Source organism: Bubalus kerabau, chromosome 4 (genome assembly GCF_029407905.1).
Source record: "Bubalus kerabau isolate K-KA32 ecotype Philippines breed swamp buffalo chromosome 4, PCC_UOA_SB_1v2, whole genome shotgun sequence".
Lineage (NCBI taxonomy): Eukaryota > Metazoa > Chordata > Mammalia > Artiodactyla > Bovidae > Bubalus > Bubalus kerabau.
The window spans coordinates 156,849,294-156,921,382 of NC_073627.1; the positions used below are offsets into that span (position 1 = coordinate 156,849,294).

The 72,089-nt window shown below is 42.7% G+C and overlaps 1 long non-coding RNA gene and 2 pseudogenes across 1 annotated transcript; 1 reads left to right on the forward strand and 2 right to left on the reverse strand.

The window, feature by feature from the left end:
* Positions 1-23,439: 23,439 nt before the first annotated feature.
* LOC129651704 (vasculin-like protein 1) lies at positions 23,440-25,948 on the forward strand (annotated as a pseudogene).
* Positions 25,949-28,647: 2,699 nt separating this feature from the next.
* Positions 28,648-28,928, reverse strand: LOC129651705 (keratin-associated protein 3-3-like; annotated as a pseudogene).
* Positions 28,929-37,812: 8,884 nt separating this feature from the next.
* LOC129651706 (uncharacterized) lies at positions 37,813-47,754 on the reverse strand. The gene is made up of 2 exons (XR_008714282.1): positions 47,638-47,754; positions 37,813-38,346 (listed from the first exon to the last, which is right to left on the reverse strand). It is a non-coding gene; the product is annotated as an uncharacterized LOC129651706 (long non-coding RNA).
* Positions 47,755-72,089: the final 24,335 nt, after the last annotated feature.

Consider the following 72,089-nt stretch of genomic DNA (forward strand, 5'->3'; position numbering starts at 1 on the left):
AAAACTAATTCAAACAAATACATGCACCTCTATGTTCATAACAGCACTGTCCACAGTAGCCAAAACATGAAAACAACCTAAATGTCCATCTACAGATGAACAGATAAGGAAGATGCGGTACATATACACAGTGGAATACTACGCAGCTGTAAACAATGAAATCATGCCATTTGAAGCAACATGGATACCACCAGAGATAATCGTGAAGCAAGAAGGAGAAAATATCATATAATATCACTTACATGTGGAACCTCAACTATGGCACAAATGAACCTACCTACAAAACAGGAACAGACTCAAACCTAAAGAACAGGTTTGTGGTTGCTAAGGGGAGAGGGGAGGAAGGAAGAGGGACTGGGAGTTCGGTGTTAGTAGATGCCAACTATTCATTTAGAATGGATAAGTCAGGTCATAATGTATAGCATAGGGAACTATATTCTATATCCTGCAATAAACCATAATGGAAAAGAATATTTTAAAAGAATGTATATATGAGTCTAACTGAGTCACTTTGCTGTAAAGCAGAGATTGGCCCAACGTTGTAAATCAACTGTACTTTAATTAAAAAATAAAAGCCATTTCACACGATTAAAATGAAAAAAAATGAACATCCCTCATTCTAACCTTCATTAAGGCTCAGATAAGGAAACAAAAGCACCCACAGGTGATTTTGCCCAAGTCATATCAAGTCATATCACTAGAAAGGGACAGAGTTTTGTGTCTAATCCCAGAAATTCACCTCTTGACTACCTCACCTCTAATTGTCTAGCGATTCTCACACTAGTTCCCAGACCAGGAACACTGGCATTGTCTGGGAATTTGATACAGGTGAAAAGTCTCAGGCCCCAACTCATACTTATTGAGTTAGAAACTCTGGGGGTTTGACCGAGAAATTCATGTTTGAGCAAGCTCATCAGGTGGTTTCTGACGCATCTAATGTTTGAAAGCTACTGAAGCAGGCCTTTGGAATGAGGCTTTTCATTACTGAGTGTTCCAGGGGAATTCTTGCACAAATATCAGAAGAGAGTTGCTAGAATCCTTTCCAGAAACAGGTTATTAGTTTCCCTTTGTGGGGTACTGTGCAAAATATTCAAAACTTTTAAAAATATATATTTATGAGCATTTTAATAAGAAATGTACTCACTCTGTGAGAATATTTCCCTTAGAAGAGGTTTGCGTGAACTTGGCGACTAATTTGATGAAATGCAGACAAGAGGGATTCAACAATCACATTACACTTGTCATCTCAGGTCAACCCACCTCTTTCCACCCCACTTCCACCATGGTACAAACCAAGTTTGTCTCTCACCTGGAAATGTACCCTTGTTTCCTAACATATCCAACCTCTCCCACCCAGAAGCCCCACTCAAGGTATTGTCCATCCTGAAGTTAGAGCGATTTTTCTAAAAATTCTGAACTTGTTTAAAACCCATACAAGATTAAAACCCCTCATAGGATGAGGACCAAAATGCCTAAAAATTGTATGGAACCACAAAATACCCTGAATAGCCAAAACAGTCTTGAGAAAGAAGAAGAAAACTGGAAACATCACGCTTCCTGATTTTCTTTATCCATTACACAGCTATAATAATCAAAACAGTGTGGTACTGGCATATAAACAGACACACAGATCAATGGAACATATTAGAAACCCTAGAAATGAACCCATGCATAAATGGTGAATTAATTTCTGACAAGGAGCCAAGAATATACCATGGGGAAAGGAAAAGGACAGTCTTGTCAATAAACTGGACAACCACATACAAAAGAATGAAACAAGATTATTGTCTTAAATGAAGTCGCTCAGTCGCGTCCGACTCCTTGTGACCCCATGGACTGTAGCCTACAACACTCCTCCGTCCATGGGAGTATCTAGGCAAGAGTACTGGAGTGGGTTGTCATTTCCTTCTCCAGAGGATCTTCCCAACCCAGGGATTGAACCTGGGTCTCCCACATTGTAGGCAGATGCTTTACCATCTAAGCCACCAGGAAAGTCTTAAACCATGCACAAAAACCAACTCAAAATGGATTAAGGACTGAAATAAAGTCTGAAACCATAAAGCTCCTAGGAGAAACCATAGGAGATAATCTCCTTGACATTGGCTTGACAATGTTTTTTTGGATTTGACACCAAAAGCAAAGGTGATAAAAGCAAAAATAAATAAGAGGGGATCCATCAAACTAAAAAGCTTCCACAGCAAAGGAAAACCATTAACAAATAAAAAAGGCAACCTAAAGAATGGACAAAGGGACTTACCTGGTGGTCCAGGGTTTAAGGATCTGCCTTACAATGCAGGGGCCTCAGGTTCAATCCCTGGCTGGGGAACTAAGCGAGGGGCATAGTAAGGGGCAACTCAGCGCACATGCCACAGTGAAAGATTCCACATGCTGCAATGAAGAGCCCACAAGCCACAACTGAGACCCAATGCAGCCAAATAAATAAATATTTACCAAAAGAAAATAGGACAAAATATTTACAAATTATATATCTGATGAAGGGTTAATATGCAAAATATATATTAATAAAACACTCACATGATTCAATAGCAAAAAAAACATCTGATTGAAAAATGGGCAGAGGACCTGGATTTTTTTCAAAGAAGACATATAAATGGCCAACAGGTACATGAAAAGGTGCTCAGCCTCATCAGGGAAGTGCAGGTCAAAATCATAAATAATATATTACCTCATAGCTGTTAGAACGACTGTCATCAAAAAGACAGGAGCTACCATATATTAGCAAGGATGTGGAGAAAAGGGAACATTTGTGGACTATTGATAGGAAAGTTAATTAATGCAGCCACTGTGGAAAACAGTATGGAAGTTCCTAAAAAAATTGAAAGGACTACCATATGATCTAAGCAACTCTACTTCTGGGTTCAGTTCAGTTCAGTTCAGTTACTCAGTCGTGTCCGACTCTTTGCAACCCCATGAATTGCAGCACGCCAGGCCTCTCTGTCCATCACCAACTCCCAGAGTTCACTCAAACTCATGTCCATCGAGTCGGTGATGCCATCCAGCCATCTCATCCTCTGTCATCCCCTTCTCCTCCTGCCCCCAATCCCTCCCAGCATCAGAATCTTTTCCAGTGAGTCAACTCTTCACATGGGGTGGCCAAAGCATTGGAGTTTCAGCTTTAGCATCATTCCTTCCAAAGAACACCCAGGACTGATCTCCTTTAGAATGGACTGGTTGGATCTCCTTGCAGTCCAAGGGACTCTCAAGAGTCTTCTTCAACACCACAGTTCAAAAGCATCAATTCTTCAGCACTCAGCTTTCTTCACAGTCCAACTCTCACATCCTTACATGACCACTGGAAAAACCATAGCCTTTACTTCTGGGTACATATCCGAAAGAAATGAAGTCAGTATCTCAAAGAGGTATCTACCTGCCCATGTTCACAGCAGCACTATTCACAATGGCCAAGATACAGAAACAAGCTAAATGTCCATCAACAGATGAATGGATAAAAGATGTGGAGGGGTGGGGTTGTGTGTATATGTGTATTATGTGTGTGTGTGTGTGTGTGTGTGTGTGTGTGTGTGTATATATATATTATTCAACCATAAGAAAGAAAAATGAAGCTATTTAGAACAATATGGGTGGACCTTAAGGGCTTTATGCTAAGTGAAATAACCCAGACAAAAACAAAGACTGCATGGTATCACATATATGAGGAATTTTAAGGAAAACAAAGTCAAACTTCTAGCAATCAAGAGTAACAAAGTGGTTGTCAGGGGCTGAAGCCTGCCGGAGCTTGGCAGCAGAGAGCTTAAAGAAAGGGTACAAACTTTCAATTCTAGCATGTCTACATTCTGAATAGCTAATGTAGAACATAATGAGTACAGTTAACAATACTGTATTGTGTAATTGAAATTTGCTGAGAGTAGAACTTAAATGTTCTCTCTCTATCACACACACATATATACGCACATGCACATATACACAAGTAAATATAAGAGATGATAGACGTGTTAATTAAGTAAACGGAGGACATTCTTTCACAGTGTTTATGAATATCAACATCACTCCAATGTACAGTTTAAATATTCAGTTTTACCTCCATGAAGCTGAAAAAATTTTAAATGCCTAAGACCCCTGAAGAAAGCAAGGCATGATCTGCCCATGCCTTCATCCCCAAAGACTTTTAATTATTCTTTTTATTTATTTGCTCCCAATAACAGTATCATTCTTTTATTTTCTCAAAAATGCAAAGACATATACTCAGGTCCTTTGCACATACTGATCCTTCTTCTTTAAATGCTTTCATCTCACTTATCTTTTTAATCCATTCATATCCTGCAATATTCAGCTCAAATATCACTTCAAGAAACCTTCCTGGATTCAACAGGAAATTTACAATGTCTGACTTGCAATCAAAGATACCAGACATGTATGGAAGCAAGAAAATAGGCCCCGTAATTAGGGTAAAAAAAATCAACCAAGTGAAATTGACTTCAGTGTCAGAATTAGCAGACAAGAATATTAATTGTTGTAATGTATTCCAAATGTTCAAGAAGTTAACTAAAGATACAAAAATATTTTTAAAGAACCAAATCAAACTTTCTAAATGAAAGCTAGGATTCTGTGATGAAAAATTACTGGAATAGATGAGTGGAAACTAGGTTTTGGAAAAGAAACGTGAATATGTAGCAATAGAAACTATTCAAAATGAAACAAAAGAAAGAAATAATTTAAAAGAAAAGAGCATCCATGGGTAGTTGGGCACATTCAATGAACCTTCATGTTTCTTGTATGAAGAACTCATTAAGCCTATTTTGTGTGGGTTTACAGTTTCAAGTCTGGAAATTTTTCAGTCATTATTTCTTCAAACATTTTCTTTACTCTCCCAACTCTTTCTTTTCAGAGACTATATATATACTTAAATATATATATATGTATGCATGTATATTATATACATATATTATACATTACATATTATATATTCATATATGTATATATTATTATTGCTGTTGTTCTGTCACTCAGTCATGTCCAACTCTTTGCAACCCTATAGACTGCAGCACACCAGCTTTCCCTCTCCTTCACCATCTCCTAGAACCTGCTCCAACTCATGTCCATTGAGTCAGTGATGCCACCCAACCAGCTCATCCTCTGTCGTCCCCTTCTCCTCCTGCTTTCAATCTTTCTTAGCATCAGGGACTTTTCTAACGAGTCAGCTCTTCATATTAGGTGGCCAAAGCATTGGAACTTCAGCTTCAGCATCAGTCCTTCTAATGAATATTCAGAATTGGTTTCCTTTAGGATTGACTGGTTTGATCTCCTTACAGTCCAAGGGACTCTCAAGAGTCTTCTCCAACACCACAGCTCAAAAGAATCAATAGTCTTATAATTTTCAAGGATACAGAAAGCAAGATGTAAAATCTCTAATGAAATTATAAAATATTTTCTAATAATGTCTTAATTCAAAATATTCAGTTTTCGTCACTCTTATTTTGCTCAATACACAAAGCCAGTAACTGAGTCAACATAGCAAATAGAGGAAAGCATGTTGCAGAGGCCAGTTCTGTTCCTGAAGAGACAGGAAGGTTACATTTCTCGGTCTCCACTGCAATTAGGTTGAGACAGGTAACTGAGATCTGGCCAATGGAAGTTGGGTGAAAATTGGGTACTTCCTGGGGTGATTTTTTAAATATCTCTCATGGGCTTTGCTTACTTCATGTAGCTGCAAGGTACAGGAGGACTGTCCAATCCATATTGTATGTGTGGTAAGAATATGTAATTTTTATTGTAAGTTACTGAGGTTTCAGGGTTTGTTACTGCAAAACAGTCTAAACTACCCTAACTTGGACAATGGAAAGCTACAATTTGACCATCTAATAAAGATAATAAAACTCTTAGAAGAACACATAAGTGTAAATATTCATGACCTTGGATTTGACGCTGAATTCTTAGATATGATACCAAAAATATGAACAACATAATCAGGCAAATATAAACATTTGAGTTATGATATTAAGGAAATATAATCACCTTGTGTAATAAAGATATTAAGTAAATGGTTTATTTTTAAAAGGTTTATTTTTAAAAAAATACTCACTGAAATATTTACAAAAGCTATTATGTGACATCTGAAATTTGCTTCAAAAATAGTTCACAGTTTGGGACAGGCATGGGGAGACAGGTAGGCAGTAGGTGAAATAAGACTGGTCATGAGTTGGTATCTGTTGAAGCTGAGTGGTAACTACATGGAAGCTTACTATACAGTTCCCTCTACTTTTGTATAAGTCTAAATAAATAGTTTTAAAAAGTCTAATAAAAATAAGTCTAATAAAATAAGTCTAATAAAAAGTTTAAAAAAAAAAGGAAAGCTAGTGCTTCTGCCCAGGGCTCCCTCCCTAGAAAGGAACGTCCCCAGTGCAGACCCCCAGGGCTCCTACTCGAGCAGGTTGCCCGCTTCTTTCTGTGCCTCCTTACACAGCCTTATCTGAATGCCGGCAAGCCAGCATTTCCCTTATTTCCCTCTTCTGGTTTTGTGCATTTTTGATAGTCGCCGAAGCAGCCTCCAATCACACTGATTTGTCTGCCTGGAGAGTCTAAGTTATCTCCAGTACTCTTGCCTGGAAAATCCCATGGACGGAGGAGCCTGGTAGGCTGCAGTCCATGGGGTCGCTAAGAGTTGGACACGACTGAGCGACTTCACTTTCATTTTTCACTTTCATGCATTGGAGAAGGAAATGGCAACCCACTCCAGTGTTCTTGCCTGGAGAATCCCAGGGACGGGGGAGCCTGGTGGGCTGCCGTCTATGGGGTCGCACAGAGTCGGTCACGACTGAAGTGACTTAGCAGCAGCAGATGCATAAAGTATTGATTTTGTTAGTGCTTATTTACATAGTTATATAGGTTTGGAGTTATCTGCCCTCAACCAAGTTTTCCTATGATCCCTCTGCGATTTTGAAAAAATGCAAGGTTTTTAGGAGAATACATATAGGGTGTTATAGCAGAACCAGCAGCATGTGCCTAGAATTTTTTCACAGAAATTAGGGGCAAACTTCAGTGTCAGCTATCACCTCGCCCTCACTCTCAGGCTGTGTCCCAGGAAAAGTTTGCTGTTTCAGAAGAAGTTGCAAAGGCTCAGCTGATGTGGTTAGAAGTACCTAGTTCTCTTTCCTTGCTTCAGTCTTCAACTTGGACTAAATTTATTATGTGGTTGGAGCCAAAAGGAAACAATGAATTCGAACAAAATTCTGTTTCAATTTTTCAGTGGCAGGTCTTTGGTGGTCTCTCTCCTTCCCAGAGAACTGATGCTTTTGAACCATGGCATTGGAGAAGACCCTTGAGAGTCCCTTGAACTACAAGGAGATCCAACCAATCTATCCTCAAGAAAATCAGTCCTGAATATTCATTGGAAGGACTGATGTTGAAGCTGAAATTCCAATACTTTGGCCACCTGATACGAAGAATATACTCATTGGAAAAGACCCTGATGCTGGGAAAGATTGAACGCAGAAGGAGAAGGGGACGACGAAGGATGAGATGGTTGGATGACATCACCAACTCAACAAACATGTGTTTGAGTAAGCTCTGGGAGTTGGTGATGGACAGAGAGGCCTGGCAAGCTGCAGTCCATGGGGTCGCAAAGAATCGGACACAACTGAGCAACTTAACTGAACTGAACTCCTTCCTGGAATAGTATTCAAAAGCCCAACCATTCCTAACTGGACAGAAAAATGAAACAATAGTAGAAAGCTCTGGAGCCATGCTCTTGACCTGGTGAACCTGAATACCAGAAGTTTCTTGAGCATTGATTTTTTTTTTCCCCTAAGTGTCTGGTTAATCTCCACCACATGCACCTCTGAAAATAAAGAGATGGCCAATTGGTTCATCTGATGACATTTGATGGCCAAAACTGATGACGTATTTCCCCAGCTTCTCATTGTCCACAGTCCTGCTGAATCAACCAGGGGAGCTTCTGGTCAAGTGACCACAACTACGACCATCCAGAAATGAAGTTTCCGTCTTTGGACAAAGAGCTTGAAAGCTTACAAAGGTGAAGTGGAAGACAATGTCCATTACCCTCTTTCTGTGAACAGCTTAGACAAGTAGAAGTTACAAGTTGGTTATATAATTAATAAATGATTTGGAGAATTATATAGTTCTCAAATGAAACACCTTCATATCATATGGTCCAACTCTATCATTTTCCAGATAAAGAAGCTGGACGCACACTGGAGCAAAAGGACCTGTCCAAAGTCACATCGAAAAAGCAAGAGAGTTCCAGAAAAACATCTATTTCTGCTTTATTGACTATGCCAAAGCCTTTGACTATGTGGATCACAACAAACTGTGGAAAATTCTTCAAGAGATGGAAATACTAGATCACCTGACTTGCCTCCTGAGAAATCTGTATGCAGGTCAGGAAGCAACAGTTAGAACTGGACATGGAACAACAGACTGGTTCCAAGTAGGAAAGAGAGTACGTCAAGGCTGTATATTGTCACCCTGCTTATTTAACTTAAATGCAGAGTACATCATGAGAAATGCTGAGCTGGAAGAAGCACAAGCTGGAATCAAGATTGCTGGGAGAAATATCAATAATCTCAGATATGCAGATGACACCACCCTTATGGCAGAAAGTGAAGAACTAAAGAGCCTCTTCATGAAAGTGAAAGAGGAGAGTGAAAAAGTTGGCTTAAAGCTCAACATTCAGAAAACTAAGATCGTGGCATCCGGTCCCATCACTTCATGGGAAATAGATGGGGAAACAGTGGCTGACTTTAATTTTTGGACTCCAAAAAAATAGATGGTGATTGTAGATGGTGATTGCAGCTATGAAATTAAAAGACACTTACTCTTTGGAAAAAAAGTTATGACCAACCTAGATAACATATTAAAAAGCAGAGACATTACTTTGTCAACAAAGGTCTGTCTAGTCAAAGCCATAGTTTTTCCAGTAGTCATGTATGAATGTGAGAGTTGGACTATAAAGAAAGCTGAGCACCAAATAATTGATGCTTTTGAACTGTGGTGTTGGAGAAGACTCTTGAGAGTCCCTTGGACTGCAAGGAGATCCAACCAGTCCATCCTAAAGGAGATCAGTCCTGAATATTCATTGGAAGGACTGATGCTGAAGCTGAAACTCCAATACTTTGGCCCCCTGATGCAAAGAGCCGACTCATTTGAAAAGACTCTGATGCTGGGAAAGATTGAAGGTGGGAGGAGAAGGGGACGACAGAGGATGAGATGGCTGGATGGCATCACTGACTCGAAGGCCATGAGTTTGGGTAAACTCCGGGAGTAGGTGATGGACAGGGAAACCTGGCATGCTGCAGTCCATAGGGTCATAAAGAGTTGGACACGACTGAGCAACTGAACTGAACTGAAAGTCACAAAGCTGATCGGGGCAGGACTGAGACAAGAGACCCTGTCAGGGTGCCATACAGCACACCTGAGGGACACCTGCCCCAGATCTGGAGCTGTTAGAGAAAAGTTCCCAGGGAAAGAGCACAGTGAAGCAGAATCCTGGGGGATGCAAGGGGATTAGCTGATGAAAGGGGAGAAGAAGTATTCCAAGGAGACAAGTCTGCAGCAGACCAGAGCTGAAAGAGAACATAGTGTCCAGCAGGCAGATGGATTTGCCAAGGAGCTGGGGAGTCAGGTAATTCCTAAAAGAATCTGGATTTGATCCTGAGGGTACAGAGAACCTCTGAGGACATTTCAGCCAGGACTCTCCACTCCAGGCTACATTTCACATAATGTTCCTCCCTCCCTCCACCTGCAGCTCAGCCTCCTGTGACACCAGTTCTAGACCAGGACAAGAGGTCTGCAGGAGCAGCAGACTGGGACAAGCTCTGGGTCCTTGGCCTTGTGGTCTGTCTCACTGTTGGAGTGTGATGGCTAAATATGTGTCAACTTGACTGGACCACAGGCGCCCAGGTATTCGGCTATACATCATTTCTGGAGGTGCCTATGAGGATATTTCCAGATGATATGAGCATTTAAATCTGTAGAGTACAAAAGCAGATTGCCCTCCTCAATATGGGTGGGCATCTTTGAATCCACTGAGGGCATGGAGAGAGTAAAAAGGCAGAGAAAGGGAGGAATCTCTGTCTCCTCTCTCTTTCTGTCTCTGTCTCTCTCTCTCTCTCTGCCTGACTGCTTGAGCTACCTCTCCTGGCAGTGATGTAAAAGCAAGAGACCATGGAACTTCTCATATGGAACTTCTCCATAGCCACCTGGGCCAAATCCCTATGATACACACCTATAAACACACACACACACACACACACACCCTATCGATTCCATTTCTTTGGATAAGCTCCACGGGGGAGGTTCGCTTCCTTATCTGGTTGTTTTGCTAGTAACTCTGTCACACAGCTTTAAGATCTTTGAAGCAGACGCTCATGCAATCAAAAGCTTAATGTCAGGCACTTACACTACAATGTATGTGCTGTATATAATAGCTTATATGCAGGCTTAGAAAGACGACTGGAAGGTCATCTATTAAAATGGTATATTTGGGTGGTTGTAGGTTTACAGCTGATTTTTAAATATCCTGTCATCAAATTTTGATAAATCTGCAACAGTTTTAGAATCAGAAAGACTTAATATAGAAAATGTTTATAACTTCAATCCTAAAGAAAATCATGTTGCAGTTAAGTTTATTTTAAGGAGAAAGTTGACCATGACATTATCTTCATTCCATAAAGATTCAATGAGAGGGTAATGACCATAAAAATGTAGCTATGTCTAAATACTAGCCGGATGGTTGGTATCACAAGCTGGTGCTTTTCCAAAATATTCCTGAAAACTGGGCTGGGAACCAGGGCTTGGTGAAAAGAAAATGTTTATCTTTTAGAGGGTTCTTATTCCAAATAAAGGCTTTAATTTATAAAAAGGACATTATAAAAATTTACATTATCATTTTAAGCCATAGTGTCTTGATAAATCGGAGAAGGCGATGGCACCCCACTCCAGTACTCTTGCCTGGAAAATCCCATGGATGGAGGAGCCTGGTAGGCTGCAGTCCATGGGGTTGCTAAGAGTCGGACACGACTGAGCGACTTCACTTTCACTTTTCACTTTCATGCATTGGAGAAGGAAATGGCAACCCACTCCAGTGTTCTTGCCTGGAGAATCCCAGGGACGGGGGAGCCTGGTGGGCTACTGTCTATGGGGTCGCACAGAGTCAGACACGACTGAAGTGACTTAGCTGCAGTCTTGATAAATATATTCATATTTTCTGAGAGAATGGTTCTATTTTATAATCAATTTTTTAAAACTAGCATGGGAAAATAAGATTTTGAGGCACATGAAAATATCATTGATAGACAACAGTGCAGCAATTTGATTTTTCAGTCTCCTAGGCAGGGATGGGCCAGGGGCATTTTAAAATGGATAAATATCCACAATGAGGTTGCTACTCCCACTCCGGACTTCTTTGACCACTCTGCAACAGCTTCAGGGAATCCGTTGAAACTGATCCCTGAACCCAGTGAGACTACATGGAAGGCTGGCCTCTTCTGGGAACACACAAGGAACTCTGGACCTGCTTCTTTCTCAGCAAGTTGATGGTGAAGGTCTATGAGGCAAACTCCAGGGGTGCTCCCTTCCTTCTTCTTCCTTCCTGTCCGTGTTATTTCTCTAGCTCTTTCTGTCTTTCCAATTCTATTACCTCTTACTACTAGAATCTGCAGGGGCAAAATGATGTAGAATATTGGGTCATGAATTTTTGGAACTGGAAGGAGAAATATCTAAATTGCCCAAATAATTGAGCCATGAGCAGGTTACTTGGGTTTCAGTGATTAGATAATTGCCCCAGTGCTTCCCTTGTGGATAAGTATGGTCTAGCCATCCTTGGGGAGACACTAGCATCCTATGAAGGGGTTCATGAAGTCAAAGCTATTTTCATGATAACACTAAGAAGCTATTTGTCTTTCACTCTCATTCCCTCTGAGTGGTGGGATTTGCCAGGGGGTTACATGATGAGTGGAATCTCAGCAGACTAAATTCAGAATGATATAACTGTTTGATATGATACGAAAATCTAACTATTCTCTATTAAGGTAGAAGTTAAAGACCCCCTTCATGGATGACAGCTTTGTTGTGGCAAAGGGGCTTGCATAATTCAATAAGCCATGAGCCATGTCGTGCAGGGCCACCCAAGATGGACGGGTCGTAGTGGAGAGTTCTGGCAAAACACAGTCTGCTAAAGGAGAAAATGGCAACCCACTCCAGAATTCATGCCTGGAGAATCTCATTAACAGTATGAAAAGGCAAAGAGATATGACACCAGAAGATGAGCCCATCGGGTCGGAAGGCTTCCAAAATATTACTGGGGAAGAGCAGAGGGCATTACTAATAGCTTCACTAGTGGCTCAGATGGTAAAGAATCTGCCTGCAATGCAGGAAACCTGGACTCTATCCTTGGGTTGGGAAGATCCCCTGGAGGAGAGATGGCAACCCACTCCAGTATTCTTGCCTGGAATATCCCCTGGACAGAGGAGCCTTGTGGGCTACAGTCCATGGAGTTGCAAAGAGTCAGACACGACTGAGCAACTAACCACACACAGCAAGAAAGAATGAAGTGGCTGGGCCAAAGCAGAAATGATGCTCAGTTGTGGATGTGTCTGGTGGTGAAAATAAAGTCCGATGATGTAAAGAACAATATTGCATAGGAACCTGGAATGTTAGTCCATGAATCAAGGTAAACTGGACATGGTCAGGCAGGAGATAGCAAGAGTAAACACCGACATCTTAGGAACTAAAATGGATGGGAATGGGTGGATTTAATTCAGATGAACATTTTATCTACTACTGTGGGCAAGAATCTCTTAGAAAAAATGGAGCAGCCCTCATAGTAAACAAAAGAGTCTGAAATGCAGTACTTGGGTGCAATCTCAAAAATGACAGAATGATCTCAGTTCATTTCCAAGGCAAGGCATTCAACATTACAGTTATTCAACTTTATATTCTAACCACTGATGCTGAAGAAGCTTAAGTTGAATGGTTCTGTGAAGACCTACAACACCTTCTATAACTAACACCAAAAAAGATGTCATTTTCACCGTAGTAGACTGGAATGCAGTACTCTTGCCCGGAAAATCCCATGGACAGAGGAGCCTGGTAGGCTGCAGTCCATGGAGTCGCTAAGGGTCGGACACGACTGAGCGACTTCCCTTTCACTTTTCACTTTCATGCATTGGAGAAGGAAATGGCAACCCACTCCAGTGTTCTTGCCTGGAGAATCCCAGGGACGGGGGAGCCTGGTGGGCTGCCCTCTATGGGGTCGCACAGAGTAGGACATGACTGAAGCGACTTAGCAGCAGCAACAGCAGACTGGAATGCAAAAGTAGGAAGTCAAGAGACGTCAGGAATAACAGCCAAGTTTTGGCCTTGGAGTACAAAATGAAGCAGGGCAAAGGCTATCAGAGTTTTGTCAAGAGAACATGCTGGTCATAGCAAACACATTTTTCCAACAACCAAAGAGACGACTCTACAAATGGGCATCACCCGATGGTCAATACTGAAACCAGATTGATTCTGTTCTTTGCTGCCAAAAATAGAGAAGCTCTATACAGTCAGTAAAAACAAGACCTGGAGCTGACAATAGCTCAGATCATGAGTTCCTTATTGAAAAATTCAGTCTTAAATTGAAGAAAGTAGGGAAAACCACTAGGCCATTCTGGTGACCTAAATCAAATCCCTTAGGATTACACAGTGGAGGTAATGAATAGATTCAAGGGAACAGATCTGTTAGACAGAGTGCCTGAAGAACTATGGATAAAGGTTTGTAACACTGTACAAGAGGCAGTGACCAAAACCATCCTAAAGAAAAAGAAATACAAGAAGGCACAATGGTTGTCTGAGGAGGCTTTACAAATAGTTGAGGAAAGAAAAGAAGCAAAGGCAAAGGAGAAAGGGAAGGATACAAGGATGGGCACTACAAAGGACAGAAAGAGTAAGGACCTAACAAAAGCAGAAGAGATTAAGAGGAGGTGGCAAGAATACACAGAATAATACAAAAAGGTTTAATAACCGCATAACCACAGTGGTGTGGTCATTCACCTAAAGCCAGACTTTCTGGAGTGTGAAGTCAAGTGGACTGCAGGAAGCATTACTACTAACAAAGCTAGTGGAGGTAATGAAATTCCAGCTGAGCTATTTAAAATCCTAAAAGATGATGCTATTCAAGTGTTTCACTCAATATGTCAACAAATTTGGAAAACTCAGCAGTGGCCACAGGACTGGAAAAGGTCCGTTTTTATTCCAATCCTAAGAAAGAGCAATGCCAAAGAATGTTCAAACTACCATACAATTGTGTTCATTTCACATGCTAGCAAGATTATGCTCAAAATTCTTCAAGCTAGGCTTCAGCAGTAAGTAAACCAAGAATTTCCAGATGTACAAGCTGGGTTTTAAAAAGGCAGAGGCACCAGAAATCACATTGTCAACATTCATTGGATCATGGAGGAAGCAAGGGAATTCCAGAAAAACATCTACTCTGTTGCATTGACTATGTTAAAGCCTTTGACTGGGTGGATCACAAAAACTGTGGAAAATTCTTAAAGATATGGGAATACCAAACAAATTTACCTTCTCCTGAGAAACCTGTATGCGGGTCAAGAAGCAACAGTTAGAACCAGACATGGAACAATGGGCTGGTTCAGAATTGGGGAAGGAGTACAACAAGGCTGTATATTGCCACCCTGCTTATTTAATTTATATGTAGAATACATCATGCAAAATACTGGGTTGTATGAATCACAAGATGGAATCAAGATTGCCAGGAGAAATATCAACAACCTCAGAGATGCAGATGATAATACTCTAATGGCAGAAAGTAAAAAGGAACTAAAGAACCTCTTTAATGATGAGGATGAAAGAGGACAGTGAAAAAGCTGGCTTGAAACTCAATGTTAAAAAAAAAAAAAACACTAAGATCATGGCATTCAGTCCCATCACTTCATGGCAAATAGGATAAAAATTGGAAACAGTGACATTTTATTTTCTTGGGCTCCAAAATCACTGCAGATGGTGACTGCAGCCATGAAATTAAAAGGCACTTGTTCCTTGGAAGAAAAGCTATGACTAACCTAGACAGCGCATTAAAAAGTAGAGACATTACTTTGCTGACAAAAGTCTGTCTAGTCAAAGCTATGACTTTTCCAGTAGTGATGTACAGATGTGAGGGTTGGACCATAAAGAAGGCTGAGTACTGAATAATTGATGCTTTGAACTGTGATGTTGGAGAAGACTCTTGAGAGTCCTTTGGATTGCAAGGAGATCAAATCAGTCAATTCCAAAGGAAATCAGTCCTGGATATTCATTGAAAGGTCTGATTCTGAAGCTGAAGCTCCAATATTTTGGCCACCTGATGCAAAGAGCTGACTCATTGGAAAAGACCCTGATGCTGGGAAAGATTGAAGGTAAAAAATTAAAATTAAATTAAAAAAAAAAGTAAAGGGGGGCTGCTGCTGCTGCTGCTAAGTCGCTTCAGTCTTGTCCAACTCTGTGCGACCCCGTAGATGGCAGCCCACCAGGCTCCCCTATCCCTGGGATTCTCCAGGCAAGAACACTGGAGTGGGTTGCCATTTCCTTCTCTAATGCATCAAAGTGAAAAGTGAAAGTGAAGTCGCTCAGTCGTGTCCAACTCTTCGAAATCCCATGGACTGCAGCCTACCAGGCTCCTCCATCCATGGGATTTTCCAGGCAAGAGTACTGGAGTGGGGTGCCATTGCCTTCTCCAGTAAAAGGGGGCAGCAGAGGATGAGATGGTTAGATTGCATCACTGACTCCATGAACATGAATTTAGCAAACTCTAGGAGATGGTGGAGGACAGAGGAACCTGGGGTGCTGCCTTCCATGAGGTTACAAAGAGTCAGATACAGCTTAGCAACTAAACAGTAACAACAAAGTCATTAAAGATATTTGAAAAATATAGAGTATCTCTCCTCTCATTCATTTTTTTCAATTTTGGAAAATATAGTTAATTCTAGAAAAAGATGTACTCATATTAACATGTAATGGTTTAGTATTCTTATTTCTAAATAAATTAATATTTTTCCATTTCTTTGTTTTAATTTCTAAAATAACAAGTATCAATAGCTATAGTCTAAATAAACAAAAGATTTATGGGATCCTTGATAATTTTTAAGAATGTAAAAGAATCCTAAGATCAAAAATTCTTTAGTACTTCGGGTGGTGGTTTAGTCACTAAGTCGTGTCCAACTCTTGTGATTCCCATGGGCTGTAGCCTGCCAGGCTCCTCTGTCCATGGGATTCTCCATGTGAGAATACTGGAATGGGTTGCCATTTCCTTCTCCAGAGGATCTTTCTCACCCAGGAAATGACTCCAGGTCTCCTGCATTGCAGGCAGATCCTTTACCGACTGAGCTATGAGCACTGCTATTCTAGTACAATTAGTAACACATTTATTTTGGTGAGCTTATTTTATTTTGATCTGTATGATATAATCTGTTTGGAGGCTAGGGATGGGGGCTATGTCACTGTCTAGGCTGGCCTACATTTCCCAGGGCTCCCTATTCTAGTCAGGGGAGGGCACAGAGAGGCTCTTCTGCAGTATCTTGGGGACAGAAGTGGAAAGCCAACCATCTGTAGCTCACTGACATCCCTCCCCCTTTGACTCACCTCATTGGCCTGAGACTGACTCACCTTTCCCTAAATCCCCCTTCAGTTTCTCTGACTTCTGGGCTAACAGTCTATGGTTAGTTCATTGATAAAAGGTCCTGGTTTCTGTACTATGTGTGTACCACCAAAGTCAGAGGTAACAAGAATGGACTTGTATTTTAGTCTGCTCTTGTGGGCTCCAGCTTCTGTTTGTCTTCTCTCATGTTGTATCTACATTTCCTCCTGGCTGCATTCCCTGTGAACTTCAAGATCTAGCAACAGACATAAAGACTAGGGCCATACCTAGCTCCTACGACTTCGTGAGCTCAAGTTCCTGTTAAATAAATACATTTTTTTCTCCTTATATTATACCAAGGCAATTACTGGGATCTGATGAAGGGTAGGCATACTGGTCATAGCAAACACCCTCTTCCAACAACGCAAGAGAAGACTGTACACATAGACATCACCACATGGTCAACACCTAAATCAGACTGATTATATTCTTTTCAGCCAAAGATGGAGAAGCTCTATACAGTCAGCAAAAATAATACTGGGAGCTGAATGTGGCTCAGATCATGAACTCCTTATCACCAAATTCAGACATAAATTGAAGAAAGTAGGGAAAACCACTAGACCATTCATGTATGACCTAAATCAAATCCCTTACAATTATACAATGGAAGTGAGAAATAGAGTTAAGGGACTAGATCTGATAGAGTGCCTGAAGAACTATGGACAGAGGTTCGTGACATTGTATTGGAGGCAGTGATCAAGACCATCCCCAAGAAAAAGAAATGCAAAAAGGCAAAATGGTTGTCTGAAGAGGCCTTAAAAATAGCTGTGAAAAGAAGAGAAGCAAAAGGCAAAGGAGAAAAGGAAATATATAAGCATCTGAATGCAGAGTTCCAAAGAATACCAAGGAGAGATAAGAAAGCCTTCCTCAGTGATCGAAGAAGGAAATAGAGGAAAGCAGTAGAATAGGAAAAACTAGAGATCTCTTCATGAAAATTAGAGATACCAAGGGAACATTTCATGAAAAGATGGGCACAATAAAGGACAGAAATGGTATGGACCTAACAGGAGAAGATATTAAGAAGAAGTGGCAAAAATATGCAGAAGAACTATACAAAAAAGAACTTCATGACCCAGATAATCATGATGGTGTGATCACTCACCAGAAACCAGTCATCATGGAATGCGAAGTCAAATGGGCCTTAGGAAGCATCACTACAATCAAAGCTAGAGGAGGTGATGGAATTGCAGTTGAACTATTTCAAATCCTAAAAGATGATGCTGTGAAAGTGCTGCACTCAATATACCAGCAAATTTGGAAAACTCAGCAGTGGCCACAGGACTGGAAAAGGTCGGTTTTCATTCCAATCCCAAAGAAAGGCAATGCCAAAGAATGCTCAAACTACCACACAATTGCACTCATCTCACATTCTAGTAAAGTTATGCTCAAAATTCTCCAAGCCAGGCTTCAACAGTACATGAATCATGAACTTCCAGATGTTCAAGCTGGATTTAGAAAAGACAGAGGAACCAGAGATCAAATTGCCAACATCATCGAAAAAGGAAGAGAGTTCCAGAAAATCATCTACTTCTGCTTTATTGACTACAATAAAGCCTTTGCCTGTGTGGATCACAACAAACTGTGGAAAATTCTTCAAGAGATGGAAATACCAGACCACCTGACCTGCCTCCTGAGAAATCTGTATGCAGGTCAAGAGGCAACAGTTAAAACTGGACATAGAACAGCAGACTGGTTCCAAATCGAGAAAGGAGTACATCAAGGCTGCGTATTGTCACCCTGCTTATTTACTTTCTATGCAGAGTACATCATGGGAAACCTTGGACTGGATGAAGCACAAGCTGGAATCAAGATTGCCGGGAGTAATATCAATAACCTCAGATATGCAGATGACACCACACTTTATGGTAGAAAGCAAAGAAGAACTAAAGAGCCTCTTGATGAAAGTGAAAGAGGAGAGTGAAAAAGTTGACTTAAAACTCAACATTCAGAAAACTAAGATCATGGCATCTGGCCCCATCACTTCATGGCAAATAGATGAGGAAGCAATGGAAACAGTGGCAGACTATTTTTGGGGCTCCAAAATCACTGCAGATGGTGACTAGCAGCCATAAAATTAAAAGACATTTGCTCCTTGAAAGAAAAGTTATGACCAACCTAGACAACATATTTAAAAGCAGAGGCATTACTTTGCTAACAAAGGTCCATCTAGTCAAAGCTATGGTTTTTCCAGTGATCATGTATGGATGTGAAAGTTGGACTATAAAAAAAGCTGAGCGCCAAAGAACTGATGCTTTTGAACCATGGTGTTGGAAAACACTCTTGAGAGTCTCTTGGACAGAAAGGAGATCCAACCAATCCATCCTAAAGGAAATCTATCCTGAATATTCATTGGAAGAACCGATGCTGAAGCCGAAACTCCAATACTTTGGCCACCTGATGTGAAGAATTGACTCATTTGAAAAGACCCTGATACTGAGAAAGACTGAAGGCGGGAAGAGAAGGGGATGACAGAGGATGAGATGGTTGGATGGCATCACCAACTCAATGGACATGAGTTTGAGTAAACTCTGGGAGCTGGTGATAGACAGGGAGGACTGGCGTGCTTCAGTCCACGAGGTCGCAAGAGTCGGACACAACTGAGCAACTGAACTGAACTGAACTAAACTGATGAAAGGTGGGGAAAGAAAAACATGTTCCCCTGAAGTCAAGGATGATAGTTATAGTAAAAGATATAGTGACCATCTCCCCCTCCCAGTGAGATCTGTCCTTTCTCATTTTAGCTTCTGAGGTCATCTATCACCATGAGAGGATCCAATAGCCAAAAAGTCACATGCAGATGTGCATCCATGAAGAGAAGTGAAGGCAGAGCTCGAAACAATGCCTCAGGTTGTCACACTTGGAAACACATTTGCTGGCAGGTCATGAAAGTTGGTGAAAAGATATGCATGCTTGGTTTCTCAATCATGTCCAACCCTTTGTAGCCCTTTGGACTGTAGCCCATTCAGGCTTCTCCATTCATGGGACTTTTCAGGCAAGAATGCTGGAGTGGGTTACCACTTCCTTCTCCAGGGGATCTTCCCAACCCAGGGATTGAATCTGCATCTCCTGTGTCTCCTACATAGCAGGCAGAGACTTTACCTGCTGAGACATCAAGGAAGCTCTGAAAGTGAAAAGACACACATGGTGTCATTCAGGTCACTTGTGCAGGACAGACAGCCTAGGCTGGGAGTAAGCTGTTATCGTACATGTGTATATTCTGCTTTCTGACCACTCCTCCTTTCCCTTTTTTTTTTTTTTCCAAGTATTTGTTGAATTGAGCACCCACCATGTGAGTAGCCCTGAAGGGAGTGATTGTGAGAGAGGTTGTGGGGACTTGTTTGCCAAACAACCTGATTACTAGGATGAATTTTTAACCATCCTGGAGATTTTACGTTGTGTTCTTTCCAAAAGTGGTAGTGATGCTGATAGGGAAGTTTAAGCCAGATTACCCAAATCTCTCTGATATTTTGATAAACATTATAGTTTTAAGAAGATCTTTCTTTCCAGACAGATTACAGAGAAATATCAGTAAAATGAGTCATCGTTAATGCTTCTCATCATCAGAATAATCATGGCCAATAATCCTATAAGGGATGGAATGTTACAGGGTATGGTGGAGCAGAGGGACATTTTGCAAAAAGATAGTAAATTTTGTCCTAAAATTCTATAAATCCAAATACAACTGTGAATATATTTTCATAGCAGTTTGAGTTTCCCTCCAGGAATCAGCAAGGGATGATCCTCCTGCTTTATCTTAAAAGAAACTGAATGCTGAGATGAATTCACTGCTTTCTGAAAAAGACATGAAAAACCCAGGTGGCAGCTTGTGGGTCTATCGATGTTCTGCCATGACTCCTCTCCAGGTCTATATTTAGTGTGATCTGATTGAGTGAGATCACACGCTCAGAATAAACTAAGCCCAGAATATCAGCTATGATTTACTTCCAGAGGCAGTAATAAATCTCCCTCTTGAAATTGTGTTTGTTTGCTGCTGGCTAGGTTCCTGCTCCACTTGTATTATGCCTCAAAGCTATAAATACATAAAATTTTAAATGGACAGAAGATCTATCTGATAGATATTTGCCCCAATGATTGCATCCTGTAGGCACAGATTAATCTCTTTAAAATATTATTATTTATGATCATTTCTTCAGGGATCCATCTATTCAGTTAAAAAAAAAAATACCAACTTCTGGTAATCACCTACCTCACAGTGGATTTCCTACTAAGTGAAATAAAGTCTGAATTTCTCTCAGCTACTGAAAATAGCAATTTCACCACAACAGCAAGAAAATAACCCTAGTAGGCAAAGATATTTGAGTCAAGTTAGACTTGGAAACATAATGCCTTGGTCTTGGGATTAGGTCACAGAAAGTTAGCTCCCTAACCATCTATGGTGACTGAATTTGAGCTGGGTAGAGTTTGTGGGCACATCTTAGAAGAAACAAGGTGGATATTTGCATTCCAGTGATCATAGCCTGACATATCCCAGGTGAGGCTGTGTGGTGCCCTTCTGAAGACAACACAGGGTCCTTTGCTGCCTGGGTGAGCATCTTCACCTCATAATTCAGGAAGGGCAAAATAGGAGATGGCCATGTGGAGCCTGGATTGGATGCAGCCAAGTCATTTCACTGGGCTCCTGGGGTTGAAGTTTTATGGCTACTCAAAATCAGGCAGCTGTTCTTCCCAGGCAGACCTGCAGACTCCACAACCCTGGGTACTCGCACTCCCACTCCTGAATGAAGAGAAGAGTCCATCAAACAAAACCAGTCCAGAATTAACACGCGTAAAAGAATTACCAGAAAAGAACGTTAAAATAGCTAATACAAATATTTGCCTTCTGTTTTCAAAATTGAGACTTGAAAAATATATTTTAAAAGCACTCAACCCAAGTTTTTTGACAGGAAAATTATAATTTCTGAGAGAAAAAATAAACTAGATGAAATTAACAAAAGATTAGACATTGCAGAGGAAAAGATTAGGGATTTTAAAGACATAGCAATAGAAACTATCCAAACTCAAACTGTGAAAAAAATAAGGGAGGAGGGAGGAGGGTTCAGGATGGGGAACACATGTATACCTGTGGCGGATTCATTTTGATATTTGGCAAAACTAATACAATTATGTAAAGTTTAAAAATAAAATAAAATTTTAAAAAAATGAAATCAGAAAGTACCAGTAAGTTGTGGGACAACTTCCAAAGACCCAACATACATTTAATTGGAGGCCCTGAAGAAGACATGACTGGGGGAACAGAAATGGTGGACTTTTTTTTTTTCAAACGATGAAAATCCACAGATGCTTAGAGATGCAATGAAATCCAAGCACAAGAAACATGAAGAAAATCAAACCAAGATACATCATAATTAAACTACTTGAAACTAGTGACAAGAATAAAACTTTAAATCAGAAGAGGAAAAACAATATAGGTACAGAGGGAAAAGGTAAGTATAAAAGCAAATTTATCACCCAAAACTATGCAGATAGCAACACAGAAAAATAATATCATGAAAGTATTGAAAGGGGAAAATATATGTTAATCTAGAACTCAACATCCATCAAAGATGTCTTTAATTTGATTTTTGGGAAGACCTTTGTTATGGATGTGGGTTCTCCACCTCTGCTGGATCAGGAAGCTGGGGACACGCCCTCAGACACCGCAACTGGTACCCAACCGTAGCCCCTCCACTGCCTGTGATAGATTCCTGTGGCTTTTTAAATGATTGAACAATGATGAAAATGGATCCAAAGTGACCTTTCTACTGAAGCAGAAGATTCTTCTTACCCTCCATTAACTCAATTTAGTCTTCAGAAACAGGCAGAACGAGTGAAACACAGAAAACTGAAAAGAAGAAAACCTCACTTTGGAACTTTCTCCATGACTGTTCTTAAGCCCTTCCTTTCTACATGTTTTAATTTTGCTTTGAATTTATAAATAGTGAAGACCAAAGAAATAGAAGAAACATTTGGGAGCTTTATACCAAGAAATTTGCCTTGAAAGCTGCTATTCTTGGAGGGAAATCATATCAAGTTCCTGTCTGTTTTTTTGTTTTTTTTTTTTAACAAGGTTTCTTACATCCTTAGATTTTGAAGGATAAGACAAATATAAACTCATACCTGCAGACTATTTTTAGCAGCCATGTAAGAATAATGAGATTTGTAAATTAAGGGCTTTGTAATGTGGATGGATGTTTTGCTACTAGAGTTGACTACTCAGAAGATCTTTTATAGCTCTTCAATGTTTTATTTTTGATCTATCACTTCAATGACATTTTTTGACCAAACAGAAGTCATTCTGTCTTTCTAAGCTATGACCTTGTTATGAACAGCATTTGCATTCACTGTGCAGATGTCCACGTATCATCTATTTAAGCAACATCATAGTGCCATCACTCAAGGAAGTTGAATGAGCTGAACATTGATATAGCTCTTTCCCCTTCCCCCATTTTTTAAATGGAACAAATACGTTTTATGTTCCCCTCTCCCTCCCCTTTTTCCTTCCCCTTTGGGAAATATGTCAGGAAGTAGATAGTTTAAGATGAGCAGTTGAGGGGACTGAGAGATTGATCCACACAGAGCCTGGCTTCTTTGTGCTTCATCGTAAGGCATTCTGCTGGCCAGCCTAATTAAGTACCCTCTTTACAAGAGAACCTCATGGAAATCCAGCTGGCAACTCAAAGAAGTTCAGGAAGCAGGACCACAGAGATTACACTCTGGGATCCTGGCCATGAGGTTGGAGGCCTCACCTTGTTGAAAATAGACACTGTATTTAAATGGTGCAGCATGACTTTGTTCCTGCTTGGCTAAAATTCTCAACACCACATTCAGCTAAGTCACCTACAGCAACTTTCGAAAAACATGGAGAGCACCTATGCCAAGGAGATGGTAGATTTGGAGTAAGCTGTTGTAGACATAATTCCTCTGATGGCTTTTTCAACAATGGACCTCTTCAGATAATAGGAGATTCTTGGCACCAGCCCTCCCTGTTCTGCCATGATTCTGTGGACTCTGGTGTCTCTAAGGGAGCATATGCTGGAATCACAGGGAACCTATCTAGTTGGCATGGCTCTGCATTAGGTCATGATGGCATGAGTCAGCATAGTGGGGTTGGCACTGGAAACCAACACCACTGGAATGGCAGCTTCCACTCCAAGAAAGGCTGTGCCTTTTAGGAAAAGCCACCTACAGATATTAGGGGAGAGAAGAAAGAAGATAAGGTGGAAAAGTTGCTATTTGAAGAGGAAGACTTTCCTTCTTTGAATCCAGAAACTGGCAAACAGAATCAGCCATGCAGACCTGTTGAGACCCCTTCTAGAGTGTGGGAAAACCCACCTAGTGCCAAGCAGCCCTCCAAAATGCTAGTCATCAAAAAAGTTTTCAAAGAAGATCCTGCTGCTGCCTTCTCTGCTGCATTCATCAGGATCTCATCATGCAAATGGAAACAAATCATCAACTATGGCTCCAAGTGCCTATAAAAACTGGTTCCTAAGCCTGTACCACCTCTAGCCAAGGCCAGTGCATGGAAAGCTAACAGAATGGAACACAAATCAGGAGCCCTTTCCTCTAGCCAGTTCAGTTCAGTTCAGTCGCTCAGTCGTGTCCGACTCTTTGCAACCCCAGGAACAGCAGCACACCAGGCCTCTCTGTCCATCACCAACTCCCGGAGTTTACTCAAACTCATGCCCATTGAGTCAGTGATGCCATCCAACCATCTCATCCTCTGTCTTCTCCTTCTCCTTCTTCCCTCAATCTTTCCCAGCATCAGGGTCTTTTCAAATGAGTCAGCTCTTCGCATCAGGTGGCCAAAGTACTGGAGTTTCAGCTTCAACATCAGTCCTTCCAATGAACACCCAGGACTGATCTCCTTTAGGATGGACTGGTTAGATCTCCTTGCAGTCCAAGGGACTCTCAAGAGTCTTCTCCAACACCACAGTTCAAAAGCATCAATTCTTTGGCGCTCAGCTTTCTTTATAGTCCAACTCTCACATCCATACATGACTACTGGAAAAACCATAGCCTTGACTAGACGGACCTTTGTTGGCAAAGTAATGTCTCTGCTTTTGAATATGCTGTCTAGGTTGGTCATAATTTTCCTTCCAAGGAGTAAGCGTCTTTTAATTTCATGGCTGTAGTCACCATCTGCAGTGATTTTGGAGCCCAAAAAAATAAAGTCTGACACTGTTTCCACTATTTCCCCATCTATTTCCCATGAAGTGATGGGACCAGATGCCATGATCTTCGTTTTCTGAATGCTGAGCTTTAAGCCAACTTTTTCACTCTCCTCTTTCTCTTTCATCAAGAGGCTTTTTAGTTCCTCTTCACTTTCTGCCATAAGGGTGGTGTCATCTGCATATCTGAGGTTATTGATATTTCTCCCGGCAATCTTGATTCCAGCTTGTGCTTCCTTCAGCCCAGCGTTTCTCATGATGTACTCTGCATATAAGTTAAATAAGCAGGGTGACAATATACAGCCTTGACGTACTCCTTTTCCTATTTGGAACCAGTCTGTTGTTCCATGTCCAGTTCTAACTGTTGCTTTCTGACTTGCATACAGGTTTCTCAAGAGGCAGGTCAGGTGGTCTGGTATTCCCGTCTCTTTCAGAATTTTCCACATTTTATTGTGATCCACACAGTCAAAGACTTTCCTTCAGCCAAGAGTCTGCTTTTACCTGCTTTTACAGACCAATCTGTTATCAAACCAGTAGTACTGGCTGGTGGTGTAGTTTTAAGCTCTCCCAAAGACAGCCCCACCAGCACCACTCCTCCAATTGAGATTAGCTCCTCTCATCTGACCAAGTTGACCCGCCGAACTACTGACAGGAAAAGCGAGCTCCTGAAGACTCTGAAGGATGACCGGAATGCGGACTTCTCAGAGGGCAGAGAGTGTGAGAAGTTGAAAGATTTAGAGGACGATAGCACACCTGAACCAAAGTAAAATGAGAGGGAGGCTGTCATCAGAATGGTCTTGCTCTCCCTGTAGAAGAGGAAGGGGAGGTCGTCTCTCACTCACTGGAAGCAGAGCACAGGTTACTGAAAGCAATGGGATGGCAGGAGTATCCTGAAAATGATGAGAATTTCCTTCCCCTCACAAAGGATGACCTCAGAGAGTACCACATGAAGACAGAGCAGCTGAGAATAAACAGTTTTGGGAAGTATGGCTTCTTGCAGAGTCGAAGTTCCAACCTATTCTCCCCTTGGAGGACCACTTGCAGAAAAGAGTTTGAGGACTCAGACACGGAGACAAGTAGCAGTGAGACATCTGATGACAATGCCTGGAAATAGGCATATAAATGCTCACAGTTAAATCTGACCCAGTAAATTCAGTTTGTGTGTTTAGGGATTATACTGAAGAAATAGTTCTTTTCCTTTTCTTATGTTATTGTTGAATACTTCATGCACAGGAGAAATAATCATATCCCAACGAGAGAGCAAGAAATTGGCTTGTTTATTTTTTGTTGTTGTTTCCCTGTTATCTCCTTAATAGAAAGAACTTTGTGTGGTGGGAAAGATTTTTAAAACACACACACATAGACACAGTATATATGGGGCAATGCACAGGATAGAGCTGGCAGCGCAGAGAGAAAGAGACACTGGTCTGCAGCAGCAGCTTCTACTACCAGCCCTTGGGGCACTCACCCCTGTGCTCAAGCAATCACTGTCAATGACAAAGTGACTATTGAAGTTATAATTGTATTAAATTAATGCTAATAATTTGGATATTTTATTTTATTTCTGGCTGCTCAGGTAAGGTTAGCCCTTAACCAAGCATATGTGGTTTTTCCCCCCTTTTTTTTCTTTCTGGGTATAGCTGTAAAATATTTGGATATAGGAAGTGTTGTGCTATTCTTGAAGCCTTGATATTCAGGGTGGATTGTAAAATATAAATTTTTGTGAGATTTCAAAGATTAAGATTACTTTGATAACATTATTCACAGATTTAAAAGATGTGGTTATCACAGGTCTGTTTAGGGGGAAAGCTACTGCATAACATAACTAACTTGAAATAAATAGTTTGCATTAGTTTGGTGGGAAAAAAGTTTTAATTTTAAAAAGCAAAATCCAATGTATTTCAAACTTACAAAGGCTCAAAGAATTTCTTATAAGTAGACCTCGAACCCAGGTCTCCCACATTGCAGGTGGATTCTTTACCATTTGAGCCACCAGGGAAGCCCACAAGTAGACTCATACAACAGGAAATGTTAAGGGGTGTCTCTGCAAGCAGGTAGGTGATTAAATCAGATGAAAATAGGATAAAGGGATAAAGCACCAGAAATTGTGTCTACATGAATGAAAATATATGGTTCTTGTTTAAACCCTTTTAAAAGATATTTGCTTCTATAAAAATACAAACTATGGATTTTGAGATTTGTAGTAAGCATAGAAACTGTATGGTGACAAATGTATAAAGCATAGGAGGGGAGGAATTAAAGCATACTCCTGTGGCTTTCTTGTATATGCAGTGGTCTAACATCACTTGAAAATAGACCATGACAAGTATACCAGAAACCCAGAGTAACCACTAAAATAACAAAATACGACATTTTTCTTTAATTATCCAACTAAAAGAAAAGACATAAATTGCCAGGATTCAAAGATGAGAGAAGTGACATCATCACAGATTCCACATATATTAAAAAGAATTATAAGGGGAAACTGTGAACAACTTTCTGTTAATAAATTTGATAACTGAAATGGATAAATTCCTTAAAATTCACCAGCTGCCAAAGTTCATTTAAAAAAAAATAAAATAAATAAAAGCAATATAGTCAATATAAAACTCAGTATTCTGAGTAGTTTCAGAGACTTAGATTCTCTGAAGTTTGCTCAGAATTACACAATGTGATGACTGGCTTCTGCATCAGGTTACTGTTTAATTTAAATCTTGAAAGCAATCCCACTCTCATGAAAGTTGGTCAAAGCACTCCCACGTGAAGAAATTCAATTGGTGGTTAAAACCATTCCCACAAAGGAAACTCCAGAAAATTAAACACAAAGGAGTATATCCTAACCTATTCATTCTATCAGGCCAGCCTCCCTAATTCCAAAACCCGAAAAGAATATTACAAGAAAATAAAACTAAAAACCAATATTCTGCATTAATATGAATGCAAAAATTCTAAATAAAATTTTAGCAAATCAGGGACTCCCCTGGTGGTCCAATGGCTAAGAATCTGCCTTGCAATGCAGGGGATGAGGATTTGATTCCTGGTTGAAAACTATGACCCCACATGTCACAGAGCAACTAAGCTCATGAACTGCAACTACAGAGTCCAGGATGCTCCAGAACTTGTGCACCACAGTTGGAGAATCCATGTGTCTCAACAAAAGATCCCGCATGACACAACAAAGATCTCATGTGCTGCAACTAAGATCCAGTGTAGCCAAATAAATAATTTTTTTTAATGTAGCAAATTAAAGTCAATCATGTATGAAAGGGAAAATACATTATACCAATTTGGGTTTGCAAGGAATGCAAGGTTGGTTTAACATTTTAAAAATCAATGCAAATGAACATAGTTATAAACTTTAAAATGTAAAAGATTAAATGTAAAAAAACTAAATAATTACTTCCATAGATACAGAAAAAGCACTCAACAAAATTTCACATCTATTTCTCTTTTTTTGCCACAGAAATAGCTTATTGGGAAAATCCATCAAGAAATTATTTTTCCTCTATGAAAATGCCCAATACAATAAATGGGATCCAGGAAGCAATATGACCAATAAAGTAGGGTCTGAGGTCTTACAGACTTTAATACTATTTTGACAATAGATGACACTCACCTGCCCAAATGAACCAAATTGTTATTCAGCCAAATAACCATAAAAGTTTATTTATTTTCTTTCCATTAAGATAAAAAGTAGGCTTTCTATATCTATGCCATTGAGTCTACCTCAATACGTGATAAAATACTGAGCAAGTGAATGCCAAATAGACAGCTTCTGTGTTATTACCAGGCACTGAGTGAGTCAAACATCAGTTAGCAGCAGCTTGGGATGCAGGGCTCAAGGTGGGCTGAGTGAAGGCTGTGAGGTTGATGGTTTCCAGGTCTGGGGTGGGCTGGGTAGAGTTGAGCAGGAAGCAGGTGGGCACATGGGGTTGAGGAATGTGGAAGGGTTTGGGCAGCTGTTGTCTCCAGTAACCAAACCACACGTGAGCAGGGGCTGGGCAGGCAGACTCATGCCCAGAATTTGTCAGAAGAGCAGACAGTAGTGGCGGGGCTGGTGGGAACATGCAGCAGAGGGGAGCACAGCACGCCATGGCACTGGGAACCTGGTTTGCTTTTGGTATCTTGGAGTGAAAGATGAAATATCTAGGATGAAATGTCTCCTCTCACTTTGGGGCTCTTTATATATCCGCTTCATCAGGTGTTGGTCCACCAAAAGGCTTTCTCTCGTTTTTATTTATGCCACTGTTTTCCACTAAAATTCTCTAATCAATTTGACATTTACTTGTCCATTAAGAGTACCTGCCCTTATTAAAGTAATTGCATTCTTGACTCATTGACTTATCACTTTTTGTCATAAGATAATCACATTTTATATTCACAGGGTCCTGGAATGCCAAATCTTACATGAATTATGGATAATTAATCCAAAAGACAATTCAGCTATAGTTTCAGAGGCTAAATTCTTCTCATTTTTTTCTTCTTAGTTTTAAATAATATGCACATGATATGATTTTTAATGATTAATTTTAGAATATGCAACTCAAATGATTAATTGGATCAACAAAGACATGGCTAGCTACAGATGAATGTTGCATATGACTATATGCATCTCAGATGTATTTGCCTTATTTATTGATGATATAATTCAATTTCTATTGAGCAAGCAAGGTGACAGCCAGAATGGAATAAGATGAAACACTTTTCACTATTTTTTAAGCTCACATCTATTTCTAATTTTTAAAAAAACTCAGAAAATTACAGCCATAAAGGTACTTATTCAATCTGATAAAGAACACCTACAGAAAACCTATAGCTAATGTAATACTTGGTGGTAATGACTGAATGCATTTCCCCTATGATTCAAGAATAAGACAAGGATGTCTGCTCTCACGATGTCTAGTCAGCACTATACTGAACCTATACAAGAACCTCTTGCAGTGTAAGCAGGCAAGCAAAAGAGATAAAAGACATTTAGATTGAAAAGGAAGAAATAAAATTGCTTTATTGATTTATGATCATCTCTGTATATTATACAGAGTGAAGTAAGTCAGAAAGAGAAAGACAAATACTGTATATTAACGCATATATATGGAATTTAGAAAGACGGTGCCAACAATCCTACCTGCAGGGCAGCAAAGGAGACACAGATGTAAAGAACAGACTTTTGGACTCAGTGGGAGAAAGCGAGGGTGGGATGATTTGAGAGAACAGCACTGAAACATGTACATTGCCATAAGTAAAATAGATGCATGAAGCAGGCACCCAAAGCTGGTGCTCTGGGACAACCCAGAGGGATAGAATGGAAGGGAGGAGGTTCAGGATGGGGGGATACATGTATACCTGTGGCTGATTCACGTCAATATATGGCAAAAAAAAAAATCACAATATTGTGAATTAATTATCTTCCAATTAAGATAAATTAATGAATAAAAAATCTTGATAGAATCTATTTTTTTAAAAATTGCTAGAACTAATAAGCAAGTTTAGTAAGCTTCAGGATTTTAGGTCAACATACAGCTGTTAATTCTATTCCAATGTACTAGCAATGAACAATAAGAAATTGGAATTATTAAGATAATGTGTGTAGGTGTGCACATGCTCTGTCATTCAGTCATGTCTAACTGTTTGTGACCCCATGACTATGGCCAACCAGGATCCCATCCATGAAATTTTCCAGGCAGGTTGCCATTCCCCACTCCAGGAAATCTTCCTGATCCAGGGATCTAACCTAAGTCTCTTTCAACTCCTGCATTGGCAGGTGGATTCTTTACCACCATACCACCTGGGAAGCCCATTAAGATAATACCATTTATAACAGCATCAAAAAATATAAAATACTTAGGGATCAGTTTGACAAAAATGTGTAAGACTTACAATTTACAGCTATGAAACTTAACTCACACTTACAACTATGAAATACTGATGAAAGAAATTAAAGAATACCTAAATAAGTTGAGAGATACACCTTATTCATGGATCAGAAGGCTCAATATTACTAAGATGTCGAAAACCCCAACAGAATTCTCAACAGCTTTAGTTGGGTAGAAATTGACAGACTAATTCTAAAATTTATATGGAAATGCAAAGTACCTGGAATGGTCAAAGCAAACTGTGAAAAAAGGACAAAAGCTGGAGGTCCAACACTATCTGATCTCAAGGTTTCCTTTTTATTACGCTGTAATAATCAAGACTGTATGGACCTGATATCAAGATAGAAAAATAGACCAGTGAACACAGTAAAGAACCCCAAAACAGACCCACACATTTATGGACGACTGATTTTTTTTTGCAAAGATGTAAATGCAATTCTGTGGGAAAGAATAGCTTTTTTCAACAAATAGTGCTGAAATAATTAGACATCTTATGTAAAAAAATGTAAACGTTCATCCATACTCCATACCATATACAAAAATTAACTCAGTGGCTCATAGACATAAATGTAAAATGAGTTTTCTAGAGCAGCATCTGGGATGCAGGAATTTGAGAGAGGAATGATTGTACAGCCTGGTGGAAATTCACAAACAGATTTTCCAAGGCCTTTCGAAAGGTCATCATCATGGACTGAAAGGCATCAGACCATTTTTATAGTTGCCAAGGGGCGGTAGATTGTGGATCCAGTAAAGAAGATTTATAGGATTTCTGTTCCCCAAATCCCTAAAGAAAGAAAAGCAAAAAACAGGAAACTAATCCACTATTAAAAGAAACCACAAAAAATAATAAATTGACTGACATTTTACTACACTACATTTTTTCCTATAAAACATAGGGCATTCTGATGTATCTTCAGAAGTTTAAACAGAAGTTTTCCAGGTTGTAGATCCAAGAAATTCAAGTAGTACAGTCAAAGCAAAGCAAACTCATTACTCAATCTGTCTGACTCTCCGAAGCTCTGGAGTTTGCTGGGAAGTCAGAAAACAAAGACTGGATTCTGCATTAACTTTCCATTCTATTCAAATCTTAAAAGCAAGCCCAGTCAGGTGGAGGTCAGCCAGAGCATGCTCGGGTTGTGTGTGTGTGTGTGTGTGTGTGTGTTGTCGGAGTGACCCCATGGACTATAGCCCACCAGGCTCCTCTGTCCACAAGATTCTTCAGGCAAGAATACTGGAGTGGGTTGCCATGCCCTCCTCCAGGGGATCTTCCTGACTCAGGGATCGAACCTGGGTCTCCTGCATTGCATTCTTTACTATCTGAGCCACCAGGGAAGCCCAAGAATACTGGAGTGAGTAGCCTATCCCTTCTCCAGGGATCTTCCCAACCCAGGAATGGAACTGGGGTCTCCTGCATTTCAGGGAGATTTTTTATCAGCTGAGCTATTACTGAGCAACTGTTAGCCTTCTCAAGGAGCAGCAGGGCAGGGAGGGACAGTTTCCAGTTCCCACCAGGCACATGAGCACAGGACACAGCTCTGCACCTTCCAGCAGCCACTCTCAACAGCTAAAGGCTACACCCCCCAGCCCCACAAGCACCTTGCCTCCCTACAGGCCATCCGACCCCACCTCCTTGCTCTGTTGATGATTAAACTGTAATTAAAACATGTTTATGGACTTTCCCAGTGGCCCAGTTGTTTAGAATCCACCTGCCAATGCAGGGAACTATGGTTCCATCCCTGATCTTTGAAGATTCCACATGCCACGGGCAACTAAAGCTGTGTGCCACACCTGAAGCTTGCATGCCACAACTACTGAGCCCAAGTGCCTGGAGCTGTGCTCCACAACAAGAGAAGCCATCACAGTGAGAAGCCTGTGCATCGCAACTAGAGAGTAGCTCCCGCTCACCGCAACTAGAGAAAGTCCTAGCAGCAACCAAGACCCAGCACAGCCAGAATAAAATAAATGATGAAAACATTTAAATTTAAAAATAAAATAAAACAACATGTCTGAGCATCAGAATTTAACAAGGTATATCAAGGTGGTGCTGGAGAAGACCCTTGAGAGTCCCTTGGACAGCAAGGAGATCAAACCAGTCAATCCTAAAGGAAATCAACCCTGAATATTCATTAGAAGGAGTGATACTGAAGCTGAAGCTCCAATACTTTGGCCACCTGATTCGAAGAGCCAACTCATTGGAAAAGACCCAGATGCTAGAAATGATTGAAGGCAAAAGGAGATGGGAACAGCTGTGGATAAGATGGTTAGATAGCATCACTGACTCAATGGACATGAATTTGAGCAAACTCCGAGAGACAGTGAAGGACAGGGAAGCCTCACATGCTGCAGTCCTTGGAGTTGCAAAGAGTTGGACACAACTTAGCAGTTGAACACACAACACACACACCACAGACATGAAAAATTCTTTAAATCTTCTGGCCTAATCATCCCACCTCTAGGAATATACTCAAAGGAAATTAAGTGAAAAAGAGACAAAACTGTATGTCTACAGATGTTACAATAGTGTTATGTCTAATGATCCAGAAGTGGGAACAGTCTAAACATCCAACAGCAAACTATGTCTCGGGCTTCCCTTGTGGCTCAGCTGGTAAAGAATCCGTCTGCAATGCTGGGGACCTGGGTTCGATCCCTGGGTTGGGAAGATCCCCTGGAGAAGGGAAAGGCTACCCACTACAGTATTCTGGCCTGGAGAATTCCATGGACTGTATAGTCTGTGGGGTAGAAAACAGTCGGAAATGACTGAGCGACTTTCACTTCAAACTATGCCTCAGCAGTAGAGTATTACACAGCTGTTAAAAGCAGTTGTAATGAAGAGGCAGGGTTTTAACAGTGCACATTGATGGGGAAGGGCTTTGACAGCGCAAACGCTAGAGGAAACGGAAGGAAAAGCAGACTGTTTATGGTAGTGCATGTGGGAAAGCGGTTTGGTTTTATTTCCTGCACTTTGCAAAATTTTTCTCCTGGGGTGTTCTTAACCTGGAGTTATGGGCCCCCTGCTGGTAGAAGATCTCTAAGAATCCCCAAACCTGTATCCCAGTATTGTGTGTTCGTGCTGTTTTCCCACTTACGAAGCAAACTCCTGAAATGATAAAGTATTTGGTTCTGACCACCAGGAAAGTTGAGTCATTTTTTGATAAGAAAACAAAGAGCATGAGGCTCTAACTATTCTCCTCCCCTGCACAGAGTCCACTTCCTGGGGCAAAAGAAAGCCGTGTGCTGCCTGCCAATCCCACCTCCCAGAGCCTGTGGGGATCCCAGTGCTCGAGGGCTCGGACAGCAGTGGCTGAAGAAGCTGGTGGTGGTGCTAGAGGCTGAGAAGGAAGACCCACTTTCTCTTTTATATTTACACTCTTCACTCAAAGGCCTTATCTTTTTCGGTCAGTTGGGTGTTTTTGTTTGTTTGGTTGTTGTCCTTTTTTTGGTATTTTTTTCATAAGGCAGGAAATTTTCTGGCTCACTGCCCCATCTGCCTGGACAGACATGTCAAAAGATGCAGGAACATGTATATTCACCCCTGATGCATATTCTTCCAGGCCTGGACCTGCAGAATTCTCTGCATTTCTTCCTGCTTTGCAGAATCACAGAATAAAATTTGTCACCAATCTCATCTTCTTAGACCTTTCATCACTTACTCTCAGAATGCCCCAGACAGAGGGTATTTTGTGTCTCACTCGTGTTCTAGAAATAATCACAGATGGGCCCCCCACCACTTCTGCACAGCTGAGGGCTCTTGACGTGGGGAGCTGAACGGCCAGCCAGATCAAAGCCGTGGGAGTCGCCCAGGGGACACAGAGCATCAGTCGACAGACTCAGCAGGGTGCCGGATGGGTCTTTCTTTTTTTTTTTCTGTTCTAGGTCTTTGTTGATTTTTCTGCTTGAGGAGAGGGGGGCTACTCTTTGTTGCGGTGCACAGCTCTAGGCACGCAGGTTTCAGTAGCTGTGGCTTGCAGACCCTAGAGCACAGGGTCAGTAGTTGCGGAGCACAGGCAGTTGCCCTGCGGCATGTGGGATCTGCCCCGACCAGGGATCAAACCCATGTCCCCTACATTGAAAGGCGGATTCTCAGCCACTGTGCCACCAAGGAAGTCCTCAGTGGGTCATTACCATCATGGCTTTCAACTTTTTGACCCCAGAAGGCCTACACACCTGAGTTTCCCTGGGTGCACACCCCGTTCCTGGAGAGAAATTATATAGGCATGTGGAGAGAGGCCCCACACGCACCGTATTGTCCAGGGCCACAGTCACTCCACACACTGCCGCCCAGAGGGGTCACAGGCTCCAAACACAGCATCTCGGTTCCTCTCCAAACACCCAAGTGCTGTCATGCCCACCGTTAAACACGTCAGCTGGGCGTGGGGGGACTCCAGGCCTCTGAAGGCCCAGCTTCTTGCTCTCCGGAAGCCAGGTTTTTGGAGGGTTGATGGGACAGCTTCTCATTATAAGAGCACACACCTCTATTTGTTTGACCTGTTTACTAACTGACACTGGCATTCCCTGCTCTACAGAACTACTCAGGCTAGTAGCTGAGTCCTGGGAGGGAATATCTTGGGAAACACTGAGCTGCTGACCTTTCCCACGGTTTCAGGGCCTCACTTGTATTTTTACCAACTCCAGATCATGGTCCTGACCCCCTTGGGGTTAGAACTCCTTCCTAAATCAACAAAATCACTTTGAAACATACCCCCAAATGCCAGTACCATCATCGCCATTTCCCGCTTAGTTAAGTCACAGTCAATTTTTAAATTGTATTACGAGACTCTGGGCAGTAACCTTCTCTTCAAGCGTCAGCCACATTACGGTGGAGAGTTGCTCCTGCTGGCAGGGGACGCTGGCCCCAAGGTGCATGAACAAGGCACAGAGGGCAGCCAGTGTGAGGAAGCAGTTTCCTCTGGAAAGCCTAAACTTTATTTTACATAAAAGTATATAAATTTTATATGCAACATATAATTTTGAAATCACTAAGAATATAGCTGCATCATTTTATAGGTGATTCTTATGAAGACATATTTAAGTAAAAAGGAAGAATCCAGAAGCTAAAATCCCATGGGCACAGAACAGACTTGGTCCACAGATGCTGGTTCACACACAACAGGAACATCATGGCCTCATCCTCTGCCTGCAATCAAGGAAGCTATTTTGCTATTAATGCTAAGACATATCCTAAGTTCAGAATCATGAAAGAATCAACAAAATCCTCTTGCAGGAACCCATGAAGTTGATATGGAGCCCTCCCTTGGCCCACTGTGTGTACCAGCCCTTGGAGATCTCTGAGAGTTGGCAGTCAGAACCGCCCATGGAGCCCAAAGGTTTAGCAGAGAATTACTTTCTTTATTGAAACCTTTCACATAGCTGGTAATCAGCGTGCCCGGACCTATTGTTCATGATAGATTTGTTCTATGTGTGTCCTGACTGGGACAGCCTGGGTGAGACAGTGGGGGCACAAACTTGCCAGAAGTGAATGGACATGCACTGAATCCATGGTGTGTGTGTGTGTGTGTGTGTGTGTGTTCTGGGGCAACACAACCTAAGTCCACAGCAAGAGACCCATGTTCCTAGGGTTGTTACCAAACCAAACTTGCATCTGCCACTGACACAAAGGTTGTGGTTAGGGAAAGTACAGTGTTTATTTCAAGGCACCAAACAAAGAGAACAGGTAGCAAATGCCAAATAAACAAACCAAAGTACCCAACAGAGACAGAACTGGGAGCCCTTGGAGCCAATGTATTGCTTAAGTTATGGTTGTGACTTAAACAGACTTATGACTGCTCTATCTTTGTTTCTGCATTCCTTTGCTTCTCTAATCATCAACTGCTAGGGCTTGTTTTCTTTCTCCACTCATAGATGGCCTAAGAGGCCACAGTATATTCCAGTGGTCTTTTTCCTGATCATCAGTAAGCAAAGGGCTCTGGGAGGGTTCTATTACCGGGAACCTCATTGGATGGTTTAGATAAGACTTTTCCTAGGTCTGCTTGGTTTCAGGGTGACATCCCCTTGCCTATAGGCTGGCCACCTTCCCACCAGCCACCAGAGCAATAGAAAAGTCCCTTCAGTGTCCCTTCACAAATACCTTCTAACATGAGGGAAATTTCTGGAGTGATGGAGATGTTCCATAACTCAATGGTGTTTGAGTTAGACAGGTATAGGCATAGGCCTTTGTCAAAACTCACAGGATGGTGTAGATAAGACTTGTGAAGGAGAAAAAGAGACAACTGTCAAGTAGATGTATATTTGATGAAGTGCTAGGGTAGAATGGATGTCTGCAACTTTCTTTGAAATACTTCAAAATATGTGGTAGATCACCACAATCCCACTCGTAGGTATATACCTAAAACAAAGGAAAGCAGGGACTTGAACAGACATTTGCCCACCCATGTTCATATCAGCATTATTTATAATAGTCAGAAGGTGGAAGCAACCGAAATGATCGTTAGCAGAGGAATGGATAACAAAATGTGGCATATACTTGCAATGGAATATTACATCACCTTAAAAAGGAAGGAAACCATATCACACGCTAGCAACATGGATGAACTCTGAGGACATCATTCTGAGTGAACTCAGCCAGTCACAAAAAGACTATGAGGGACTCGTATGAAAGACCTTTAATAGTCAAATCATAGATAGAAAGTAACACAGTGCTTAGTAGAGGGAGAGGGGATGGAGAGTTAGTGTTTAATGGGAACAGAGTTTCTGACTGGGAAAATTAAAAAGTTCTGGAGATGGAGAATGGTAATGGTTGCATGGCAATATGAATGTACTTAATGCCACTAAATTTTACACTTGAAAATGGTTAATGTGGTAAGTTTTATATTATGTATTGTTGTTGCTGTTGTTGTCTTGTTGTGAAGTCATGTCTGACTCTTTTGCGAACCCATGGACTGTAGCCTGCCAAGCGCCTCTGTCCATGGGATTTCCCAGGCAAGAACACTGGAGTAGGTTGTCATTTCCTTCTCCAGGGGGTCTTCCTGATGCAGTGATCAAACCTGCATTTCTTGCATTGGCAGGCAGATTCTTTACCACTGAGCCACCAGGGAAGCCCCTATTATTATGTGTATTTTGTCACAACCGAAAATTTTAAACATCCAAATAAAGTATAGAGCTTATTTAATTAAAAGTATGAGGTAGATCAATATAGAGATGGATGGCTAGATATGCAAAACAAAAACAAAAGAAGTTCAGTGTTTTTGTAGAATCCAGTGGTAGGTGTCTGTCCTTCAGTATCTCCTAGAGCTTGCTCAAATGCTTGCCCATTGAGTCACTGATGCCATCCAACCATCTCATCATCTGTCAACTCCTTCTCTTTCCCATCAGGGTCTTTTCTAGTGAGTTGGCTCTTTGCATCAGCTGGCCAACGTATTGGGACTTCAGCTTCAGCATCAGTCCTTCCAATGAATATTCAGGATTGATTTCCTTTAGGATTGACTGATTTGATCTTCTTGCAGTTCAAGGGATTCTCAAGAGTCTTCTCCAACACCACAGTCAAAAGCATCAATTCTTCGGCACTCAATCTTCTTTATGGTCCAACTCTCACAAGTCCTGCACCAGGTCTTACTTGTGGCATGAGGAATCTTTAGTTGCATGTGGGATCTAGTTCCCCAACCAGGGATCGAACCCAGGCCACCTGCATTGGGAGCACAGAGTCTTAGCCACTGGACCACCAAGGAAGTCCCAAAGCGGACAGAGGGGGCTCATTTGACCATCATTCCCAAGGACACTATAGCAGTAATTTGAGGAAGGGCCTTCTTTCCTACACTTCACCGAGACCTATCGCTTTATAGAAAGGGCCATAGACTATCAGCACACTTAGCACCATTTCCCATCCTTTGACCATAACAAACACTAATAATGGAACCCAGAACTGCATCCAACCATGTCTCAGGGTCATTTTAGCACAGAGCTGTAAGCAATCACTAGTGATCAATCCGGGCTAGCCTCCAAAAATAGAAACTATGACTGTCCACTCCAGCACTCTTGCCTGGAAAATTCCATGGACAGAGGAGCCTGGTAGGCTGCAGTCCATGGGGTCGCTAGGAGTTGGACATGACTGAGCGACTTCCCTTTCACTTTTCACTTTCATGCACTGGAGAAGGAAATGGCAACCCACTCCAGTATTCTTGCCTGGAGGATCCCAGAGATGGCAGAGCCTGGTGGGCTGCCGTTTGTGGGGTCGCACAGAGTCGGACATGACTGAAGCGACTTAGCATAGCATAGCATGACTGTTCTAAGGTCCAGACACTGGGTTCCAGAAGAGACAGGAAGCCAGTAAAACATGCTCTAAGTGGTAAAGGGGCCAAGCAAGTTTCCACCAATGCTGAAGCAAGGGGCCACCTCTGGGCAGTGGGGTTAGAGACACAGAAGGTAGCTTTTGGAGCAAAGAAAGGAGAAAATGAATGTTTACTTTTCAGGTATACCTAACATTTTGGGAAGCAACCACATCTGGTTGGCAGCTTTTCAGCAAAGAACTTGCCTTCATCCCTAAGCTGTTGCAGAAGTAAAGGAATGAGGTCCTAAAGAAAACATATCTGGGACAGAGCAGGCATGACCTAAACAGTGAAGGGCTCTCACTCTCCACAACTCATCATATTTGGTCATGAGCTCAGGGAACCCCAACAAACATGAATCAGGTCAGCTACCACACTGAAATAGCTTGGTGTCCCAAAGCTATCCAAGCAACCGAGGCTGCAGCAGAAGGCTCTGAAGTCAGATGCCTTTGCTGTGTCACCCGCAGAAGTCACTTAACCTCTCTGAGCTTTAGTGTCCTGTCTATGAAATGACAAGTATGTGTCACATGGCTGTTATGAAGGTTACATGAGTGATGCTTGGAAATGCTAATTAAGTACCTGGTATACAGTGGTGCTTAATAATGTTGGGTGATGTGTTGGTTGGTTAGTTGCAATGGAAGTAGATTTGTATTAGTAACCACAAGAAGCCTGTCATTATAATCCTCCTCCCCTGTAACCTAAGTGGCAAGTGAGGTACGGAACAGGTCTTTCTTCCTGCATCTCTTTGTGTGAAGCCACTGAGATCTCCCCCACTACTGGCTTCGGCACCACACTGGGCCCAGGAGGCTCCTCTTCACTCCCAGAATCTGTCCCTCCTCAGAATGGCAAGGTCCCTTTTTGGAGGGGCATGTGATTCAAGTGCCCCAAAGCTATCCAAGCTCCTCTAAAGAAGTCAGCATGGCTGTATAAGGCATGAGGTCTTGCCCAACCAGGTCACACACTTTTATTTCACCCTCAGGTGAGTGTGTAAAGACACCTGAGAATTTCTACTTTAAAAGCATCCTACAGATAGATAGCTGCTGGGAAGTTGCTATATAACAGGAAGCCAAGCCTAGTGCTCTCTGATGACCTGGGGTGGGGAGGGGAAGGAGGCTCAAGAGATAAGGGATATAAGTATAATTATGGCTGATTTTTGTTGTTGTATGGTAGACGGCAATGGCACCCCACTCCAGTACTCTTGCCTGGAAAATCCCATGGAGAGATAAGCCAGGTAGGGTGCAGTCCATGGGGTCGCTAAGAGTCGGACACGACTGAGTGACTTCACTTTCACTTTTCACTTTCACGCATTGGAGAAGGAAATGGCAACCCCCTCCAGTGTTCTTGCCTGGAGAATCCCAGGGACGGGGGAGCCCGGTGAGCTGCCATCTATGGGGTCGTCAGACACGACTGAAGTGACTTAGCAGCAGTAGTAGCAGCAGCATGGCAGAAACCAACATAGCATTGTAAAGCAATTATCCTCCAAATAAAACTAAATTTTAAAAAAATTTTAAATAAATAAATAAAAGCATCCTGCATTTTCCACTAAAACCAGAACTGTTTCTCATCTTTGAAAGCAGAGGTCACTCTCACCAGTTTGCCCCAGGCTGCAGGTCTTTACAATGCAGATGGTGTCTCCACCTGTCCCCCATTACCACCTTTCTCCTTTCTCCACTGTCCCCCATTCCCACACACCCCCTTCTATCCCCTGGAGGTGCCATTAAGGAAGGAACAGCCCAGAAATCTGGGATCCACACAGGAAAATTATCGCAGACACTTTACTACTGTTGACATGGAGAACTGACTTCTCAGGAGCAGCTCCCACTGTTGGCGACCCTCACAGAGGCACTTAGTGAGACATCTAGTCTCCTTATGGCTACAGACACTCAATGTGCCCACCTCCTTGGGTCACCTGCAATGCCTGCTTGGCAGGGACCAAAGCAAAGCATGACCCGGGAACACTGGAGACCTGTGCCCCTACATTCATGCAGGACGTGGAGACCAGGGCTAGTTGCCTGCATCTGTGAGCTTGGAGTCCCTGTTTCCTCCCAAGAAGCTTCAGGGAGAGGTCTGTCTGTCGGCGATACATGCAGAAGACACAAGAAATGTTTGAGGAAAATCATCTTACAATTTCTTTTAGTGACAGAAGAGACTGTTCTCTGCCTGGTTTTAAATGCATTTTTGAAGCATATTTCTGAAGGTGGCTTGTGTTTCATGGGTCATGGCATGAATTTTTTAAATTCAAAATTAGAACTAATTTGATCCCATTATGCAAACCAAGTGTTACTCTCCCTCCGTCTCTCCCTCCAGCACTGGACTGGGATCTGACACCTACCTGCCTGGCAGCCAGGCTCAATCACTGGGCAGGAAGGACCCGCTCAGGAGCGCCTCCTCACACCCCACCTTCCTGCGCCGCTCTGATCTCCTTGCCTGGCTCCGGGCTCCCCTCTCCACCGCAGATCCACAGAGGGTGTGCACCCCCCTCCCCCAGATGCACCCGCATGCCCTGGTCCCTCCATGCACTAAGTCACCGTGTGCTGTGACTCAGCAGGGCTGCGCCCCACCCTGGTCAGCTTGCTAGCAAAACTGAGAACAGAAGCACGAGCTGCTGCAATTCTTCAGGTCTGTTCAGAAATGGACACGTCATTCCAATTGAAAAAGGAAAATCACAAAGAGTGGGTAGCAACATTCTCTTAACAAAAATAGCAGGAAAAAAGCTGCTGAGAAAATAACAAAATACTGTTTTTTATAAAAGGCAAAGATGTGCTGGATGTCATGATAGGACGGAATCATCTAGGCAGAGCCCTTCAGCACTGTGAAGACTGACCATTCTGAAGATCACGCACTGGCTCCGTATTGAAGCAGTCAGGAGACTGGTTGCATAAAGAGGGTGGAACCAGGAACGTCTATGAATCTGTAAGCTTAGAATTAAGGCTCACATAGAACAGCCTCCATGTAACACTGTATGGTGAGGTTCTTATGTCATCTTATGTTGGTAAAGATACTAATGTCTAAAAAATTCTGAAGAAAAATTATTTTCAACTTGGAATTATAAACTCAGCAAAACACCAGTCATAAGTAAAAATAGACTAAAGACATTTTCATTCATATAATGAATCTCAAAATTGATTTTTCTTTCACCATCCTTAAGGAACTACTAGAGATAATCTCTGGCAAAATTAGGAAGAGAGGGAAGTAAAGAAACAACGGGTCCAAACCCAAGAGTTAGGGGAAGCTCCAGGTTGAAAAATATGCCATGGGCCTAGTCAGCAAACAGTTCAGATTTAGTGGGTTATAGAAGTATTTGGAAGGTAAGACTCATGGGGGAAAAGGAGAACAAATGATAAAAAATTGTACCTTTGGGGACAATATAAAAATATGTGAGTAGGAAATTAAACAAGTAGAAAAAATGAAACAATTACAAACTTCAGGAGAAACAAAAATTCTCACAAGAAAGGAAATATTCACCTGGAGCCTCAAAGAGCAATACATAGCTATACTAGTAACGTAAATATTGATTATTAATCCACCTCTCCTAGACGATGTCACAGAAGACATGGAAGAAAAATCTCTCATTGGAGAAAGCCCATTGACAATGCCTAAAATTTATCAAATCAAGAAATAACGAGGGACTTCCCTGCTGGTCCAATGATTAAGAATCTGCCTTCCAATACAGGGGATGTGGTTCAAACCCTGGTTGGGGAACTAAGAGCCCACAGGCCGCTGGGCAACCGAGCTTGCACACTGTAACCTGAGCCTGTGATGTAGAGCCCGTGCACTACAGCGAAAGATCTCAGATGCCGCAAGGCACTTGTGTGCTGCAACTGAGACCCAAAGCAGCCAAATAAATGAAATGTAAAAACTAAAAGAAATAACGGTATAAGTACCTTGTCTAGAAGCATGGAGGTGAGGGCCAGAAGAAACAGCTAAATAGAAGTCAAAAAGTGACTGACCTCTGAAGAATGGGGCTGGGGTACAGAGAAGGTGACCAAGGGGTCTACTATTTTTATCTTGAGACTATCGGTTCTGTTTAATACTTTCAATCACAAGTATGTTTTACATTAATAAATATTTACTCATTTCAATAAATAAATATTCTTCGGAGAACGCAATGGCACCCCACTCCAGTACTCTTGCCTGGAAAATCCCATGGATGGAGGAGCCTGGTAGGCTGCAGTCCATGGGGTCGCTAAGAGTCGGACACGACTGAGCGACTTCACTTTCACTTTTCACTTTCATGCATTGGAGAAGGAAATGGCAATCCACTCCAGTGTTCTTCCCTGGAGAATCCCAGGGATGGGGGAGCCTGGTGGGCTGCCATCTATGGGGTCACACAGAGTCAGACACGACTGAAGTGACTTAGCAGTAGCAGCAATGATGACCAAGCTGAAATTTGTCTGTGAAAAGGCAGAAAGAGGAAGGGCCGCAATTAGGGATCAAGGCAATAAATTACCTTTACAGAGGCCAGAGGGCAAGGACTCCAGAGGACAAGTGAAGACAAACTCTTGGAGACAGGCACAAAACCCAGGTGGGAGGGAGGAGATGGGGGCTGATAAAGATACCCAGAAAGGTCTGTATCAAACTTGGTAATGATTCAAAATGAAATGTCTTGACTTTACTCCTTTATACTTTTCTAATCAATGCTGGGGAATATTTTTTCCTAGTATTCCTAGACATCTGATAGAGAGGAGAATTTCTAATGCGCTGCTGCTGCTGCATTTATGCACAGGACTGTGATATGTTCAAGGAAACTTCAAGCAACAAAAATCCAAGAAATGAAATTCCTAGCCATGAGAATAACATGACTACTGGAGAAAACTGTGCATGCAACCATTAAGTATTTTCTTGGATTCAAAGGGATGTTAATACAACTTCTCAGGGGGAAAAAAAAAAACCTACCTAGGATAATTGCGCAGAATTGACTAATTTTCCAAGACAATAACAGAATTTTCTTCTTTGTCTAGGTTTTAAGTGATGTGTCTGCTCCAAAAACTTAAGGAACTAGTTTGTCAGCGAAAGTCTTTGTTGATGTGTTAGGTTGTTTCTCTATTTCCGGCGTGCATACATTTGAGAAAGGACAGAGCTATGGAACACACACATGATAGAATGAAAAGTGAAAGGCGCTCAGTTGTGTCCAACTCTTTGCAACCCCAAGGACTATACAATCCATCGAATTCTCCAGAATACTGGAGTGGGTAGCCTTTCCCTTCTCCGGGGGATCTTCCCCTTCTCCAGGGGATCTTCCCAACCCAGGAATCCAACTGGGGTCTCCTGCATTGCAGGCAGATTCTTTACCAGCTGAGCTACCAAGGAAGCCCCATAAAATGAAGAGGGAATTGCTTTGTTATTATTTTGTTAATTTGGTGCTTAATGCCCTATAAGCAGTGATGTTTGTGTCTCACTTATGGGAAACGGCTTGCAAACATGGCTGATAATTTGTCTCCGTGTTCACACCCTCAGGCAGCCTCCTCCCACACAGACTTTGGGTAGAACCACCAGTGGAAAGATACTGAATGTAATGCAAACAGACTTGACTGAGTTGCATCTGCTTGGCACCCCCGAATTCCCGTGGGAATGAACTCAAGTGAGCCTGCTGGGGGATTAGCCACCACAAGGAACAGAACCACAGTGCCCAGATGCCCGTCTGCCATCTGACCACAGATATGTGGGAGAGTCCAGCAGAGACCACTGAGTTGGCGCCAGAGTCTCTTAGACTTGTAAACAGTAGAAAATAACTGCTGTTTTCTACCTGTAAATTTTGGGATGCTTCTTGTGCAGCAAAAGCTAACCGTGCAATTCCTCACTTAAGCTGCTCCTCTAATGAGCAGTTCAATCTTCACCGCCACCCACCCCCCCAAAAAAACAGTCTGTTTCCTTTTAGAAAGATATAGCTACAGAGTCACAAAGAGCAAAATTCTCACAACTCAAATATTCTTCCAGAATCCAGGTGAGAGGATGACAGAACTAGCAAGTGAGAGCTCAAAGGGGGCTCTTGATTAACAGGAAAAGATGTCAGGGCCTCCCATATGGACATATCCCAAACACCACTGTCCTCCAGAGGTTCACATTTGCCGACACCAACCACAACCGTTGTCATCTTGATCATGGTTAGGAATCACCTTTAAATAACACCTTCTCAACTGTAAAGAAAACTCTTGAGAGTCCCTTGGATTGCAAGGAGAACAAACCAGTCCATCCTAAAGGAAATCAAATCAATCCCGAATACTCATTAGAGGTACTCATTGATGCTGAGGCTGAATCTCCAATACTTTGGCCAACTGATACAAAGAGCTGATGCATTGGAAAAGACCCTGATGCTGGGAAAGATTGAAAGTAGGAGGAGAAGGTGACGACAGAGAATGAGACGGTTGGATGGCATCACCTACTCAATGGACATGAGTTTGAGCACACTCCAGGAGATAGTGAAGGACAGGAAAGCCTGGTGTGCTGCAGTCCATGGGGTCACAGAGAGTCAGATATGACTGAGTGAGTGAACAACAGCACCTGAAGAGAAAAGCTTATGTGTCACCGGGTGCTCTGTGCAGCAAAGTCCATTCAAAATACACTTTTATCAATTTGGAAACAAGGCATTCACAAATAAATGAGCTAATAGACGAGTTACCTCATTTAAAATCACCAACATTCACTATTAAGTTAAAAAGAATGAGTGACACTATTGATTTGACCAAAAAGTTCCTGTTTTTTTCCATAAAATGTACAGAAAACTCCAACAAACGTTTTGGCCAAACCAATGTTTGCTTGTATTGTCTTTGACTCCCCCCGACTTTGGAGCTCATTGATCAGGAACTGAGCAGAAGCCGCATCCTGCCCAGGCCTCCCCCACTTCCTCGCTGCTCCAGTTGCCATCCTCCCCTCCCCACAGCGCTTGAAGACAGAAGGTTTTCCAGAAGGGATGGGCAGTGGCAGGCCTGGAAAACTAAACTGTCAGATGGTGGAAGTCAGTGCATTTAAAGGCCAGTGTTGGACTTGTGCTAATTACAAAGGTGCAGATAACCTCAACGAGGAAAGCCTGGCAGGCCCACCTAACAGGTGATCCAAGTTGGCACCAGTGGTGTGACACCGACATCATGGGACTCACGACATGATGCACTGGGGAGGAGACTGTCATGTATGATATTCTCACCCAAAATGCATGACCTAAACTGAATTGTGAGAAAACATCGGACAAACCCAAATTGAGGAACATGTGACCAATCCCAGCCATTGATCTTCAAAAGTCTCAAGGTTGTGAAAGACAAAGAAAGGCAGAGGAACATTCCAGAGTAAAAGAGCCAAGGACACATGATGACTAAATATAACATGTGAGACCGGGCTGGGTGCTGGCCCAGAAAAAGACATTCGCAGAGCCATGGATGATATCTGAATGAGGTTCATGGACTTGTTCACAGGGCTGCATAACGGCAGAGTCCCTGGTTTGACCATTGTCAGGGACTAATCTGTTCTCAGTTGCATCTGACTCCTTGCAGCTCCATGGACTATAGCTCCTCTGTCCGTGGAATTTTCCAGGCAAGAATACTAGAGTGGGTTTCCGTTTCCTATGCTAGGGGATCTTCCTGACCCAGGGATTGAACCCATATCTCTTGCATCTCCTGCATTGGCAAGCAGACTCTTTACCACTGAGCCACCTGGGAAGCCCTACATTAACTCACACAAAGATGCTAACACTAGGGGAACAGATGGAAATTCTCTGCTCTCATTAGGCAACTTTGAGTCCAAAGTCAATTCAAAATAATGTTTTTAAAATTTTTTAATAAAATCTCTTCAAATTTTAATAAGAAGAAAGGAGAGAGGAGAAGGGGAGGGGAGGAGTAGCAGAAGGAGGAGAGGAGGAGGAAAAGGAGGAGAGAGAGCCATATTCAGCTGCCTTTCATCCGCTGATGCAAAGGGAAGGAAGACTCACTGACTCCCCAAGTCAGTGCTGAGTGTCCGAGTGCTGAGCTATGAAAAGGCAGCATCAGTGAGGGTGGTGATAGGAGGGGGACAGAGACCACCCGTGTGTCCCCCAGCTTTGCCTTCTGACAGGGACAAATGTATCACATTTGCCTACTTGCCCAAATCTCGATGATCCGAACCCCCTTCTCCACATATGTAGCAAGAAAGCCAGTCTTTGGTCCCCAGGCCCCCTCATCCCTTCCTCGGTTCCTGGGTGGGGATGTAGTGACTGTCCAGCCGAAGCAAACGGACTGCCCACCCACTGTCTGCTGGGCCCAGCTCTGAGTACACAGGCCCTCTGCCCTGCCCACCATTGTCCCGACAGTCTGGATGAAGCTCACCTCTCTGAAGCTGTCCCCTCAAAGCCCTGGACTCGTTAGGTTCCCTCCACGGATTCCAGATTATAAAGCTGACCCTCTGATCTGCTCCTGGCTCTGTATGTGCCTGAGATGGAGGTGGCTGCCCATGCAGGGGCCACCAGGGGGCAGTGTGAACACATCACAGGCCAGCCCTGCAACATCCTCAGGTCACGCCTCCAGATTTCACACAGGAAGCCAGCGCACCCAGGAGAAGAAAAAGCACCGACCTGCTGGCCAGTGATGGGCCTGCAGTTCAGCTCAGTTCAGTCGTGTCCAACTCTGCAACCCCATGGACTGCAGCACGCCAGGCCTCCCTCTCCATCACCAAGTCCCGGAGCTTACTCAAACTCATGTCCATTGAGTCGGGGATGCCATCCAGCCATCTCATCCTCTGTCGTCCCCTTCTCCTCTGGCCTTCAGTCTTTCCGGACTGCAGGTTATTTCTATTCTCTTCTGTCTTCTTTTGTATTTTCCACATTTTCTATCGTTAATAAATAACTTTCACAACCAAATCAATTTCAGGCTAGGTCAATAGAGGTTTCTTTTTTTATGCATCATCCATACCCACATGTTTCAAATTCACACATTTCCCCTACAAAGACCCTGAGTGGGGCCGTGGGCACTACAGACGTTCCCCCCTCAAGGGGAGCCACACACCTGAAGCGCTGTGCCAGGCTGTCCTGGGCCACCTGGATCCAGGAGCCCCTCCCTTGGCCAAGGTTGCTCTGTCCCCACGTGCCCAGTTACCTTGTTGTAGATGAATCTCATTTCTTCTTATAAGTTAAAACACCTGCCCTTTGCATTCTTGAGGATTTTTCTGGGGACTATTCTACCCAACTTTCCTTCAGAGCAATCAGTGCCCAAATTCTCAGTTACTGAGTCTTCCCGATTTCCCACCTTCCACCTCAGCTGTGGCAAGGCTGAAGGCTGAGCCTCATGGGGACTGGTGACCATGCTGGGATGGCCTGAGGCTCTCAGCAGCCTCCTGTACGGCAGCCAGCCCTGTACTCAGGGTCACCGGATCCCCTCAAGCCCTGTGTTCTCCTCAGAGGCCTCACACCAAGAGGCTTCCCCAACGTCCTTGTGGGGCATCTGTGCCCCTGTCCAGGAAGGCACCAAAAACACCCCCACACCAGCTGGCCTCGTGGGCTCTCAGGGCTGGGAAGGAGCAGGAGGTTGGTCCACCCCTTCTGGCCTGGAGCCCCTGTACCCCATAGTGCCCCCCAAGATCACCTGCATATCCCATCCTCACGCAGGAGATGACAGCTTCACCCCAGACACCAGGTGTGACCTCAGACCCACGTCACTGAGTGTACAACCAGCCCTCTCCTCACACACAGGTAGCAGCTGGGTCCCCTGCACTTTCAAAGGCAAAACCGTCTCATTTCTCCTCCGAAATAACACAGTACTGATATAGAGACGGTGTTCAGGCTGACTCTTAAACTCTAACTTAGACCTTGAAGCTGCAGTAGGCCATGAAGTGTGAGGAAAAGCCATTAACAGGGGGAAATAAGCACAAAGGAAAAGAACCTTAGAGTCAGCTCTTCATCCTAATGCCAGGAATTGCTCAGAAATCCATGCAGTCTCTCACTTCTAGTGAGGAGATCCTGGTGACCCTGAGTACTGGGCTGACTGCTGCACAGGAGGCCACTGTCTAGGACCCTGACAGGCACTCCCCGTTACCGGCGCAGCTGTCTATGTATTTCAACATGTTTCCGCACAACTGTCTCCTCCTCTCCTCCCCTCCCCGCTTCCCCATCCTTCCCTCTTTCTGTCCCCCATTTGCCCTCCTTCACAGCCCCCTCTGTGACCATCCTTCTCTCATACCTCCCTCTGTCTCTCCTGCCCCAGGCTCCTGGTCCCCAGGCTCCAGCCCACCTTCCCGCCCTCCTACCCACCACCCCCTGCCCAGTAGCATCTCAGCTGCCTCCGGACGATCCAATGTGGGTCACACAGCCCCTACCTCAGCATCCGCCCATGAGGTCTCGGCCAGAAGCCTAAATGCAGACTCATTTCAGCTGGGAAGCTGAAACCCTGCCCACCGCTGTGTGAGGGGACGGTTGACCCTTCTTTGCTGAAATTCTTTCCATGTGCCCAGGTCAAGAGGAAGCCATTCATGGAGACACTCTGGCAGGGTCATGACAGGATGGGGTCCTGAGGAGGCCCACAACCCCAGACGCCTGCACCTAGGCAGCCTCAGAAATACAGCAGAGGCCACCCTGCCTCCCACGGCCCAGGCGCTCCAAGTTGCCCATGGTCCCACAAAGAACAGAACTCTGCTTGTTTCTCATTTCTGGGGGATGTCCTCACACCACGTAAGGAGCCATGAGTTGAATAGATTCCTCCTAGGGCACCTGGGACTTCTCCACACACTCCAGCCCGCAGCCTCCAAAATGAGAAAGGAGGAGCCAGCCACAGAAGAAGGTATGAAAGCTTAGACATCAGGTGTGCCCCAGCCCCACCCGTGGCACCCTCTCTACCGAGGGCCCGGCAGGCCTCGATAACATCCCTGGCCAGGGGGATCGGGTGCTACCTAGTCCAGGAGTGGGAGGGCTCGAGCTTCCCCTCTGCTTCCTTCCTCACTCCCTCACCTGAATCACGAGAATGAAAGGGGAACTTAACAACAAATCTTTCGGTAATCTTTTTTAAGCTTCAAAATGTGGTTTAAAAAATCAATTAAGGAATTCTACAAGGAAAAAAAATGGTTTCAAGTAAGTCATCTGACATGAGCCAGGCATGACCCAGAACACCAATAAAATCTCTGTTCTTGGGGTCTTGCCCTCAGGTGAAGACATCTGTGCTCAAACTACCCAGCCCCTGTCAGGACCTCCACTCCAGTTTGCAGAACACATGGGGCATCTCACTCAGCCTTTGCAGGAATTCTTTCAAGTCCAGAAAACACTGCCACCAGGCTGGCAATTTCCCTCCATTCAGATTAGCCAAAAAACTCTTCTTCTCAGGGACTCCGCCATGAATAACTGTTTAAGAAAACCACTATCCCTCACACCCTATTTCCTTTATTTCACTAGATGGGCAACTGTTGGGCTTACTTACTGCTTATTCTTGTACAATCACTACCTCTCTGCTATGAACTGTCAATTGAGAGCTTTCTCTCTCCCCTCTGACCTCCAGAAAAGCAGATGAATAATGACAATTTCTTTTATTTTTTAGTTTAGTTTTATTTTTAACAGCCTTATTAAGATACAATACACATACCATATGATTCTCCCATTTAAGTATATAGATCCATGGATTTTGGTATATTCACAAAGACCCAATTTTTAGAAAATTCTGTCACCCCCCAAGAGAAACCTTGTATCCATTGGCAGTCACATCTCATTTCCCCACATTCCCTTTCCCTATCCCGGTCTTAATAAACCACTTTATTTCTCTCTACCGATGTCAAATTCTGAACATTTTACTGTACATGAAATCATACAGGATAGTCTTTGGCAACCTTCACTAAGCATGTTTTTAAGGTTCATACATGTCTTACCATGTGTCAGAACTGCAATCCTCTTTATTGTTGATAATATTCTGATGTGCACATATATTAATAGCACATTTAATTGTCTGATCATCAGTTGATGTGCTTCTGGGTTGCTTCCAAGGGCTAGCTTTGATGAATAATTTATGCTGCTATGAACATTTGTGCACAGGCTTTTCCATGGACATATGTTTCACTTCTCCTAGGCGTGTACATACAGGTGGAATTTCTGGACCATGTGGTAAACCTATGCTAACTTTCTAAAGAAACTATAAGCTGTTATTCAAAGCTGTTATTCACATCCCAGCAGCACTGTGAGGTTTCCAGTATCTGCAACCCTCCCCAACCTTGCTACTAACCACCCATTGTCTATTACAGCCGACCTGGTGGCTGTGTTCTCCAGTGATGAGTCACATTAGCACCGTTCCATGTACTAATTGACCCTTCGTATATCTTCTTTGGGCTTCCCTGGTGGTGCTGTGGTAAAGAACCCACCTGCCAGTGCAGGAAACTTGGGTTTGATCCCTGTGTTGGGAAGATCTGCTGGAGCAGAAAATGGCAACCCACTCCAGTATCCTTACCTGGAGGATTCCATGGACAGAGGAGTCTGGCGGGCTATGGTCCATGGAGCAGCAAAAGAATCAAAAATAATAAAAAAAAAAAAAAAAAAAGACTTAGCAACTAAACAACAACAGCAATGTATCTTCTTTGGAAAAATGTCTCTACAGATCTTTTGCTGTTCTCATCGGGGTAAAATATTCTCAACATAAAATGTACCACCTTAACAAATTTTAAGTGTACAGCTCAGCAGTGTTAAGGATATTCACATTGTCCTGCAATGATCTCCAGAATTTTGTCATACCCATTAAATGACAAAACTGCATTTCTCCTTTCTCCTGGCATGGCAGCCTCGTTCCCTTTCCAGGAGTTTGACCCCTTGCTTGTGAGTACACTAACTACAATTCCCTGAGTAGCATGATCCTGGGTAAACCATTTCCATTTTATTATGGAACACTTCTGGGCATTGACCTGATGCATTTGTCAGACATTACCCAAGACATCAAGGGTATTTCATACGTAAAGATTAAGTCCTTCAGTCATAAAGGCAGTTTCAATTCATGCCCGGTAGCAAGCTAGTCATTGCCCCTCAAATGGCAACTCTCTAGTGCCAAGTCCCACTAGATGTCACTGGTGGCACAAGTGGGCTTTAGCCATAAGCCCCAGCCTACACCCCATACAAGGCTGCTTACTCCACAGAGAATTTGTTCACATCAGCACTGTTCTACACTGTTTGAAATTAACAACCTGTGACGACTCAAGCCATCTTATTAGTTCCCATTGACATGTCCAATTAATACTGAAAGGACAGATGTACCCGCCTACTGTTTTATAATTCTAGGGAAAGGCAATATCCATCCCCATCACACATTCAGATGAAGAGATATAGACACTTCATAAAGAGCCCACGCAGACAAGCCAAACTTTGTCCAAATCTTCATCTTAATCCATCAACCCTTGCATTCTTGACTACCGAACTTCACCAGCAGGATTTGGCTTTACAATACCAAGCAGGGAAAGTGTTCCCCAGCTAGACATGATGTCCATGCCCAGAAAACACTCAGGTGAAGGAGATATAACTTCTTCACATAAAGCCTATTAAATATTTTTTTTTCTTTTCTTTTCTCCTTCTCTCTCTCTTTTTTTTTTTTTTTTGCCTTGCTCCACAGCTTACAGGATCTTATTTCCCTAATCAGGGATCAAAACTGGGACCCCAGCAGTGAGAGCACCGAGACCTAACCACTGATGGCAAGGAAAGTCCCATATTCATATGCATTTTGCTTTGGGTACCCAGCAGGAGACTGAAGCAAGGGAGTCTGGCCCTTTTGTCACTCTTTCTCTTAACTCAATTGCAGAAGCATCACCACAGGTTAACCTGGTGGTTCCAACAGTAAGAACCCACCTGCAATGCAGGAGACCTGAGTTTGATCCCTGGGTTGGGAAGATCCTCCGGAGAAGGGCATGGCAACCTACTCCAGTATTCTTGCTTGGAGAATCCCATGGACAGAGGCGCCTGGCAGGCTACAGTCCTTGGGGTCGCAAAGAGTCAAACACAACTGAGCAACTTTCACTTTCACCACAGATTACAGCTGATATGATTTTTTCCTGTTGCCATTTTTGGCTTGGACCTTTCCAAATTCCTCCAAACTGGAATATATAAAGCAGCTTTGTTTAGGGAACCAGCAGGGGCTCTTATTGGTCCAGTCACCCTCCAAGAGTGCTGCAGAAGACCTTCATTTAGACCATCAATAGCTGTTTTATTCGCCCCCATTTCTTCATAACTGTTTCAGGATTTCCATTCCATGGCACAAGTCCTGTGGCTCTCCCCTCATCTATGCCCCTTCCTTTGGCCATCAGCCTTCCTTGTCACGTGCTATTTCGGCACACCCTTTTCCCTTGGATATTGTTCTGAGACTAGATGCAATAATATGAGTTGGGTCTGCATCTGAATCCCCAGCATATCCTCAACTGAAGGCCCTGAGACAGGAGGCTGTGGTTCCCCAGCCATAAGCTAAGCTTAACCTTTTCATTTTTAGCTCTCATAGAATAATAACCAAGGGATTGTATCTTTTGGTCTTTTCATATTATTTTGCATTTCCTTACAGATCCACTGAGCCAACTCCCCAGAATTTGGATTCATCATCTCTAAATCCCATTGGGAACTTCTACCTCTAGGAACTGACATCAGCATAGCAGCTGCTCCATACCACGGGCAGAGACCCCACAGCCACTCAGGAATCAAAACTTCCTTCTTCCCCACCCTTTTATCTTTTCTCCCCCAAAACCATATTTTTCAGTGATTTGAGTCATGCTAGCTAATTCCACTTTTTCCTAGCACCAACCCTTCCATCACCATCTCACCTGGTACACCGCAATTTGTTCTGGCACTAACCAACCAGGCTCCAAAGTCCCACTACGTGTCACTGGGTGGCACAGACCCCACAGATTAGAAGGCATGGTTCTCAACAAGACTATCCCTTACTTCAGAATTCCCCAGGCCGCCTATACATCAGTCCAACTGGCTACCAATCTGAGGGCTTCTCAATGACCCCCAACCCCCAAGTCTGGTAATTCACTAGAAACTCATAGAACTCAAGAACGCGCTACACTTCTGGTTAAGTTTTATTATGAAGGATACAGATCAGGACAAGCCAAATGAAGAGATGCATAGCATGAAGTCTGGGAGGGTCCCCAACACAGAACTTCTGTGTGACACTCTTCCTGTATGTCAAGCTACACCATGTCCTAGCACATCCGCATGTTCACCAACCAGGGAGCACCAGGAAGCTTTGGTGTCCAGAGTTTTCATTGGAGTTTAATGACATCATCATGACCAGTTGAATCGTTGGTCAGCCAGGTGGTTGAGACCAATCTCCAGCCATTCCCTTCCCCCTGCCCTGGAGGGTGGGAAGTCTGGCTGATGGGGGCTCTAAGCCCCAACCCTCTAATCATGTGGTTGGTGCTTCTGGATTGACCACCCCATTCTGATGGATTCTATGCATCCATCATGAGTCTCCTCAGTACGTAAACTTACATGTGGTCCAAGGGCTCATTACTAATAACACTCCTATCATTCAGGAATTCCTAAGGGTTTAGAAGCTCTGTGCCAGGATCCCAGGGCAAAAACTAGATGTACCCTTTATTATACGACAGGTAGTTACCCCTAAGGGCTTCCCTGGTGGCTCAGTGGTAAAGAACCTGCCGGCCAGTGCAGGAGATGCAGGTTCGATCCCTGGGTTGGGAAGATCCCCTGGAGAAGGAAATGGCAACCCTCTCCAGTATTCTTGCCTGGAAAATCCCGTGGACAGAAGAGACTGGGGTCACAAAAGAGTCAAACACGACTTAGTGACTAAACAACAACTTACCCCTAAACCCAACCAGAGGGTCTGCAGCCACAGAGGCTATCGAAGAAGGCTGCTGCCTCAGGCTTGAAAACATTTCTCTGTGACTAGACATGATCTGACTGAAGTCTGCAAGAAGATGTGTGTAGGTGGGGTGTGATCCTGAGGGAATGTGTGGCCTGCAGCTCCAGGCAGCAGTTTATCTGGTGTGATGTCCCCCACGTTCTCAGGGCTTCCCAGGTGGCACTAGTGGTAAAGAACCCACCTGACAATGCAGGAGATATGAGACCTGGGTTCGATCCCTGGGTCGGGAAGATCCTCTGGAGAAGGGCATGGCAACCCACTCCAGTTTTCTTACCTGGAGAATCCCCATGGACAGAGGAGCCTGGTGGGCTACAGTCCATAGGGTCGCAAAGAGTCAGACAGAACTGAAGTAACCTAACACGCACATATGCCCTGCGTGCTCAAGGCTAGACTCCAAGGTGCCACCAGATGGTTCAAAGCCCTTGATGAATTTTCCAGGACAGGACTAAATGCACTGACCTGGGAGTTAGCCGCTGAGTTAACTTGACCCTTGCCTGGAAACAGCAACTCTGCCATGGCAACCACCACAACAGGTCCCACTCACCGCACTCACATCCAGGTTACCCAGGCAGCCGACAGCCTCAAATGGTGGGAGGACAGAAGAGGGTTTCAACCAGCAAGGAAACACTAGTTCCAAGTCTGCTGGCTGGCTCAGCGGCTTCTACGATTTTCCCACCTGCAGGCCTCAGTGCTAGACTGTACAAGAGGCCCTTTCCCACACACATCCAACTCTGAGCATTTAAAGGCATCAAGCCAGCACGGGGTTCCTCCAGTTAAACTTGACATTCTTTGAAGAATGAGAGAATCATAATGAATGAGTATTATTTGTTTATTAACAAGTGAATAATATCATTGGTCAAAATAATAGCAAACACTTATATAGTATTTATTCTTTACTGGATGCTGTTCTTCCAAGTCTGTGTGTGTTGTTCATGTTGTCCATCCATTTAATCTCCAATAGCCTGGAGAATCCCAGGGACGGGGGAGCCTGGTGGGCTGCCATCTATGGGGTCGCACAGAGTTGGACACGACTGAAGCAACTTAAAAGCAGCAGCAGCCTTATAAAAGAGGTGTGATAATACTGCAATTTTACAAGTGAGGAAGGTGAGGCCTGACAAAGTGAACAAAGACACCTAAGAGGTTCTGTCTCAGTACAGATTTTAACCCCAGGCATCATACTCCCTGGGCCTTCCCAGATGGCGCTAGTGGTAAAGAACCCTCCTGCCAAGGCAGGAGACAAAAGATACTGGATTCGATTGCTGGGTTGGGAAGATCCTCAGGAGGAGGGCATGTCAACCCACTCCAGTATTCTTTCCTGGAGAATCCCATGGTCAGAGGAGCCTCTCGGGCTACAGTTTATAGGATGGCAAAGAGTCTGACACGACTGAAGTGACTTAGCATGCACACGACACTCTCTATTTGCCAAAAGAAAAGCACACTTTGAAAAGTACAAAAAGAGCACAGCTGAGTCACCGGTATGAAAAGCTGGCCCATGTACACTGTCTTGAAGAGTGGCACATTCACAGGCAGCATGCTGCTGGGCAGGGCAAGACGCAGGAGCACAAAATGAGCAGATTTATATGTGAATATCTCTGCAAATAGCCTCAATAAAATATTAACAAATTTAATTCAAAATGCTCATTAAAATAATAATAAACCACAGCCAAGTAGGATTTACCCCTCAGGAATGCAAGGATAATTCAAATTAGGACATCAATTCACACAACTGACAACATTAGTAAGTCAAAGAAGAAAAACCACATAATTATCTGCAGAGAAGCTAAAATGATATTTTAGAAAACTCAGCATCCATTCCTGATTAAATTTTAAAAAACACTTAACAATAAGTGAGTATTTTCTTATTATGATTTAAAAGCATATTTTAAACCAAAAATAAGTACCAATCTTTATAATGAAATACCAGAAATATTCTCATTACGTAAATATTGGTTTAAGGTGAGAGGGGAACACAAGAGCTGGAAACAGTGAAGAAGGCAAAGCTGAAACCACCACCATGAAAACTGACACCACCACGTGTTCAGGAAATCCAGACACAACCTCAGTTTAGTTCAGTTCAGTTCAGTCACGCAGTTGTGTCCTACTCTTTGCGACCCCATGGACTGCAGCACGCCGGGCCTCCCTGTCCATCACCAACTCCCAGAGTCCACCCAAACCAATGTCCATCGAGTTGGTGATGCCATCCAGCTATCTCATCCTCTGTCATCCCCTTCTCCTCCTGCCCTCAATCCCTCCCAGCATCAGGGTCTTTTCAAATGAGTCAGCCCTTTGCATCAGATGGCCAAAGTATTGGAGTTTCAGCTTTAGCATCAGTCCTTCCAATGAACATCCAGGACTGATCTCCTTTAGAATGGACGGGTTGGACCTCCTTGCAGTCCAAGGGACTCTTAAGAGACTTCTCCAGCACCACAGTTCAAAAGCATCAATTCTTCGGCGCTCAGCCTTCTTCACAGTCCAACTCTCACATCCATACATGACCACAGGAAAAACCATAGCCTTGACTAGACGGACCTTTATTGGCAAAGTAATGTCTCTGCTTTTTAATATGCTATCTAGGTTGGTCATAACTTTCCTTCCAAGGAACAAGCATCTTTTAATTTCATGGCTGCAATCACCATCTGCAGTGATTTTGGAGACCAGAAAAACAAAGTCTGACACTGTTTCCACTGTTTCCCCATCGATTTCCCATGAAGTGATGGGACCAGATCCCATGATCTTAGTTTTCTGAATGTTGAGCTTTAAGCTAACTTTTTCACTCTCCACTTTCGCTTTCATCAAGAGGCTTTTGAGTTCCTCTTCACTTTCTGCCATAAGGGTGGTATCATCTGCATATCTGAGGTTATTGACATTTCTCCCGGCAATCTTGATTCCAGCTTGTGCTTCTTCCAGCCCAGCATTTCTCATGATGTACTCTGCATATAAGTTAAATAAACAGGGTGACAATATACAGCCTTGACGAACTCCTTTTCCTATTTGGAACCAGTCTGTTGTTCCATGTCCAGTTCTAACTGTTGCTTCCTGACCTGCATATAGGTTTCTCAAGAAGCAGGTCAGGTGGTCTGGTATTCCCATCTCTTTCAGAATTTTCCACAGTTTATTGTGATCCACACAGTCAAGGCTTTGGCATAGTCAATAAAGCAGAAATAGTTGTTTTTCTGAAACTCTCTTGCTTTTTTGATGATCCAGCGGATGTTGGCAATTTGATCTCTGGTTCCTCTGCTTTTTCTAAAACCAGCTTGAATATCTGGAAGTACATGGTTCACGTATTGCTGAAGCCTGGCTTGGAGAATTTTGAGCATTACTTTACTAGCATGTGAGATGACTGCAATTGTGCGGTAGTTTGAGCATTCTTTGGCATTGCTTTTCTTTGGGATTGGAATGAAAACTGACCTTTTCCAGTCCTGTGGCCACTGCTGAGTTTTCCAAATTTGCTGGCATATTGAGTGCAGCGCTTTCACAGCATCATCTTTCAGGATTTGAAATAGCTCAACTGGAATTCCATCATCTCCACTAGCTTTATTCGTAGAAAAAAGCATCACGCTTTCTAAGGCCCACTTAACTTCACATTCGGATGTCTGGCTCTATGAGAGTGATCACACCATCATGATTATCTGGGTCATGAAGATCTGTTTTGTACAGTTCTTCTGTGTATTCTTGCCACCTCTTCTTAATATCTTCTGCTTCTGTTAGGTCCATACCATTTCTGTCCTTTATCGAGCCCATCTTTGCATGAAATGTTCCCTTGGTATCTCAACTTAGCAACCGTCATAAAAGCCATAAATCAGCTGGTGACAATTTTACATGCTATGGGGGCTTCTTTTCTTTTTTTTTTTTTTATATAGAAATTTTATTTTATTTTTTTATTTTTTTTTTTAATTTTATTTTATTTTTAAACTTTACATAACTGTATTAGATTTGCCAAATATCAAAATGAATCCGCCACAGGTATACACGTGTTCCCCATCCTGAGCCCTCCTCCCTCCTCCCTCCCCATTCCATCCCTCTGGGTCGTCCCAGTGCACCAGCCCCAAGCATCCAGTATCGTGCATCGAACCTGGACTGGCAACTCATTTCATACATGATATTTTACATGTTTCAATGCCATTCTCCCAAATCTTCCCACCCTCTCCCTCTCCCACAGAGTCCATAAGACTGTTCTATACATCAGTGTCTCTTTTGCTGTCTCGTACACAGGGTTATTGTTACCATCTTTCTAAATTCCATATATATACGTTAGTATACTGTATTGGTGTTTTTCTTTCTGGCTTACTTCACTCTGTATAATAGGCTCCAGTTTCATCCACCTCATTAGAACTGATTCAAATGTATTCTTTTTAATGGCTGAATAATACTCCATTGTGTATATGTACCACAGCTTTCTTATCCATTCATCTGCTGATGGACATCTAGGTTGCTTCCATGTCCTGGCTATTATAAACAGTGCTGCGATGAACATTGGGGTACTCGTGTCTCTTTCCCTTCTGGTTTTCTCAGTGTGTATGCCCAGCAGTGGGATTGCTGGATCATAAGGCATGTCTATTTCCAGTTTTTTAAGGAATCTCCACACTGTTCTCCATAGTGGCTGTACTAGTTTGCATTCCCACCAACAGTGTAAGAGGGTTCCCTTTTCTCCACACCCTCTCCAGCATTTATTACCTGTAGACTTTGGGATCGCAGCCATTCTGACTGGTGTGAAATGGTACCTCATAGTGGTTTTGATTTGCATTTCTCTGATAATGAGTGATGTTGAGCATCTTTTCATGTGTTTGTTAGCCATCTGTATGTCTCCTTTGGAGAAATGTCTATTTAGTTCTTTGGCCCATTTTTTGATTGGGTCATTTATTTTTCTGGAGTTGAGCTGTAGGAGTTGCTTGTATATTCTCGAGATTAGTTGTTTGTCAGTTGCTTCATTTGCTATTATCTTCTCCCATTCTGAAGGCTGTCTTTTCACCTTGCTGATAGTTTCCTTTGATGTGCAGAAGCTTTTAAGGTTAATTAGGTCCCATTTGTTTATTTTTGCTTTTATTTCCAATATTCTGTGAGGTGGGTCATAGAGGATCCTGCTGTGATGTATGTCAGAGAGTGTTTTGCCTATGTTCTCCTCTAGGAGTTTTATAGTTTCTGGTCTTACATTTAGATCTTTAATCCATTTTGAGTTTATTTTTGTGTATGGTGTTAGAAAGTGTTCTAGTTTCATTCTTTTACAAGTGGTTGACCAGAGTTCCCAGCACCACTTGTTAAAGAGATTGTCTTTAATCCATTGTATATGCTCGCCTCCTTTGTCGAAGATAAGGTGTCCATATGTGCGTGGATTTATCTCTGGGCTTTCTATTTTGTTCCATTGATCTATATTTCTGTCTTTGTGCCAGTACCATACTGTCTTGATAACTGTGGCTTTGTAGTAGAGCCTGAAGTCAGGTAGGTTGATTCCTCCAGTTCCATTCTTCTTTCTCAAGATCGCTTTGGCTATTCGAGGTTTTTTGTTTTTCCATACAAATTGTGAAATTATTTGTTCTAGCTCTGTGAAGAATGCTGATGGTAGCTTGATAGGGATTGCATTGAATCTATAGATTGCTTTGGGTAGTATACTCATTTTCACTACATTGATTCTTCCAATCCATGAACATGGTATATTTCTCCATCTGTTAGTGTCCTCTTTGATTTCTTTCACCAGTGTTTTATAGTTTTCTATATATAGGTCTTTAGATTCTTTAGGTAGATATATTCCTAAGTATTTTATTCTTTCCGTTGCAATGGTGAATGGAATTGTTTCCTTAATTTCTCTTTCTGTTTTCTCATTATTAGTGTATAGGAATGCAAGGGATTTCTGTGTGTTGATTTTATATCCTGCAACTTTACTATAGTCATTGATTAGTTCTAGTAATTTTCTGGTGGAGTCTTTAGGGTTTTCTATGTAGAGGATCATGTCATCTGCAAACAGTGAGAGCTTTACTTCTTCTTTTCCAATTTGGATTCCTTTTATTTCTTTTTCTGTTCTGATTGCTGTGGCCAAAACTTCCAAAACTATGTTGAATAGTAATGGTGAAAGTGGGCACCCTTGTCTTGTTCCTGACTTTAGAGGAAATGCTTTCAATTTTTCACCATTGAGGATAATGTTTGCTGTGGGTTTGTCATATATAGCTTTGATTATGTTGAGGTATGTTCCTTCTATTCCTGCTTTCTGGAGAGTTTTGATCATAAATGGATGTTGAATTTTGTCAAAGGCTTTCTCTGCATCTATTGAGATAATCATATGGTTTTTATTTTTCAATTTGTTAAGGTGGTGTATTACATTGATTGATTTGCGGATATTGAAGAATCCTTGCATCCCTGGGATAAAGCCCACTTGGTCATGGTGTATGATCTTTTTAATGTGTTATTGGATTCTGATTGCTAGAATTTTGTTAAGGATTTTTGCATCTATGTTCATCAGTGATATTGGCCTGTAGTTTTCTTTTTTTGTGGGATCTTTGTCAGGTTTTGGTATTAGGGTGATGGTGGCCTCATAGAATGAGTTTGGAAGTTTACCATCCTCTGCAATTTTCTGGAAGAGTTTGAGCAGGATAGGTGTTAGCTCTTCTCTAAATTTTTGGTAGAATTCAGCTGTGAAGCCGTCTGGACCTGGGCTTTTGTTTGCTGGAAGATTTTTTATTACAGTTTCAATTTCCGTGCTTGTGATGGGTCTGTTAAGATTTTCTATTTCTTCCTGGTCCAGTTTTGGAAAGTTGTACTTTTCTAAGAATTTGTCCATTTCTTCCTCATTGTCCATTTTATTGGCATATAATTGTTGATAGTACTCTCTTATGATCCTTTGTATTTCTGTGTTGTCTGTTGTGATCTCTCCATTTTCATTTCTAATTTTATTGATTTGATTTTTCTCCCTTTGTTTCTTGATGAGTCTGGCTAATGGTTTGTCAATTTTATTTATCCTTTCAAAGAACCAGCTTTTGGTTTTGTTGATTTTTGCTATGCTCTCTTTTGTTTCTTTTGCATTTATTTCTGCTCTAATTTTTAAGATTTCTTTCCTTCTACTAACCCTGGGGTTCTTCATTTCTTCCTTTTCTAGTTGCTTTAGGTGTAGAGTTAGGTTATTTATTTGACTTTTTTCTTGTTTCTTGAGGTGTGCCTGTATTGCTATGAACTTTCCCCTTAGGACTGCTTTTACCGTGTCCCACAGGTTTTGGGTTGTTGTGTTTTCATTTTCATTTGTTTCTATGCAAATTTTGATTTCTTTTTTGATTTCTTCTGTGATTTGTTGGTTATTCAGCAGTGTGTTGTTCAGCCTCCATATGTTGGATTTTTTAATAGTTTTTCTCCTGTAATTGAGATCTAATCTTACTGCATTGTGGTCAGAAAAGATGCTTGGAATGATTTCAATTTTTTTGAATTTACCAAGGCTAGCTTTATGGCCCAGGATGTGATCTATCCTGGAGAAGGTTCCATGTGCGCTTGAGAAGAAGGTGAAATTCATTGTTTTGGGATGAAATGTCCTATAGATATCAATTAGGTCTAACTGGTCTATTGTATCGTTTAAAGTTTGTGTTTCCTTGTTAATTTTCTGTTTAGTTGATCTATCCATAGTTGTGAGTGGGGTGTTAAAGTCTCCCACTATTATTGTGTTATTGTTAATTTCTTCTTTCATACTTGTTAGCATTTGTCTTACATACTGCGGTGCTCCCGTGTTGGGTGCATATATATTTATAATTGTTATATCTTCTTCTTGGATTGATCCTTTGATCATTATGTAGTGACCATCTTTGTCTCTTTTCACAGTCTTTGTTTTAAAGTCTATTTTATCTGATACGAGTATTGCTACTCCTGCTTTCTTTTGGTCCCTATTTGCATGGAAAATCTTTTTCCAGCCCTTCACTTTCAGTCTGTATGTGTCCCCTGTTTTGAGGTGGGTCTCTTGTAGACAACATATGCAGGGGTCTTGTTTTTGTATCCATTCAGCCAGTCTTTGTCTTTTGGTTGGGGCATTCAACCCATTTACGTTTAAGGTAATTACTGATAAGTATGACCCCGTTGCCATTTACTTTATTGTTTTGGGTTCGAATTTATACACCATTTTTGTGTTTCCTGTCTAGAGAATATCCTTTAGTATTTGTTGGAGAGCTGGTTTGGTGGTGCAGAATTCTCTCAGCTTTTGCTTGTCTGAAAAGCTTTTGATTTCTCCTTCATACTTGAATGAGATCCTTGCTGGGTACAATAATCTGGGCTGTAGGTTATTTTCTTTCATCATTTTAAGTATGTCTTGCCATTCCCTCCTGGCTTGAAGAGTTTCTATTGAAAGATCAGCTGTTATCCTTATGGGAATTCCCTTGTGTGTTATTTGTTGTTTTTCCCTTGCTGCTTTTAATATTTGTTCTTTGTGTTTGATCTTTGTTAATTTGATTAATATGTGTCTTGGGGTGTTTCGCCGTGGGTTTATCCTGTTTGGGACTCTCTGGGTTTCTTGGACTTGGGTGATTATTTCCTTCCCCATTTTAGGGAAGTTTTCAACTATTATCTCCTCAAGTATTTTCTCATGGTCTTTCTTTTTGTCTTCTTCTTCTGGGATCCCTATGATTCGAATGTTGTAGCGTTTAATATTGTCCTGGAGGTCTCTGAGATTGTCCTCATTTCTTTTAATTCGTTTCTCTTTTATCCTCTCTGATTCATTTATTTCTACCATTCTATCTTCTAATTCACTAATCCTATCTTCTGCCTCTGTTATTCTACTATTTGTTGCCTCCAGAGTGTTTTTAATTTCACTTATTGCATTATTCATTATATATTGACTCTTTTTTATTTCTTCTAAGTCCTTGTTAAACCTTTCTTGCATCTTCTCAATCCTTGCCTCCAGGCTATTTATCTGTGATTCCATTTTAATTTCAAGATTTTGGATCAATTTCACTATCATTATTCGGAATTCTTTATCAGGTAGATTCCCTATCTCTTCCTCTTTTGTTTGGTTTGGTGGGCATTTATCCTGTTCCTTTATCTGCTGGGTATTCCTCTGTCTCTTCATCTTGTTTAAGTTGCTGAGTTTGGGGTGTCCTTTCTGTATTCTGGCAGTTTGTGGAGTTCTCTTTATTGTGGCGTTTCCTCGCTGTGTGTGGGTTTGTACAGGTGGCTTGTCAAGGTTTCCTGGTTAGGGAAGCTTGTGTCGATGTTCTGGTGGATGGAGCTGTATTTCTTCTCTCTGGAGTGTAATGAAATGTCCAGTAATGAGTTATGAGATGTCTATGGTTTTGGGGTGACTTTGGGCAGCCTGTATCTTGAAGCTCAGGGCTGTGTTCCTTTGTTGCTGGAGAATTTGCTTGTTATGTCTTTCCCTGGAACTTGTTGGCCCTTGTGTGGTGCTTGGTTTCAGTATCGGTATGGAGGCGTTTGATGAGCTCCTGTCAATTAATGTTCCTTGGAGTCAGGAGTTCCCTGGAGTCAGGGATTGGACTTAAGCCTCCTACTTCCAGTTATCGGTCTTAATTTTACAGTAGTTTCAAAACTTCTCCTTCTATACAGCACCACTGATAAAACATCTACGTTAAAGATGAAAAGTTTCTCTACTGTGAGGGTCACTCAGAGAGGTTCACAGCGTTACATGGAGAAGAGAAGTGGGAAGAGGGAGTTAGAGGTGACCCAAATGAGATGAGGTGGAATCAATAGTGGAGAGAGTGGGCTAGCCAGTAGTCACTTCCTTATGTGCACTCCACAGCTGGACCGCTCAGAGATGTTCACAGAGTTATACAGGGAAGAGAAGAAGGAGGCAGGAGACAGAGGTGGCCAGAAGGATAAAAGGGGGAAATGAAAAGGAGGGAGACAGATCCAGCCAGTAATCAGTTCCTTAAGTGTTCTCCACCGTCTGGAACACACAGAAATTCACAGAGTTGGGTAGAGTAGAGAGGGATTAGGGAGGAGATACAGGTGACCTGGTGGAGAAAATGGAGAGTCCAAAGGGAGAGAGAGCAGTCAAGCCAGTAATCTCGTACACTAGTGAAAAATGGGTCCTGAAGATTGGGTTCTTAAAGGTACAAAATTGGTAACAAATACATAAAAACAAAAATTAGAAATCTAGAGTAGAGTTTGGAATTTCAAAAATGCGATGTTAATGAAAAGAAGAAGGAAAAGAAATAGAGAAAAAACGAACAAAGAAAAACAAACAAGGTCGTGAAAGTAATAAAGAAACTACAGGTACAAAATTGATAACTAATACCAAAAAGCAAAAATTAAAAGTCTAGAGTAGAGTTTGGAATTTCAAAAATACAATGTTAAAAAAAAAAAAAAGAAAAAAGAAAAATAAAGAGAGAAAACAAACAAACCAACAAAAACAATATCACAAAAATTATAAAGAAAATACAGGTACAAAATTGATATCAAATACCAAAAAGCATAAATTAAAAATCTTGAGTAGAGTTTGGAATTGCAGATATACGATGTTATATAAAAGAAGAAGAGAAAGAAACAGAGGAAAAAAAAGTCACAGAAATTATGAAAAAAACTATAGGTACAAAATTGATAACATATATCACAAGGCTAAAATTAAAAATCTAGAGTAGAGTTTGGAATTTCAAAAATACAATTTTAAAGAAAAGAAGAAAAAGAAAAAAGAAAAAAAAAAAACCACAGTCAAAAAATTATAAAATATATATATGAAGTTTGCCGAAGAAGAAAAAAAAAAATAGGGTCTTTTTTTTTTTTTTTTTTTGCAAAGTAATAGTTATAGAAGTGATAATTAAAGGACAATAGAGGACTTAAAAAAATTTTTTTTTTTATTTAAAAAAAAAAGAAAGAAAGATTGATCGTAAAAATAGTAAAAATATATCTAGGTCTTTCTCTGGTTTTGTTGTGAGTATTGTGGGTTCAGTTCATTTTTGGCAGTTCCTTAGTCCGACTTATATTTCTCAAGATCTATAGGCCCCTTCCTATGTAATCCGTAGTAACCACAGGGTTTTAATCTATGGCCTGTAGCTTCCAAGGCGTTTCCCTCTGTTATAGCTTCTTCTGTTTGCTGGTCTCTTCAGTGTCTGGTTCCCGCCCTGACACAAATGGGATGGTTGAGGACACTTTTTTTTTTTTTTTTTTTTTAATTTAGGCTCACTTGTTCAGCCGCGCTGTGGGGAGGGAGGGAGGGATGCTGCAAACAGATAACACTGGCGTGCACTCGCAGTGCCTCAGCCACACTGGGTCTGCCCCTGCTCACGGCGCGTGTAGCCTCCCTGCCCACACTGCTTGGGCTCTAGGTTGTTCCGCCGGGAACAATCAGAGGCCGGCCCTGGGCTGAGCTCCCAGGTCCAAGCCGCTCAGGTTCAGGCACTCGGGTAGTCCTCAGAGGCGCAGACTCGGTTGGGCCTGCGTTTTGTGCTCTTCCCAGATCCGAGCAGCTCAGGTGATGTGTTTGGCGGGCGCCAATGCTGCGACTTATCGCCTCCCCGCCACTCGGTTATCTGGGTGTAAAACCGGCGCACCTTCTCAGGCAGATGTTGACCGTCCAGACCCCCAAGAAGTTTTAGTTAGCAAAGAAGCCTGCTTACAGTTTTATAGATAGTGTCTCTCTGGGGCTGCGATGTCCCCCTTCCGGCTCTGGCTGCCTGTCACCGGAGGGGGAAGGTCTGCAGCCGGCTATCTCTGTTCAGTCCTTTGTTCTGTGCGCGGGCCTGGCGGTGTCTTAGGTTAGGGCTGGCTTTTCGCGTGGTAGATATCCCACAGTCTGGTTTGCTAGCCCAAATTATTTTGCTCAGATAGCGCTCAGGACATTCGGGCCGATTCTTACTCTAAGGGACACAGCCCGCGCCGCGCTTCCCTGCCCAGCCCCCGCTTGCTAATGCCGTGTGCTGGCGTCTGCGCTGCTTCTCCGCTGGGGGAGTTACCGTAGGGCTCACAATCCGCGATTTTTAATTGTTTATTTTTTTTTTTTTCCCCTCCCTTTTATGTTGCCCTCTGTGCTTCCAAAGCTCGGCACAGATTCGGCAGTGAGAGGGTTTCCTGGTGTTTGGAAACTTCTCTCTTTTTAAGACTCCCTTCCCGGGACGGAACTCCGTCCCTCCCTCTCTTGTCTCTTTTTTTGTCTTTTATATTTTTTCCTACCTCCTTTCGAAGAGTTGGGCTGCTTTTCTGGGTGCCTGATGTCCTCTGCCGGCATTCAGAAGTTGTTTTGTGGAATTTACTCGACGTTTAAATGCTCTTTTGATGAATTTGTGGGGGAGAAAGTGTTCTCCCCATCCTACTCCTCCGCCATCTTGGCTCCTCCTCAGGGGCTTCTTTTCTATGTATCGATAAAAACCAAGTTGAGAGAGAAAAAAAGGAAGAAAGAATTCTCTTTCTAAAGGCAACAGCAACAAATATGTGTGAAAAGAAGCAAAACAGAGGCAGGGCTATGCAGGAAGAACTAAGACACCAGCAAGAGACAGAAAACAAACGAATAAAAGGCCAAGCAGATGTCATCACTGGATTGAAGCTCAATAGTGGAGCGGTGTCAGTTCTCATCAAACATATAAATTAAATGTGGATGTGCTGGTATCCCAGAAAGGGAGGCATTTAATCTTTATTTTTAACATGGACATTTGTTACTTCTGGTCAAGAGTCAGAGACACTCTCTCCTTTAATAATTAAAGCAGATGTACAATGCTTGTTCGATAGGCCACAAACAGGGTGTTTTAGTTAGCATAATGTTCAAGTTAACTCATGTACAAGCCAGAATGACTTCACCATACCTCAGTATGTGACCGTTTCTTTTATCAGGGTGCATCAGGGTTCAGCACCACTCACAGGCAGTAGACCACCCACCCTGTATTCTGACCCCAGCCCCCCATGCGGGGAGCCCTCAGTCTGTGTGTATTTTAATGCTTTGTTAATAAGCAAAATTTCCTATGTGATCTCTTATTATTTGCCCTCCTATGATTTAAACTGATTCGCTTTTCTTTGTCTTACTCTTTTTTTTTCCTTTTTACTGAAAGCTAACAGAGATGCATGGCTTGATGGAGTTTCACAAGGTGCACACACTGTCACCAGCACCCCAGGGGCACCCTTGAGACCAGTTTCATTTCCAACCCTTCTGCCTGGGCAATGGCCATCCTGATTTCTAACCACTCAGATCCACTTCACCTGTTCATAGCACTGTGTCAAAGAAAACATATGTCTTGGTCTCTCTGTGTCTGATTCTTTTCACCTCTTACTAACTGTTGAAATGCATCACTATTCTTATGGGTAATTGCACATCCTTGCTTTGTAACTATACCTCAAAGGATTATCCATTCTGCTACTGATGGGCCATGAGCCTCTCCCAGCTTGGGACTGTTAACTACAGCGTTGCTATGTACATCCTAGTTTGTGTTTTCTGGTGCTGTATGATCTCTTGGGATAGACCTTGGCATCCCTGAGTCACAGGCTGTGCGAAGTTTCAGGTTTAGCAGAATCAGTCAAACCAGAGCAGTGAAACAACTGCATCAATCCACACTCCCCGAGCAGTACGCCCTGCTCTTGAAGTTTTCCGTCTTAGTAACTTAGTCATGCTGATGGGTGTGGCAGGTGTCGAACCTTGAATTTGCGCGTTTCACTTTCTATCCTTTGGGCAGAGGTCCACGCGCAGTGTCATCACTGGCCAACAAGCGACTCACCTCTTATTTTTTATCTCTCCCGTGTTTATGCCCCCTTTTAACTCCACAACCCTCCTCGATCATGAGAAACTCACTCTGTGGGTCTTATTGTACATATATTTGTTTACATGTGTTTTGGGATGTGTGTGGGGTTTTCTCATGTGTGTATGTTCAATGACATAAATGATAATACTGCTTACCCATTTCATAATTCACTCTGTATTTTATTGTCTTCACTCATTGTGATGTTTTTAATAGCCATCCATGCTGCTTGTACTCAGGTCACTGCTGAAAACGTGTTGGAAACTGACCGCCTGGTTCTCAGGTCAAGGCCGGAGTCCTGTATGTGATGCTGATTCCAAAGCAAGGTGACCTGCAGCAACATCCCCAGGCACCACTACTACATCCTCTTTCTGCTCCTCAGTCTTCCAAGATCTGCAGAATCAAGGTATCCTGCCATGTGGAATGTTATTTACCTATTTGAACCTCTAATCTGAGGCCTCTAGTTGCTGCTTGTCCCACCCTGGTGCCATCCACCATGTTGCCCCTCCACACGGTCCAGGCAGTCTTCCAAGCCCAGCTGGACTCTTGTAGTTTGTATCCAATGACTGTGGGGGTTAATGTCTCCAGAGGGCCTGTGAGCCTCTTGGTCTCCTCTTCTGTAAGACACCCGTTCATGCTTTTATCACATTCCCCATGTCCTTTCTTGTCACTTGCAGGAGCTTCACAGACAACATGGGGAGGAATCTCGTGTTGGATTCAACCACTGCAAATGCCTTCTCTAGTAATCACTTGCTCACTAGTTCTGTCACAGAAATATTCACTTTTTATGTAAACCAGTCATGTGTGTGTGTGCTCAGACATGCCTGACTCTGTGACCCCATGGACTGTAGCCCGCCAGGCTCCTCTGTCCATGGCATTTTCCAGGCAGTAATACTGGAGTAGGTTACCATTTCCTTCTCCAGGGGATCTTCCCAAACCAGCTACTGAACCTGCACCTCTTGTGTCTCCTGCAATTGGCAGATGGATTCTTTACCACTGCACCATCAGGGAAGTCCAAACTCGTCATATGAGCTCTATTTATCATCTGTGTTTTGGGGGTTTGGGGCTTCCCTGGTAGCTCAGACAATAAAGAATCTGCCTGCAATGCAGGAAACCCAAGGGCTCTGCAGTAATCAAGGTTGCCACACCTGAGAACCTTTGCAGTCAACACCCTGGTCAACAGCCCCTGGTGAAGGAAGGAGCCTGTGGCAAGTGGAAGATGGATGAGAGTGGGAAGTTCATCTCTGCAAGGACGATGGGGCCAGAGGAACAGCGAGGCCAGAGCTGGCAGAGAGACACATCAAGCTGGTCCAGGAGGGGCAATCATGCAGAAGGCGACAGGCTTTTTTGTAACATCGGCAGAATTCACACCACTGAGTGAAGATCTATGTTCAGATTTCCAGATGCTGAAAGAAAGGGAGAGCATGCAATGATTCCTGAGAAGGCCACAGTCCCCTTTTCTGCTCATGTTTTCTGCCAGCTCTTTCCTCTTTAAGATCAATGGTCCATATACAGGTGCCCCTACATCTTTTTAAGGGCCTGCAGAAAGGAGTAAGGAATGCACCATTCTGGGAGATCTCACTGTCCTAGGTCACCCCCAAAATGTCTCAGACTCCCTAATCTCTCCCACCTGCATTCTCAGGATGTGGCTTTGCTGGACGTGGGGAGTGGACCTAGCCAGGAGAGCAGCCCAGGGAGGGAGTGAGCCCCGCTCCGTGCGAGGAGGATGAACAGTCTTTCCACTTACTCCATTTATTTTGCCATTTCAGGTGGAAGGACTCACACCATCACTGCAGCTCTGAAGCTCGAGTTTAAATGGACTGAGCAAGTTGCGTGAGGTTACGCGTGGCGGGAAGTGCAGGGCATGGAGTTTGGATTCTATCATAAAGTTGGGGCTGGGAGCTCCTGTGGGCACTGATGGGGAGGAGAGCACACGAGTGGACGTTCATGGGAAAGAGCAAGCCCTCTGCAGTTACTGTCACCGCTGTCATGTTGTTGGGTGAGGGAGCAAGCAGTGGAGGGCGGCCAGTCATGGCGCACCAACCTGGTAGGTGGTGAGTCACTAAGTCTCTGGAGGCTCCCCCATTGCAGACATCTCTCTGGGGTCTCAGTAGAGCGTGGTGTCTTGGATTAGCCACACTTAGCTTCCAGCCTCCAGAGAGCCACTATTGCTCCTGGTGGTATCCACGCATTTGCCATATTAACTGCCAGCCACAACATCCACCTGCCTGGCCCCAAGAAGAGGTCCTCCAGTTCCATGTCCTACACCCCAGAGGCCACCTAAGGTGGGCAGTACAGGAGAGCTGATGGTTCTGAAAGGAAAGAGGTCTCTGTGAGGCTGGCTGGACCTTCTCCTCTCCTCCCCCACTGTTTCTGTGCTTGTTGGTAAACTCATAGCATAGAAGCTGAAGCAGATGTCTCTGCTCAGTGCAGAGTGCTTTCAGGAAGTTGAGTGCTGTTATGAGCTGACTTGCATCTCCCCAAAATCCATATATTCAATTACCCTCAGTACTGCAGAACATGACTGTATTTGGAGATAGCATCTTCACAGAGGTGATTACATTAAAATGATGAAGTTAGAGTGGTCCTAATCCAAAATGCCTGGTGCCGGCGTCCAGCCCCAGCAGGATCCAGGGGTACCCTCAGGATGATGGCTTAGGCGATTAGGGATAGATAAAAGAGAAGAGAAAGAGGCTTGATCTTCCTTGGTTTACACAGAAAGCCAACAAAGCTCCTGTGTTCCAAGGAGTCATCCTGAAAGAACAGAGAGAGAAAAAGAGAGAAAAGGAAAAAAAGAATGACACGGGGACACCAAGCTTCAGTGAGCGAGGCCCATAACTTTATTTTCAAAAGGAACTTTTATACCTTGACTTGTACATAGAGGGAAATGAAAGATGCAAAGTCATACAGAGTCAGCCCAAACATTACATCTGTTTTGTCTTTATCGAAACCAGGATTTTTTCTGCATACCTTTCCCATAAACAATGTTGTGTACATTATCTTCTGGCCTTGGAAGCCTGTGGACATTTTATGACCCTTTTTTGATAAAGGCTGCTCAACCAGAAAACTTATTTTCTCTTAAAGTGTTTTTTCTCTATTTTTCCCAGACTCAGAAAATACTAAATAAAGTTACATTCTCACAGAGCAAAGGTGCAATGGGTCACAACAAAGAAAGAACCAATTAGCTCAAAGGTCTGATGTGGTTAATTCCAAGGCTGCTACTTGTTTTTCTTACATTCCAACTATGTTAACTAATGCACTTCCAGGTGCACAATGGATAAGGGATATGGGAACTTGGCAGCAAGCATTGGCCCAATAATGAAGCCCTTTACCAGTACTATCTATTCTAATAATTTTTCATCCCTTAAAGGACTCTATGCTCATTAGGACTTTTAGAATGTTTTGGCTTCCCGTGCCTTTCAAGGTTGGGGAGTTGTGAACAACCATGTGTGTTAATTGCAAGAGTATGGATAAACCTGTCAGGCAAGCTAGAATGCCAACAGAGGGGTTAAAATAGAAATATTCCTTTCATGCCCAGGAGACTTATTAACTAAAGCCCTAAGTTGATTTTTTCCAGAGAAAGGTAGTCGGGGATAGCCCCCCTGTTAATGTCAGAAGAGTTGGTGAAAATTACAAAATAGTAAGACAGACAGATTCTGGTTTTGGGGTAGATGCTCGAGCAGATTCAGG